Raw genomic sequence first — 72,089 nt, forward strand, 5'->3', positions numbered from 1 at the left:
ATCAAATCAATTTAAAATTAACAAACCAATTCTATTCTTGTGGACTCGGTGTCTTTTACAGAACAAGCTAAGGTTAATTGCTCTCTCTCCTCCCTGTATACAACTATACAAAATTCCTAATTGGAATGCATGGACTGTTTTAATGTATTTCGATGTGTACAGTTTGAAAGTTGCTGCACTAACTTCATTCAAAACCTTTAAAGAAATAATAGTTAACTTACCTGAGAAGGCAGAAAACTATTATGTGCAAATGAAAAGGAATACTAATAGAAAATTGTGACCTCTGCCCTAGGTAACATGCATGCTGCCTGAACAAATATATAGGAGTATACCTGGGAGCAAGGTGAGGCTATTCCTTCAAACACCAATTTTCTCCTCAGGACTAGACAGAAAAATAGATGGTATTGTATTTGACTCATTTCAAATCCAAGCCAATAACCAAATGTTATTTTATATCAGCTAAGAAAGCATGTAGTGTACATAAAAAAGCATTTCTCCTAGCTAATAAAATGAAATATAACATTCAAAACTCTTCTTGCAAAACAAGGGTGGAAATGTTGCTCAAGGTGGAGTTTAATATATTCTTTAGGGTTTGCTTTTGTAAAAAGTATGATCTCAGACTCCTTCCAAGCTTTAGAAAGCAATTAAACTTGTTAACTTAGTTAAGTTACCATTTCTTCCCTATGTAACCAGCTAATTGTGGTCTCCTGCAGAACAGAATGCTTTACAGTTGAATAAATAAAACTGATCCAAACCAGTAAGAAGAAACAATCTTAGAACTCCCACGTACATGGTTAACATTGGTAAGGCAGCCCACGTGCTTGATAAATTGTTAATAAACCAGTTAGTGGAAACACCAAGTTACTTGCAGTATCTCAGTGACAGGGGCTCTGAAGGTAACTGAACTCTCACATTAGAATTAGGTGAGAACTATACATCTCAACTCACAAGAACTGTGCTTAATAAATGACAAAGTATGAAAATTTCACAAAAAAAAATATGAACCCATTCAACAGGAAAGGTTTGATCACATGAAATTCCAAGTTTCAGTCGGAAGGTTGAAGGCACATTACAGTATTGATAATCAATATGTATATAATCTCACTTATGCAGAAAGGTTGCAAATAACACTTTTAAAATGCTATATTTGACTACTATGTCAAATATATTTACTAATATACTTATGTTTGCTGAGGTACAGAAGTAGCGTAACAGAAACTGATGTAGATAGTGTTGTAATAATAGCAGGGCAATTGCAGTTCTGGAACTCCAAAGGGGAAAAAAAATGTAAAATTAGTATTATGCATGGATTATATTACTACTTGTAATATAATAGATCTTCTATATACATATGTTGACAGCTATTGTGCTGTTAGCTGTTTGACTAAACAGTATTAATTAAAATAAATATTTGCTACTTATCAAGAACACTGTATCTGCAACAAGTATTTAGTTCTTGGCACTAAAATGATGGTGAGTAGGCAGATTCTATGCTATAGAGAACCACATTTATTTCAGAGACAAGTTGACTATTCAAGTTTTCAAATGAAAAAGAAGTGAATTCCTGTTTCTACAGATGGCCATCACAGTGTCCCAGATAATCTGCATTTCAAAGGCAATGTAGGTGGCATTTATTATGAATCTCTGCCTCTCACTACATTGAAATGTTTGTCTTATAGCCTGGGATGGGATTATAAACTGAGCTTAAGGTAGATAATGAAAATAGCTACATGTACATCAAACTCACAGCTATGAGGAGAGACATGAATGAGGCAGCAGTCTGCTTATGACAAATGACATAGGAATCAATATTTGAGGAATATGGAACCCTGCTGGCCCAGCACCTACTCAAATACCTCAGTTGCTCTCTGTGAGGTTATGAGCTTGGCTCAGCAGCAGTCAAACTGAAAAGTTTCAAAAACACTGAATTTCCCAAGTGTGGTAGCCACTGTGGAGGTTTCTTGACCCAAGGATTTCTATAATTTGAGTTATAACCAATCACTTTCACTGTAAAATATCAAAATCCTCTGAAATACAAATAGTTTTCTTGCATCCTGTAGAAGCTATAAATCTTTTCTTGCAGCATGCTTGGTTCCCACCTCTGAGATCAGACAACACTGTCATCTGGAAGGCTTCTTTACAAAACAGTATTATTTTTGCATCTGCTGAAGAGACATATCTGCAGTACAGAGGGATTTGACAGGACATTTCTTTTATTTCACTCTATAGGCATCTGATGGCAAGATGCCCAAACAATAAAACTTAAAAAGTTCAGAGAGGAAAAAAAAAAAAAAAAAACCACAAAAAACAAATAGCCTTGAGTGAGGACATCATATGTCAAGAAAATGATAATTAATAAAAATTGAGACCATAAAGTTAAATCTGAGGAAATAAAATTCTCCAAGTTTATACAGAGGCAATTTAAATGCTCCATGAAAGACCTAAAATAAACTTGGAACAGGTAGAAATATGGGCAGTAGCCTGGTAACCATATGCATTTTCAAACTACTTTCCAAGCACTTAGTTCATAGCACATAAAATATTGAGCTAAAAGAGAACTATTGATGTAGATATAATGAATGTGTAAGCAAACTTGCTTTTTTTGTGTACATCTTAAAAGTAATTTAAAGCTTTGTATATTGGGAATTGCTGAGTCTAATTTTTAGCCTAGAGCAAGTTTTTATAGACAAATAACCAACTCTAATGATAAGTTTCTAATGGTCAGACTTAACCACTCTCCTGCTGCTAGGTGTTCTAACGGCATGCTCTAGCTTTGATAGACCTGGTTCCATAAAACAGTCTATTCACCCATTTCACATAAACTGTATGTTTCTGTGACATGAAATTAGGCATTATTTGAATACGTTTAAATCTAATCTGTTTTAATGGAGAGTACGTACTCATTTTCTTTAAAACTACCTTTGAAAGGGTCATGAGGAAGTAATTTAAATTCTAAACTATTAGTTGACATTTCAGTTCTCAATAGCTAAAGCTAGCCTGAAATTGTTTTCTTTAGATATAGCAAGGATACTTAAAACAAACAATTGCAAGTTATTAAGAAAATTGAAACTCGGATTGCTCTTAATTTCATTTACATAAAACTAACTTCTCTTGACCTGTTAGCTTAAAATAACACTATTTTGCAGTTGCTATAAAACAAAATATGAAGGTGTTTTTCATTTGGCTTTTAACCAAATGAAAGAAAAAATCCAAGTATGACTTGTAGTGCCTAATAAGTCTCTGGTATTCACATCTTCTGATGACAGTCTTAGAAATGAAATACTACAATTCCACTGCGTGATTAATTCAATGAAAAGAGTAATTAAGAAATACATCTCTGGAAATTTTATTAAGAACTTGTTGTTTTATTCCACATGGATCTGGCACAGGTCACTGGAATTGGGGATAAAATTGAAAAAGCTGACAAGTAGTATTCTGCTGTACTAAAAGGACAAAAAACAAAAAATAAAAGAGGAAAACCATTGCAGGACACATCATTTCCACAGACAGGCTTTTCCATATCTATAACTTAGTGTCTCAGACCAGGGGCAGATTTCCTAACTTTCAACTGTGTCTCACACACAACATTCACAGTTACAAACTTTCCAAGACACTCATGAATTGCTGAAAATCATCACATCAGTCCAAATAATCAGCTAGAATAAATTGAGGAGGAAAAAAATCTTTGACAATTTTTTTTTATAACTTTCATCTAATCCAATCCATCAAGCATGCAGAAAATAATCCTGACTCTATTTTTCCATTAACTGCTGTTGACTAATTGCAGTACCTTCATTTACAATCAACACAATACTTAAAGCTTTAACAACAATATGACATAGTAAAGCAGTTACATCTTCTTTACATTTAAAAAGGAATGAAAAATAACAAAACTCGACATATGTAAAGTTTTTTATTTAATTGGTTAAAACGATAGAGAGCTGAAATCCAGAAGTAACTAAATAAACAATTACATTAGCAAAGTAAGTTTGACGATCACAGAATTAGCTGTATTTACACAGTAATGTTCAAATACTAGGAACTGCAAAAGGAAACATTCTAAATATCAATTACAATAATTGCGATACAGACCACTGGGATATAGAAAAAGATCAGTCTTTTTTCCCCTCTTTCTTAAGCACGTGCTTTCCTGTGCAAAGATGAGAGCTCCAGTTGCTGTAGAAACTTAACTGTTTATTATAATCAAGTCACCTCAGTTTAATTGCCTTCCTGCCCTACTAAGCTGATTTGAGAGCAGTTGTATGAATTCCATAAACATTTTTACTCAAACCTGTGCAAAATCTCAACCGTCTGAGGAATACTTACAGATCAGTTGGTCTGATGTCATCCTTCATTTCCGTACTGTAGCAATGCACCATTCACAATGCATTACTTAGTCCATGCCCTCATTTGTCTCGGGACAGCTATCCTCTGATTAAACACAAAAGAAAATATAAAAAAAATATATTCGAACAATATATGAAACAAAACAAAGCAAAATAACCTTTTAAAATGTAAAAATATTAAACGTTAAAATGGCTTTACAATAGTAAAATCTTCCCTGTCTTGTACAAAAGAAATTGCTTTTAGTGCAGCAACAAGAGTTAATCTGGTCATTAAAAAAAAAAAAAAAACAAAAAAAAAACAACTACGAGAATGTTTGAGTAGAGAATGATTAGAACACCCACTGCAGTTCAAGATCTAGATATACAGAGTAAGTACAGAGATTATTACACGCTCCATCATTAACTATATAGCTGGACTCAACATTGTCGTTCACTAATAACAAAATCATGGAAATGAGAAAGATGTTAGCATTCTTCACAAATGCTCTAATACAAGTCCTGTGGGCTCAGAATAAAATTAAGCCATATAATTTACCCATGAATTATGATCTCAATATATAATAACAGGCCACATATGCAACATTAGAAACAGACAATCAGAGGAGAAAATAAAAACAGAATCATTATGTCAGTATCAAGTATTTAGAGATCAAACAGAAACTCGAAAAAGGTATGTTGCGTGAGGTACAAAACATTAAATACTGCATTAGTTGTTTATAAGATAACTGATACTCAATCAAGTGAAAGAAAGTAGGATCAAAGTCTATTTAAGTTTAACTGCTTTCAGCATCACCTGTTCTTGCCTTATGCCCTATATCTTTTTTAAATTCCAAAACCTGCAAAGAACTCAACAAAAGCTCATACCAACACTCTGAGCTGAGGATGGGACCTAACCGTTTTTACTTTCAGCTATGCATGACCACACTTCCACTTACAGCACAATGGAGAAACACAAAAACTACATAAATGCAATGCTGTAAGTTAAACGTATAGTTAAGCAAGCCAAGGCATGAAATTGGACAGTACAAATAACACAGCCATAGCAAAAACTTTCACCAATTTTTATTCTATTCTATTAGTATTAGTATTTTAAAGTAAAGATTCTGCAGATTTGTAAGAAAGACCATGAAGCTGGAAACAGCTCAATTGTAGTTTCATGGTTGCGTGCAGGAACACAGCTGCCACTCCAGCAGAGCTCTAATGGTCAGTCTGGTGGGTGTATCAGCTTCCTTGCTCTTGACTTGTTTCTTCTGCCTTCTGAATGGAAGAATAGGTAAATAAAGGTAGCTGGTATATGAGGTTGCAGGCTTTTGCTAGCCTGCCCTCAGTCATCCTCTGTCTTTTGATTCTTTCTCTGTAAAAACACTCTTCAGTGCCTCAGAGTGAAGATACCAGAGCCAAGTTGGTTTAACCCTGGTTAATACAACTCTAGTCAAACAATAACCTTTTTCATCAGCTAACCATTAGAAAAAGTAGCCACAATTTCAACAGGAGTATGAAAATAAATCACCCCAAAATAATTAATATTAAATCCACTGAGTCCTGTTTCCTGTTTAAATACGCCTGTTCATAGTTTTAACCCAATAATTTACTTTGTTGTTTATCCATCTGTTATTTACTTTTGATTAATGCAGTACACAAGAAAACATAGTAAATCAAAAATACCAGCTCACTATGAGCGTTAGCTCAGTAAAGAGAAAAATAATAAAAATCTCAAAGACTGTATCCAACTGTAAAATCATCAAAAATGTATTGTCATTTAATGTTTATGTAAGTCTTTTTATCTGTGTCACTTATCTATTTCATTTTAATGCTCAGAAGAATTATAATGAAGATTAACATTAAAAAACAAAGCACACAGACATCATGATTTAGCCAGGAAGAAAAAGAACAAAAGAAAAAAACTATCGTACTGAATGTTTTTACAGCAACCATTTACTACTTCTATCAGAAATAAATAATCTTAAGCAGAAAATAAAACTTGATGATCTTTTGTTCAGCTTTGCAGAACTGCTGTACTGAAGAAATAGAATGAGATTTGACTTCTTTTCCAAAAGAAGCAATATATAACAGAGGAAAAAAAAAAAAAAAAAAAAAAAAAAAAGCTTGCTTTTGATCTTAGTTTATTAGATCCATATCAGAGAATAGAATGAAGTATTTATCTTTAAAAAGTAATATCTTTTTGATTATATGTCATAGCAAAAATCTTATCTTTGTCTTAGAAGTTTGAGACGAATGCCAACAACATTAGGAGTCTTGTGAACCTTGACAGTTGTTCAGCCAATTATGTGATGAACGATGAAGATAGAGTCTTCTTTACTCCCCAGCGACATTTCTAGAAACCGTAATTCTAAAAATCTAAATGGAGTCATTGCTTTTCACCCCTGTGGGCAGAGCTATAATTCTTCAGATATACATTCTAACTGAGTTTTCTAATAGCTCCATTCATTTCTCAATCTTTTTAATAAGATTGCCAGAGAGGACAGCTTGTGTCTGGCATATTTCTTTTCCAAAAGAACAAAATCATCAGAGTTATTATTCAAACCTTTCAACATCACATTTTGGTCATCACAGCTTGTCAAATTAAACAAACTAATATTGCAATTTAAAAAGAAAAATGAAAAAGATCGAAAAGGACTGTGGTTCCTGTAGCTTCCAAAGAACACTTTGTAAAGTCAAATATGTTTTAGTAGTAATCCCTCATCTCTGAAATATAGAGGGATACATATCAAGCTGTGTTCAGGAACCAGCACTTACTATGTGGTGTGATAATTATCATAACAATTTTGAACCTAAAATTGGAAGCAAATAATGAACTGCCACTACACATAGTAGTACTGAAATGTGGAAAATATTTTATTGAATTACAAAAGGCAATTTTTGACCGAAAGACTAATTTATTCATGCAAAACTTATGACAAAAGCATTCTGCAAATTCTTATGATTTATAGTTTGTGGGGGGAAAAAAATGGTTCTAATATCCACAAAAAGTATATGGAGAAAGAAAAGCAGTGTGGAAATAAACATTTTTAAACAAGTTAAAGGAAATATCTTCCTTTAATTATAGCTGAAAGTAACAGTTGAGAGAAATTGCCACAAAACTTTAAAAAAGATACAGAGAGAAATCCAGTTTTATTTGTATTTCTCTCTCTAAATATATAACGTGAATTTTATATGGGATAGGCATATATATAACGTGAAATGTATATATGAGAGTTCTTAAGTGATGGTGAAATTAAAGTCTTACCCCCCTCGCTTAATTTAGATTTCACAGTAAAGTACGGTGAATTACAAAGACAGGGTTAGCTTATGAAGAATTATAAAGGAAGCAAGAACATTCCTAATGGAGCAATATCTTTCAATAAAAAAGCACAGAAAAAAATCTCATCCTGCATTTTCAGAAGTTGTCCTGTCAGCAGCTACTGGATTTGTTATACTTTGTTTTAAAATGTGAACAAAATCCATTTACCAATGTGCAACAACATTCCCAATCTGATAGAACAACAACATCTGTCTGCAGGTGGGTATGGCTACAAAATAATTTAAATGCCAAATACAGTTCTTCTGTACTGTCATGAATTATCACATGAAGTTGAGGCACCAGATGACCAAGGAAGCAAAGTAAACAAACATGTCACTTTCCCATTACTAATTTATTTCATGTATTGTCTTAATATTGATGGAATATTTTGTCTTATTGTGGATTTCTTATTTATAGAAATACTGACAATAAAAACTCCAAAATACGGACACATTACTTCTTCGGGAATGTCTATTCTCCAAATTGTTAAAAGTTGAATCATTAAACAGTGTTTAATAGAAAACAGAAATTTCCTGGGACTTATAGATTAAATCCATCTGAATGTACTTGTTTCTTTCATGAACTGTTTCCATCATTCTGGGCACTATCTATATCTATTTCTAGGACAGCTTCTGTAGCTTACAATTACAGATTTGCCACTCAAGAACTGCAATAACACATTCAAAACCAGTTTAACGAAAATTAATCTAAATTCAGTGAGTGAAAAGTGTTAATAAACCTAACTGGATTCAGATAAAAAATTTTTATATATTCAAATGCATATCCAGAACAATGACACCATCCTATTTGTTTGCTTCACTGTATGTATCTCAGTGTGTTTGTGTAAGTACTTCACAATTTGACAACTACTTCCATAATATTTTTAATTAAAATATATTAAATACTTCAAAGTAAATCTACCCACTCTTCAAGTTTGCAGTCTCCTTTGTTCTGCTTAAATAGTATCAGAAACTGTACACCACTGTCAACACCTTTCTTAAGAAGCAGATGTAAGTTTTGAAAGCCTCTACTATCCAAGCCTTTGGTACCATTTGGCTGTCCTGACTGCTGGTGTTGGCACCTAAAGGAAGCACGTTACAAAAGAAGTGTTGGGATGCAACAGCATCAGTATAGGCAATGCATATTGTAACTTCTAGCCTCCTATGGTAAAGATTGGTCTTTCTCTCTCTCGTACAGAAAGTGCCCATCTTCAGTTATAAATGAGATTCTCTTTTTATATGAAGATAGATTTCTGTTAAAACTATTTTATAATTTTCAAATCTTTTTTTTTTTTTCTTTCTTTTAACAATGTTTCAGAGTTTCCACAAACTTAAGAGTAGCAAACTCAGCAAACAGCAACTCAGTTACAGAATTAAAACCCAGACTGCAACTCTTTGGTCCCTACAGCACCATTATTTCACATGTGATGTATATTTTCATTGGGTAATAGTTTACTGAGGTATAGAAATCAGTTACCGCTTTCCCTTTCTACTATAAAATCCCACATATCTTAAATTATATTGTTTCTGCCTAATGCATAATAAAACCAGGTTAAGTGAGCTTAGTGCTGAAAACAAGTTAAAAATAGATCTGTTCGCCAGAGAGAGCTGGATTTGTATGTTACATATTCTGGATGAGGGGCATGGGGAGAAGGGACTAAGAAGTCTCACAAGGGGATTAGACTTCACTACTTAAAATATTAACTGACAATCAATCAAACAGAAATGTGTGGGAAGCATGGCTTTGCAGAACTGCTCTTCTAGGATTTGTTTTCTTCAAAATTTGCATTCCTTTCTGCATGCATTCCAGATATACGTATGTTGGCTTTTTAATGATTAGAAATGGCTTTGATCTTGACTACTCGAAGGAACATAAAGATATAAATAGTGTGAGTGGATATGATTAATTCTAGTAATGACAAATAATAAAAAAACATGGTAAGTTTTTCTGAATTTTTTAAACATACCTTACAAAGTTCAGTCTTTAGTTCATGTCAGTCAAATAAGAATGATCTACAGAAGCCAGAAATGTAATCGTGTTCAAGGTCCCCAAATACCACTGGTGCCAGCTTATCAAAGATAACAAACTAGAAAATCAAAAACATCAGCTTTCTGCTTGAGTAGCTGCCACTTTCCTTTGAGATGGAACAGATAGTAAGAAAACAACATTCTTGCTGCAACATAATTGTCAAAATGATGAAGTAACCTGGGAGGACCAGATATGATAATGAAAATAGTCAACTGTTCAAAGAAACTGTCACCAGTAGGTAACAAGTGACTTACAGCCAGGATTTGATGACTAGTTATATGTTGTAAAAAAATAACTTGTATTAGAGAGAATTTTAAACTGCACAACTTAAAAAAGTGTCTCTAAATCCTCATTAAGATGACCTCATTTTTATTATGTGTCTGAACAGAAAGGTAAAGTGAGATGAGAGGAAGATCTGTTACAGTGAAAAGAGAGCTCACAAGATATCACCAATATTATATCTTTAGATCTCAACCCCTGAATGCAAGAACCCAGCAACTCCAAAGGATTCCTGTCAGACAAAATGGTAGCTTTCAAGTTACCTTAGGGCAGCATAGCAGAAAGTTGACCTCTTGTCTCCTCATGGGCATAAAATACATCATATAACTATATATATGTAATCTGACCTAAATCTCTAACCTACTTCTTTTCAACAGCAGCTTGGCTACGTTTTTTGTTCTCCTTAATGTATTCAGTTGATTACTTCCAGTCAAACTACAGCAAATTAAATGGAATATCAGAATATAAAGGAAAAAAAAAGCACAGCCTAATTCCTCCAACAGATTCTAGAGCATTCTGCAGAATTTTCCATTGTTATGAAGACAAGCTTTCCTTCTTTGCATTACCAGCCAACCAATATGTTATGTAGATATTCAGGGGCTAGTAAACTACAATGAAAATTAACTTACAGAATAAATAATAATGCATGGAAATAGAGAATAATGTAGTACTCAATGAAACACATGTAATCTTTTTTCAATAGGAGGACAAATTCATAGAGGCAAGATTATTTAATAGCATAACGACTTTTTTCCCAAACGATTTTAGTAGTTCTGCAGTGAAACACATAGTGAATTAATTTATTAATTAGTTTATCCCCTTTCCATTTGATTTTTTATACCCCTTCCCTTACTGACATCTTGAATTTTCAATAAAATAACAAACCCAAAAAACTTACACTCCACCCTTCATATGCTAATGTTAACTGAAACAATTTCATCTGAGAAAACAGTTTGCTATTTTGACCAGCCCTATGCAAGCTATTTATGAGAAAAGTACTTTCACTAATTGAATTTTGAAAGGAATATTGCACAGAATAGCTACACCAAGACTTGTTACTCAGTGAAGCCTCTATTTCAGTAATAATCTTCTGATACTAATGATGCTACTACTAAATGGAGGAATAAAAACACCTCATTAATTTAACCATGTAATTCTTAAATATTTCCAACAATTTATAAAGCTTTGATCTTCTGAAAAGCACAACAGATAAATGAATAAGATACTAGTATTTTATGATTGTTATTTGCAAACCATTTGATAAAATTTTTAACCACACAGAAGGCATATACATAAGAAGAATGGTTGCATTATATAGCTCAGCATTGCATTGAAATTGAGACAATGCTAGAATATTAGTAGCTATGTTCAAATCCTAGATCTCTCAAAAGTTAGGTTACATAGTAGACTAAAATTTTACTTTAAAATCTGCATGTATATGGGAAAGAAGAAGGGTGGTTTGCGCACAGCATCACTTATCATCAAGTATTTCTGTTATGCAATTGTTTATCTCCCTGACTATGCTATTTTGAGCTGAAAAGACATAGATAATAAAACCTAGAAGAACAAAAACCAAGTGAACTTCCAAGCTACAATACAAAATTAAAGGGCTGGGGGGGGGGGGGGGGGGGAAGAAAAAAAAAGAAAAAGCAAATTATTTTAACAGTTTCTTAATTTTATCAGTTCTTTACTTGGGTCAGTGCATGAAGACAATCTGGAAATTTCAAATAGCACAGTAACCCAGGCAGTAATTGACGTAGCAATCTCTAACACTGGGAGAAATCTATCTTTCAGTCTGTTTACAAAGTCAGTATTTCATCACAGCATGAGTACATCATTTTTCCTAGCTTCCAGATAAGATTTCCTCCCTATCTTAGACTGCTTCTACAAAACCCAAAGGATGTTTTGCAACCTTATAAAGAGTAATTAAAAATATTCCTCTAGACAGAGACACCTTCAGGGACCAGGATGAAGGAGAAACCTTCCTATATGACATGTTTGTAGGCAGAATAATCACCGTCATTAAGCCTCCCATGCTTCAAAAAATACAGGCACTAACAGTGCCTAACAATTAAACAAAAGAGAGAGAAAATAAAAACTTTCTTAATGAAGTATACAGCATTATTTACCAGAGGAATACCTATATTTGTCGACCCACAGTCAGGTGCAATTAATTCAGTAGACCTATTTACTTAAGTAAACAAGACTGTAGCTGAATATTTTCTGAACATTATGTGCCAGTACGATTAAAACAAAAAATAAATAAAAACCAAACCCCTCATTTAACTGAGATAATAACATATATGCAATTCTTCTGCCAGAAGCTTTGAGTAGATCTGAAGGAATTACTGAAATAGATGAATTTATAAAGTAACCAAAGGCAAAAAAAGTATAAAAACAAAACCAAACAAAAACAAATGTATTAAAACACAGTTCAGGCTATAGTAGAGTGATGTTCACTTGACAGCTGACCACATGTGGTACTTACATGGAGTGCTATCAATCTTCACATAGGTAGATAAAAAAGCGCTGAGCAGCCCATCTAGCTACGCAGCTGGCCTGAGGTTTACAAATTCTCCCACTCTTATTATTTTAATATGTGCACATTTTGCTTGCAAGATCCGAAAATACAGACTTTCAACATGAGAAATAAACTCAGTCACTTGTGGAAGGAAGGGTCTCAGTAAGGATGATGCAAACAAGGCACGTATTATGCACATGGTGGCTCTCTAACATTAAAAGAAACCTTCAGAACTACATCCATTCTTGTTTGTGCTCATTGGGCTCAGGAATTAACTATCTTTTGCAATTAAATCTATCAAACTTCAAGCTCCCAATTAAAAATTTTCAAATGCATCATGCTCCAGGGTGTCTGAAATTAAAAACCACTTTACATGTTTGTCAAGTCCTCTTTTGTAATTTTGTTTTATAGTGTTGTTCTTTCTACTGTGATAAGTGCTGCCAACCCCTTTCCATTTATGCACTATGGAAGTAGAAAAACAAAAAAATAAACCTCCTCCAAGCAGCTCATTTCTCACTAAGGCATTTTGTTTCTGCAGTGGTTGTGCCTACTTACCTCAGACTTCTATTTTAAGGAGTGGTCTGAGGGGAATTGGAGAGAGTCTCCATGTTGTTACCTTTGCAGAAGGTTTCAGCTCCAAGGAGAAGAAGGAAGCAACAGAGTTGTTGCCTTGGAAGCCAGCTGGGAGTCATGTTGAACAGGAAGTACTTGGAGGTACACGTGCATGGCTCCTTCCAGTGGTACCTCCCACAGCCACCAGCTAATCCTAAAACCTGAAGAGACCTCTCTAAATTCTCTATCAGTTTTGATAAAATAGGAAAGAAAAAGAAAGTAATGACTATATTTCAGTTGAACATGGCGATAAGATCAATTCTGTTACACTCAGAAGCATCCTAAATGAGGGTCTAGATAAATACAACTATGGTTAAACAAGGTTTCTAAATGATATGTTACTAATGTATTAGTAAAGTGAATTGCTTCATGCACACAGTCAACTTGTGATGGGAGTCCTACTATAGAGACATATGTATGCTTTGTGTTTCACGGCACCTGCTGCTCAGAAATGATTCCAGATAACAGAATGTAGGAATGATGTGGCTTCTTAAAAGCAAGGGGATAAACATTACCAATACGCAGTTACTTATTTGTAAGTGATGTTAGCTCTGACAGTAATATTGTTCATCTAAGTCTAGGAAAAAAAAAAAAAAAAAGAAAAAGAAAAAAAAAAAACCTAGAGAAAAGAGTATTTTTTAAATGGCTATACACAGGCTCAAAAGAGCATAGCACATCCTGCTTATCAGCTCTACAAATGATAACTTTACTTATCTTCTGAAATTTTGAAACTTCTAATTTTTAACTTAAAAAAAGTCAGAAACTTGGAAACCTTAATATGTACTAAGGGACACTGAAAATCTTTACTGAACATCTGCATTGGAACAGCAAGAACTGTTATTCCTTTTTTCTCTTCACGGACCTCAGTCATCTATAAAGATGAAAACTATGAAATCATTCAGATTTCAAACACAAAACTGCTGAGGTTGAGACAGAGAGTTCCCAAGGAAATAGTAAGCTACAATCAGATAATCACATAGTAGGTATGAAAGGAATATGCAGACTCTTAAATATGAATTACATTTTATAATGCTAGAGGCAGATTAGATCCTTTATTTTTATCTTTACATCAATTATGTAAGGATTTTTTTTTTTTTTAAATGAAAGATCAACTTTTGAAGCAATATTTATCATGTATGTACTATTTTGTTTATTCAGTTTTGCAAACCCTCCTCTTCAGATATCACAGATCTACTGCAGGCCCTTGAAAATTAAAGCATGTTCAGAGAGAATTGTAAATACTTGACATTGGCCTGTTAACATTTTAAGTGCTCACTCTTTCCACAAAGCTCCACGTGAATACTAACACGTGCATTTCACTAAATGTGTATCTGGTTGTTGTATTATATTCTATACTTTGTAATATAAAATGTACATTCTCAGATAAGACAAAGGTAAAGTTTCTGAGCAAACTCTGGATTTCTTCCCCTAGCACAGGAAAGATGAAAACATCTGAAAAACAAACAGGAAACCACCCAAAACAAGCATTAATGTAAGCACTCAGGGAGATATTTCTTCTGCTTCTTTGAAGGAACAAAAGCATAATTCTGAACAAATAATCACTGGAAGGAAATAATGTGAATCAGTTTGAAATATAATGAATATCTCCTCTTCAAGAAGCTATGAAATACGTTGTTGCACATTTCCCAGTAATTTTCTTTGGGGCATAAATTACTACTTCACTTTCTACCTGAAAGATGTTTCCAGACAAAATCTTGGAAGGCACCTGAGCAACAGTCACATCCCCAGGGAGAGGTGATCAAGCATTTTGTTAGTTTCAGCAAACCTCTATTGATCTTTTGATTCACCTGCAAAATGGTATGGAACTTTAAAAGAAGTGGGAGCTGTTTTAGTCACAAAGTACAATGGATTTTTTTTTTTTTTTTTTTTTTTAATATAAACATGCCTCATATTTTGAGAATTACTTTGAAAATAATCACAATAATTAGACTTGTAATAATGCCCTTTAAGTAGAAAGGGATTTCATTTTCTGAATGCAAACTAGATTGGAAAGGAGGTTAATAAACAGAATAGATCACAGAATCACAGAATTGCCAGGGTTGGAAGGGACCTCAAGGATCATGAATCTCCAACCCCCCTGCCACATGCAGGGCCACCACCATTCCACCTAATGCTAGACCAGACTGCCCAGGGCCCCATCCAACCTGGCTTTGAACACCTCCAGGGACGGGGCATCCACAACCTCCCTGGGCAGCCTGTTCCAGTACCTCACCACTCTCTCCGTAAATACATACATCATGTAGACATATATATTTATAAAAATAGCAAGTGTGTTTGCTTTTCTTTTTGGCTTTTATCCATTTCTTCTTCTCTGAACATAAAATATTGGTCCCTAGCCCACCAGTGAATAATTTTAAAAAACAAAAAATGTTCTGGAACCTCATAAAAAGACAGAAAAGCAGCAACAATTAAAACACATACAGTGAATTATTTCCTATATGAATATTTCTCACAAAAGGCAATTTTATTTCCCTTCTAAAATGACTCACTCAAGCAAAAAATGACTGATCATTGCATTAAATGTTGTTTACTGCATATATTAAAGTAATCAAAGACAACCCATCATACATTTTTATTAATATTATATCTATTTCATAATTAGCAAAACGGCTGTCAGTCTTAATATGTTTTCTTACAAAGTTAGGTTATCTGTTCAGTTTTATTGAGAACAATGAAATTCTTAACTGTAGTACATTTGTTCCGCGAAAAAAAAATTTCCATAAAGCAGCAGGACAACTCTAACCTTAAGCAGCCTGCTATGGGACATGGACAGAACACTTTGAACTGGAAAGTGATCATCAGTCTGCAACGTGTGACTGTAAGCTAAGTCTCAGCATGTGACACGAACATATCTAACAGGGTACAGAGCAAAATCATGTGCATACCCCCACCCATTTCAATTTAGTTCAATGATATTTTCAGATCTTTATGCCTTTCCCTTTTTTACATGGCACACTGAGAGATCTAACCTGGAAGCCAAAAGAAAATATGCTACCCCAGCCCATAACTAACTTCTTAATGAAAATTAGAGTTTAAAAATGAAGCAACAAAAAAAAAAACAACAAAAGTAGCAACACGTGCTCAGTGGTCCACACAGCTATTCATCAAGAAACACACAGCAACTAACACTTTCTTTCTCCTTCACCCTTCCTTTGCTCAAAAAGATAAAAAAATATATATATATATATTTTTTATTCCAAGCAGTTGAGAATGATTATAGATAAAACAGCAGGTTTTTAAAACTCTATATTAGGGAAGACTGAGGGACTGAATCCACCATATCCTTTGAGAATGCAAGTATAATACAAATCAAAAGCTTACAAAAAAGGGGGCATCAAGATGAGGCTATCTACTGTAAGGTGCAGTATAACTTCTTTCATTTCTAATAGTGAAACACTGAAATACCGTTTTTGAAATGTTGATTATTTCAAACTGTATCCACACTTTTTAAATCCCACCTCTTCAGCTGTTGATCTGGGATTTTAGCACTGCAGGGCAGCCAAGTTTAGACAAGCAAGAGAACAAATGCTTTCAAGACTTCCTGTTCTGCTTCACTTACTCACTTGGAGGAAATTCAAACCAATAAAGAGAACAAAAGGGTATTTTTTTTCCCAGGCTATAGTTTCTCTGTGTGACTGATTCCTGACCATCCTATTAAGAAAACTTCCAGCAAATGTAATAAACATCAGACACACTGATAAGAAGTTTTTCTACAAACTTCCTCACTTAAAAGTTTATCAACAGTGTCTGTGCTGGTGAAACATTTTTTATTGTTATTATTTATTTCACATTTAATGGTGGAGAATGGATGAAAAAAAAAAGGTAATTGACCTGCAATTATTGCTTGCTGCAGTTTCCTTTGCTGTATTTGCAGTTTCCTTGAACTTCAAGCTCCCTCCTAGAGAGGTCTACTGTCAATCCTTGTTTTAATACCTTTAACTAAAGCCATTACCCTTTCTTACTGCAAAAACCCAAAGCACAGCCCTTTTCAGCTAAGTTTCTCAAGGCTGTCTATGCTTCAAGGAACAAAACAGTTATTCCAGTCAGGTACACAAACTGATTTGACTATATACAATAATATGCACAAAATATATTTTACAAAATCCTTTTCTAATACTTCCAATAAGATTTCTCTGCAAGAGCACACTCCTGTTAGGCAAATAGAATTTAGGAACAATAACATCAGCCTAATAGCTAACCTGCAAGCAGAGCAATTTCCTTATACTGCTTGATATGCAAGGAGTTTTGTAGATATATTGTTAGGAATGAGGTGTTAATGGTCCCCCTCTATGGGAGTTAGAAGCAAATATGTTAACTGATCTCATTTAAATAAATGAATACTAAACACTCAGATTAAATTTCTCTTGTATTCCTCACAAAAGAGGATGCCTGGTGCTATCACCTGAGACAGGGTTGTCTGAAAGAAGCTGGAGCTAACAGGTGTAATTCCTGATTATTGTTTGCCTGAAAACTAAGCAGCTTCTCATTGCATTAAAGCCACCATTTTTTAAAAATTGTCCAAGCCATATTAAACAAATATATTTTTTCCAAATATTAAAGAAAAATATAATGTAACTTTATAAGGACATAAAAATCTTTCATTTATTACTTTTCAAGCAAAAGTCTCAATACATTCATTCATTAGATTGAGTTAAAACAGACATTTTGGCATAAATAATTTGAGGTTTTGTCTGACTACATCAATCAGACTTCTCACAATACCTCTGTCAAGAAAAAGCACTCGCAAGGTATCAGTGTATCAGTGTCAGGAGCATACATTCAGCAGACTTGTGATAGTTTTTTAGAGTAAGCTGCTCGTAGATGTGCCAGACCTTGCACATTTATCAGCAGCAGTTTAAGATAGCGTCAACTGCCCACTAACTCCTTGGCGAGGTTGGTTGGATGTTATCCTGCAGTATGGCTTCCCAGGTCAGGCTATTGAGCTAAGCCTCAAGGCAGTGCACTGCAGCATCTCATAGTACCAGGAAGAGGTGAGCTGACATTAGATTATTATTCCTCCTGTCCCCTCACACATATGAGTGGCTGAGCCAGGAAGCTGGGGACAGGGATATGTGATCTGAGCGCTCACAACTTCACAACTACCACACACAACTGCTTTCCTGCAGTTGCTGCCTGCTCCTTGTGAGCCTGATAAGTATTCTTAACCAAATGACAAAATGCCAAGATCCAAAAGAAGAAAACTGGAAGGAAACAAAAAGTATATACAAAAGCTGAAGCTGTTCCCATTGGAATGCATTAAACATTAGTACATTTAACAGAGTGATTTACAAACTGCTCAGAGAAGAGAGGGCATCTGAAATCCCTCATGTTCTCTCTTTCCTGCAACAAACAAATGCCTAAAGTCCAACAAATAAGAGAAAAGAAAATCTTGTGTGATTTTTTTTAAATTAAAATTAGGGTGAGAAACATTCTATGCAAAATGACCTTTCTTTGAATGTTGTAACATGAAAGATTCCTAGCAGTATATCTTCTTGGATCATGGTAACAAATGATGCACTCAGCACTAAAAGAAAGCCTGTACTCAGAGGAAGAGCCTCCTCTCTCTAAAATGTATTTTCCCCGAGTAACACTTTTAACATATTCTCTGAAATTTCTCACAGATTTCAGAATGCTGCAATTTTCTAGAAAACTTGTTGCCAAGAGAAAGAAAACATTGATATACCTAAAATGTATGTATTTGCTTTTATACTCTCTTATTAGCTTAAAGATATGCAGATATGCTAGTAGTTAGAAGTGAGTTGATAGGTGCAAGACTAATGAAGAGTTACAAGATGATGCATTATGTGACATTTTGGATACTAAGAGTAGCAAGGACAAGAGACATAGTAGAAAAGTTATTTAAAAATAAAAAAAACTACCTAATTTTTCTGTTTTTAATAAGTTTGCATTGCAGCTAAACTGCACAGATAACAGCAGCTTCTTGTGTTACCCAAAAAAAAGACAATACAAAATTTCCAATACAAAATTTCATGCAAAGCCATTTTACATCTTTCTTTTTCCATCTGCAATAATACAGAGCTGTCTCAGACACAAGCTGGATAGTCCTTGGCTAAAGTCTTTGATCTACCAGTAAAAAATCATCTGCTCTCATTATTATATCACAACAAAATGCATTGTCGACCTTGACTCATGTACAGGAAGGAGGTAGCAACAGAGAAAACACTGCTTTTTGTGAGCCTTGTAGTGACCTCATTTAGCATCCACATATTGCATAAAACATAACACCTGCATGAAACGCTCTCAGAAATACAGTTTGATTTTACAGCGGTTCAGTAAGGAGCCAGAAGTTGGATGTGATGTTCCTTGTGGGTCCCATCCAGTGTGGGATATTCCATGATTCTTGATCTCACAACTGAAAAAGACTCAATTTTGTATCAAGCATGAGATTTAATTGCACGCTAGATGAAGCAGGTCTTTCTGTTAGATATATGGCTTGAAAGGAATGATGATAAAAAAAAGAGAAGTTTTAGACAGAAGAAACATCTGTATTTTTCCACTTAGTACCAGAAAAGAAGGGGCTTCCATCATGGCTTAAAAAGAAAGTTTATTCTAAATGTACTAAGGCCACCTAAGTGTCATATCTGTCACAAAATGTTCAGGGTTTATAATACTCCTAAACTTCACAAGTAAGCTGGATTACAAGAGCAGTAACCCCTTTTTAACTTAGTACTGTGTGTAATAAGAGTATTATCTGCAATCTATTTTTGATTGAATTCCAAGTCTTCTGTTCTAAGAGCCTTACATGGTTGAATCATGTATTATCAGCATTCTTCTGACCCTTACAGCTCAAGAACATTCACTAGAAATTCACAAATAATTTTATGACATTCAGAAGTCATCTCTCAGCACTGCAGTAGACTTCTTTCTTCAGGGGAGTAGTTGAAAGAAAATGATAACAGGTTATCCTAAAGGAAACGATTTCAATATCCAAAAGTATAGAAACAATTCAGTCCCAACATTCTAAAAGATTGAAACATAAAAATATTGGGTTTTCCATTAAAGAAAATTGGAAGAAAACATGTGCATGAAATGAATGAAGATAGTCTAAGAAATAAGACCTTTCTGGGAAATTGGGAGGAAGACAACAGCATACTTTTTTGCAAAGAAATGAACTACTTTCTGTGAGGGACTTTCCCAGTGCAGTCTATGAAATTAGTCTGTTACAAGGCTGAGAAGAGACATTCCACAAAAGCTTTCTCTTCCACCCACCCCCTGTGAGAGGCAGCTCTGAGTCCAGACTGTGCTGATAACCCTGCTAAGGGGAAAAATTATAGGAGTCCAAATGTAAACATTGATGATTCTTAGATTATGAGAAAGAGTGGTGCAATGCTGCAGTAGAGATAGATGGAAATTTCTTCTAAAATACAGGGTTTGCTGGGTTATGCAGATATAAGTAGGTCACCTAATTCTATTTTTCATTCACATCTCTTTAAAATAATGTTGTCCTATGCTGACTGCTGCAACACAGAGCTAAAAGTCTACTCCAAATGGCTGAGATAAAGAGAATGGTAACTGCTTTTCTCTCATGTTGATCCTGTTAGTTCCTTATTCATTTATTCCCCTTTTTCTCCTTCAATCTGAAATAAAAGCAATTCTGAGAGGAAGAATGTTTGCTCAGAGTAAACCTTGTACCAGAAACTTGGGATAGTCAAAGGATGAAAAAAAGCAATGGCTCATAGGAACTGAAAACAATAATAATTCTTTCAATATGTGCTCCACATCCTTTGCAGAATGCATTAATATGAGCTTTTTAAAATTCAAGCAATAATTTTGTATGTCTTTTCCTTTCTAGCTTGCGTGAATCACCACCCTCTCCTGGACTAAGAAAAGAAGGTAATATTACCCACACTTTATGGATGAAGTAGAGAAGATTAAGTGTCATGCCACAAATCAAACAAAAGTCTTCAGAACAGCTCCTGAGCCAAAGCCTGGTACTTTAACTGTATGATAATTTTCTTCTGCCAAGTATTTAAATTTTACCCCAGTAGTTCAGGAGTTCCCATTAGCACAGAATTCATTCCAGTACCTGTCACCAATGAAAGTGAAAGAGATTAGAGTTCATGAAGATGATCCCATCTGTATCCTCATTATCATATTTTCCCCTTGCTGAAGATGGGATGTGGCTACAGAGTGCTGCTGAAGTAACTGAGAGTGCTAGTGAAAGGGAAAGAGCAAACAACACCTTGCAGAGGCTACAGCAATTTCCATAAAACAATACTGACACAAAGTAAGTCTTTGTAGTTTTGCTTGGCTCTGCCTGATGTAGACACTAGTCTGGACCTTGAAGATAATAAATATGAAAGACTTGAGGGTGAAGACATTACAGGATGTGTTTCTGGAGAATTGCCATTCCATCTTGGCATACACACACTAGGTTTTAAGCCAAGGTGACAGAAAGAATTAATCTGTGTTTCTAATATTTTTGTAAATAATACTTAATGACTACTATCCTGCACTGAATTTTACATTTTACAATGGATTTGCAACTACCGACTTTCCTTTCCATGTTTGTTGATACTGCACATCTTTTAAAGTAACACAACTGCCCTCTCCTTAAGAGAAGAATACGAGCTGATTCAATCCCAGTATGAATCTCTCACATATCAGAAACAGCAGCATAAAATGTAACATTTGAGGTGAAATATGATGAAGCAGTACAGAGGAAACACAGGTGCCAAAGTACATTGCTTCATGTTGCTCAGAGGCTCCTCTCTGAACAGGCATAATAATCTCACAGCATGTGGATTACCTAAACCCCTTTATGATGCTTCCTGGATACAATGGTGAAGACTGTAATGATGTGAAAAATGAATCCTAAGATATCTACTCCTTGTGCATATATCTTGGAATTAAATGGAAATCAAGTTAATAATTTAATTTTATCCCTTCATCTTAATTGATACAATATTGTTACATTTGAACAGCGCTTAGAATGTTACACATGGAGAGAGGGTGCTTCTGGTCTTTCTGAAGCTACATACAGGAAATGGGCATCTACAATGTGCATGTATGCGTATACACAGAGGCATTCATGAATCTTTGCACACTCAGTTACTAGAACTATATATTGGTATTTGGCCTTTTTCCCAGCTCTGTTTTCAATTTTAGCCTGCAGCTACTGATGTTATCTGCTCAATAAACTCTAGTAAAAGTCAAAGTGCCTTCTTGATAAATTACAGGTAAGATTAATACTATATAAACAGATGGCTTAAGTTTCTACCGGAGATGAATGTTCACTCCATTAAGTGCAATTTTTGTTGATTTACATTTATCATTAACATGTTTGTAATGGCTTCCTAGGAATGCCTAGGATCGTACTCCCAAAAAAAGTCAAAATTTCATCACCTTAGTCTGAAATATCTTTAGCTGTCCCAACTAGGAAGCCCAAGTTGTAGTATTCTGAATATTGGTGCATCCTGATTTGGCAAGTCTAGCAGGCAGATGTTCAAATGCGGAAGATGGGATGTAAACTAAAAAATTGCATAGTCTCAAATGAGCGTTGAGCTCACCCGATTGCTAAAAAGATCTTTTGGTAGTTATCTTTTGAACAGCTAAATCCTGGATTTTCAGTCCAGTATGACAGTAAATATTTCTTATATTTGAAAAACACCATTAAGGACATAGAACAAAAAAGGCTTTTCTGGAACTTCCTTTGATGTTAATTTTGAAATTCCTACTTCACTGGGGAAAAAATTCCACCTTTCATTATGAAATATTCAGTGAACACAAAAGATAACTCATCGTAGCTTACCCATTAATGATTGTACTGAACAGGACACAGTTGTGCCTGAAGCACGCTAGTAACAGATCAATATGACAGGAGGGTTCACCGTTAAAAAGGTAAATGAGGACTGCTTTCTGAAAAGTGTATCTCTACTTTAAGTCTCAGCTGCCCATCTCTAATGAATATGCAATGTAGAGCACAAAGTTAAGCAACAAGGATAAAAGAAAGAGTAAATTATTAGCTGCAAGACTAAAAGCAAATAGAAGATCCTACAAAAACAAACAGAAGAAGAAAAAAAAAAAAAAAGAAAATTCAGGAAGAGTATTTCTAAACATGAGTATGTATTTATTTCAGAGCTTAGTTTTAATATTTGAAAATGCATTTAATAATTCTCACTTAACTTACACATCATGTTAGAAAATTAATGCCTTGCTTATATAGGTGGCCATCACCTGCACTGATCACTTCCATGCTGATAAAAGAACATCAGTGTACACAGACTATCAGCCACAGGGGTTAATTTTGTGCTTTTGAAAAAATTATTTTTATGTGCTGATTTATAGATGTTATATAAAAAAGTGATCAAAACAATATAGAGAACTTCAAAATAACAATGGTATAAACTCTATGGAGTAAGAAGTCAAGGATTTAGAAAAAAGTTATGTTCTCTTCATAATCTATAAGTCTGTACATCAATCCTTTGCATATTATGAATTATCCAAGTAAGCTTATGAAACAACAGCAATGAAGCAAGAGGAGGGCAAAGTGCATTTTATTATTTTGTAATAATCAGACTTGAAACTTTGAGGCTTTTTGATTTACTGTTATTATTATTATTGCAAGATTTCATGGTCAGAAAAGACCATAATCTCATCCGATCTGACTTTCTGTCCATTCCTTCCAGTCATTAGCTCTCATATCTCAGCCAGATTTCTCCATGAAGACCTCTAAAAGAGATCACTGCAGTCCTCAAGAAAATGTCAGTGAGCTGCCAGACATGCCAGAAGCTCCTACAGTAGAAGCCTGATCAAGTGCACCTGCAGATGAACTTACAAATACCAAAAACTCCCTGCCATTATAGGAAGGAAGTAAAATTTTCTGTTATTTTGGGAAAACAAACAAACAAACAACAACAACAAAAAAAAACAAGTTTCATCACTTCATTTGATTTTTGTATATGTACACAAACATTCTGAAAACAAATAATATTTATATGCTGAGCTTTGTAAATTGCTTGTTTAAATCACACATTCGTGTTTCAACACAGAGACAGACTCTTCTCCACACATACTAAAATTTAACATAAAAATATCTTAGTGATCTAGCATGGTATAAAGCTTGTATTTTCAGCCACATTAACCCAGTCTCATAATAAAAGCTACTGAAACCCTTGTCACGAATAGGGATCTAACAAAAAAATCACGTAGGAATGTGAAGAGTGCTCCTAGTGAAGTCATGAAGTTACAGCACGGTACTAGGCTGAAGGCTCTGACTCATGCTTGCTAAGTGAACAGCTGGGGCAATGTAAAGATATACTTCTCCCAGCTGTTCATTATCACTTGGCCAGATGTTACCATCCCTGTAGCAGAAAGTGAAATGCACATCACCTTCTCTCTATCAGTGCTAGATGGTATTTCAGTGCAAAGTGATTCTGATAGTCAACTTCTATGAGCTTTGAATGGAACACAGATCCCTTTTTTCCACACTCTGTTATATCAGCAGAACTACACTGACTATAGCTCCACTATCAGATCACTGAATCCAACAGAATCTTAGAAGTTCAGCCATGCACAGGTAACAGAGTAATGATTTTCTACCTCTGAGAGATCTGTTAACTTCTAAAACCAGAAGAACTCAAAAATGACATTTTGGCAGATTCCCCTGCAAATCCCAGCCTGTCTGGCTTTACCTAACTTGCTGTGCATTACATGTGTGTTGCCGTGAATGTTACGATCACGCTGTGTGGCCCTTTGCTCAACTGATTAATCCCCCAGTTAGCACTAAAAACTACTAAGAACTACTAGCTTACACCAATATGGTGAACAGGAAATGGCCGTTTATTTCTGCGTGACATCTGCTTAAATACATTAATCTTCTACTTCGTCTACACCCCTTAAGCATGCATTGTCCAATCACTGAGCAGGGGAGGTCCTGTCACATTACATCCTGATAGCCCCATGGGTGCCTAATACAACACACGTGTTCCCAGCATAGAGACAGCTCACAACAGAAAGTGTGGTGAAGTATTGGAACAGCTGCCCAGAGAGGTTGTGGATGCCCCGTCCCTGGAGGTGTTCAAGGCCAGATTGGATGGGGCCGTGGGCAGCCTGGTCTAGCATTAAATGAGGAGGCTGGTGGCCCTGCATGTGGCAGGGGGGTTGGAGATTCATGATCCTTGAGGTCCCTTCCAACCCTGGCCATTCTGTGATTCTGTGATTTTGTGAACTGTGCTGTTCTGTTTCAGTCCATTTTTACATCTACACTAAAGCTTATGTGAGGTGAGACACCTAAAGCCACGCTGTCGCATAACACTGCTCTACAAACTTGTGATGACCTCTGAAGGTTTGGGGGTTCTGAATTAATATAGAACAGTTATTTTCTACTCCAACTAATGAAAGGGCCTACGTAAAGATAACACAAACCTGGTATTAAGTGAACTTTTACAGAGCTTAGTTGTTTTAATAGCAGTCTCCATGGACAGCAGGTATTAGATGCTGCAAGATCAAAGACTTCTTTTTAATCTAGTAATTAATCATCTTCTCAGCATATTCACAAATAACAAGCATAGTTAAAATCTTAATGCCAAGGTATTACAATCTAGGACAACCCCTTAACAGCTCTTGCAACACAAGTTCAGTCTGAAATTGCTTGATCCAAAGACTTAGTGATACTGATATTGCTGTTAGAGTGAGACGTCCTCCATTCTAACTAATGCAGATTTTTGGTCTGTGATAGCCTAAATTCTTCTTGACTATTCAATAGTAGAAGCAAAACCACAACCATATCATTCAATTAGCTGAAAAAGAAGCAAATAGACAGACCTTGCTGGCTATTTCACTGTTTGTGGCACCAAAGCCTACCAATTCTTAAGGAGTTTGTTACAACCTCATTAAAGCCTCACATGACCTCTAAAAGGGTTCAACAGAAAACTAAATGTCAAAGCCAAGAATTAGGCCATAAAAGGTTGGGAGGAAACATTAGTCTCTCTTACTCCTGCTCATGCACAAAAACAGAATAGTGTACACTGGGAAGTGTGTTACAGATCAAACTGCTAAACAGATTTGTATCTGGAGCTGGACACAAGCAAATGTAAGGCTAACACGGAGGAACAATATTTTGCAATAGCAAAAGCTGGAAAAAATTCATCCAGCTTTGCAGCATAGATAGGTTTGGTTACTGCAAACAATTAATATAATATAGTTACAATTTTCCATTACTTTCTGCTTTTTAAAGGGCAAAAAACCTCCAGGATAGAGCGATTTCCTAGCTAGAAATTTTAAGAATACAAAGCTCACTCTTGCTGAGCTGAGTAGTCTCTTTACAAAAAGGAATCACAGCTTATCACTCTGCAGCAACTCTGCAGCATATTCTTCTAATCAACCTTTCATTGCAGTATACTTATCTCTTCTCAATTCCACATTGCCAGAAATTACTACTGTGTACATTCTGTCTCAGATTGCTTTTTCTTCCACCTTCACTGTTACTTACCAGGGTCAAAAATAATCAGGTGAGAAAGAAGCCACTGACCCCAGGAATGGAATAAGAAGTCAACGAGAAGCATTATTTATACATAAAACATCTTTTCTCCTCCAAGGGAAAAAAAATAATAATAAAAAAAAAAAAACAACAGAAAACAGAAAACAAAGCAGCCGACAAATTTTTAGTTTAAAATGTACATGGGGTAACAGCATAAGCTTGGAAACCTTTTGAAAATCTTAATTAAAACCATCACATAAAAATATACTTGTCAACTAAATCAGCATTAAAATAGTTTCTAGGAGATAAATAATTCACAGATTTTCATAGTTAACAATCTGCTTTCTGGAAATAAACTTCACAGTTTACTATAAAATGATCAAAGAGGGATTAGGTAGCTATTCAATTTACTGGAAAAACATTACACCATATCATTGAGACTGAGAAAATGACCAAGGAGCTGAATATGTTAGAAAAGATGTAATGAATCTGAACTGTGATAGAAATTCACTGTGTATTGAGTCATTAATGTTAATTTTATGAATATTAAAATCACCAAGGGGAACAAATTTGCTGGCATTAAAGCTGATAATGGCTAAACAGTCCAAAAGATTTTATTTCTAAAAAGTTTAACAAGTGAATTTTCATCTTTAAATGTGGAGATCCTTTTCAATACATGATACAGAATCCATAAAAAACACATGGATCCTTCACCTTACATCCATTTGCCTACAGGCTAGAAATGGTGGTCACTCAGTATCCTCTGACAGTTAAGAAGCTTGATGCCTGCTGGAAATAAAAGGGCTTCTAATGCCTTTAGTAGGATACTCATTTGTCAGTGGAAACATCTTTTTTTTTTTTTTTTCCTATTTTAGGATTTTTCTCTAATCCCATATCAGTTGCCAGCATCATGGCTTTCTCTACTCTTGGACAGAGGACATAATAGGATCATTTTAAGAGACAGCAGACTGCATCTCTACATAGAAGATGTGATATGGTGCGTACAGCGCAAAAATGAAAAAAACAAAAACAAAACAAAAATGAACAACAAAACCAAACAACCCAACAACATTGATTTAAGGGAAACAGGGAAACCTTTGCTATGAAGGTGAAGTCAGACAAAATAACAATATTCAGTTTTGAATGATTGTCATGTACTATGAAAAATTCTATACAGCCTCTATCCTGAAGCAAACTTCAGGACATCATCTCCTTGTTAACCTTACTTGATCCTCCCTGGCCAATCCAGGAAGAACTGAAAAAGCATAATGGTAAATGTGAATACACTGCATGTAGAGAAATACAAAATGGGATGTAAGCTGATACGGTTAACTCTGCTCTGAAAAAGCTTAACAAATTCACATATGAAAGAATTATGATTCTCTTTCCTTTTCTTTCAGAAAACTTTGTGTTACTCTCCAAAACAGCAAATAATAATTAGAAAATGGGAATCCTCTCTCTATTTTGCCTGATTTATTGTCTTCCATTTTGCACATATTGCAGCATTATAACAGCAGGGATTTTGTGTGCATAATACTTGCTGAAGATCTTCACCATCTTCGGTTTTAACTTTGGAAACTCTTCAGTATGTGTGCTCTTTTCTCATTAAATGCACATCTTTACAACAATTTACCACAGTTACAATGTTTCACATTTGGAAAACCATATTTTTATCTCTGATTATCATTACAGTTTGTGGAGAATGTAATTTCTAGGAAAGCTGATCACTAAAATCTTGCTTGCTTTGGTAAGGGAAATTTGCTTCTTCATTATGTAAGTAGATGGGAAGCTATATCAAATTTATTAATATTTATTCAAGGCATACTTGACAACTCATCTTACACTGAGAAAGTGATTACTTTAGAATCTCAGAGGTCATAAAAACAAATTTCCAACTCTAAGCTTCAAGTTGAAAATGAAATAAGCACAATCCAAAAATACAGAACCCGAAAATATTAATCCTCTGGACCAACATATATTTAGAAATGTGTGAATTATGAACCATGGCTGCTTAAATTTGAAACGAAAACAAGGAAACAATAAGATTAGAATGCGCCTCAGCAGCAATAAATTTATGCCTATTTAAGTGGACTTTACACAATCAAAAAAATGCCACTCATATCTCCTGGTATTTCATACTGGACACTACAGTGATATTTCCAGGCAATTTATTTCATTTTCTGTTACAACGTCTGCCATCATCTGTGACCTCAAAGTACTATAGGTCTGAAGGATCTGATCTCTCATCACGAGCCAAAAATTTTTAATACAGTTTGCAAATAATATTTCCTTGACATTCAGAGTTATGAAACTGAGACTCTGGAGAAATGTATTTCCAGTTTCCAAAATCCCTTTTTCACCATCAGCTCTAATTACCTTTTTTCTCACCTCCTGAAGACATCTTCGGTGTCTCCATTTACTACCATTAACACGCAAACAAAATAACTCCAAAGAAATCATTCTAAAAAACAAACAAACAAACCAACCTTGTTTTATTTTCTGAATTATTTGGAAATAACTTATGAAGACATTTTAATGGTTCTTTAAGTTATCATCACTTAGAAACAGTAATAAACATACTGAAACTGAAAAGAATACCCACTCTACTCTACTGTAACACTCTGAATGTTTCTTGTTAAAATTTCAATATTCTAAATTTATGCCACTGAAGTGCCTGCTTTTCTTCGATCTTCTACATGAAGACAAATGTGGGAACAGAATAATTAGTTTCTATTGTAATGAACTGTAAAATTCATAGAACATTATGAAATTGAGAAGCATAGAACAATATTATCATTAAGGATTTATAGCTTATAAAATTCAAATTTTATGTTTTTCATAAATTCTCTCTGATCTTCATAGCTATTATGACTTTCCCAAATATCCTTCCTGTTTCCTATTTCCATCTGGCATACTCTCAGAATCTAAGAGAATCTTTTAAAAGTTTCAGAGTTAATGAAATGGAAGAGTTTTTATGCAGTTCATCAGGAACAGCTATGCTCCTTTTAGTTAATGAGTATTTTTTTTCTGTGGCTTTCTGTGTGGTTGCATATGCAAACTACAACGCAGAAATAAAAAAGTATCCTGGCTACAGCATGATTCAAAACTTCCCACTTTAAATATGTTCTTTACGGTAATTAAAATAACAATGACATTTTAGCATAATAAGGCACATTATTTTATTCCAGAGAAAGCTAAGAGCATCTTTTGGGGCACTACTATTTTATATTCTCTCCTCCATAGCAGCTTGCTGACAGGTATATTATAGAAGTGGCATTTAGCTCAGTTCCCCTTTTCAATCCTAAATCTTCCCCACTTTTTGTCCTCTTGTGACACCGACAGCATAATGGCTCCTTCCCCAAAGCATTGTAGCTGGCAATACTGACACCTTGCTGAGAACAAGCAGCAAGTATCTTTCTAGTGATCTTCTAAATAGCCATTCTTCTTTTTCAGCTATCTCTGCTATATATCTTCTTGATAGAAAACTACCATATGAAGTGCTTCTGAGGTAAAGAAATTCACTTCAGAGGTTTTGAAGTTTTTTTTTCCTATTTTTCCTTAAATTCATGGCTCTAAAAAACACTGACAGTTTTGATGGAAGAGGTTGCTGCCAGCAAGAAAACAGATGCAAAATTGAGGAAAATGCGTGATATGTTGAGAAGAGTAAATCAGCACTTCAGTGTCAGAGTCACTATTTCATTATTCAGATGCAGTAGGCTGAGCAAAAGAGATGAAACATGTCAAAAGCAAGAAAGAGGTTAGTATTGAAGTTCTCTGAGAAACCTCAGCACCCGAAACTTCTGCTTTGTAATATTTATAATTACTCTGCAAAGTTCCTGTGCTTCTCTGACTCATTTTATTTTCCGTCAACATACCTAAGCACATTACTGCAGTATTTTAGGTACACATCACTGTAATTTCATTCAATTGAATTTCACCAGCGTAAAGCTGAAGCTGAACTGTAATGAATCAAGCCCAACACAATTACTTACTTAAAAGTACATAAAAGATAACACTGAAAAATGTAATATGCATGTAAAAGTTGCAGAAAATTAAGATACTTTTAGAAAAGCATCTAAAATATCTTAACAGTGGCAGAATTGGATTTACTGTAAATTTGATCCCACAGGGTTGAATGACTGTGACTACAGATGTCTGATTATCAGTTTGGGATAAGAGGACAATATTCCTGCATTTCTTTCTGCTCACATTTATAAACCAATAGCATCCTTATTAGTTTTACCTCTTGACAGAAACGATCTGCATAAAACCAAGCAACAGCTAACCTGAGGACCAAACTACTGACAACAATCCCCCACTATGATGCAAACTGAAGCCAAGCCCTAATTCTGGGATACATCATTGCTGCCAGAACACACCACTACCACAATCGCTCTTCATTAGAGATAGAGTTCACTTTAATTTATTTTAATCTAATATTCTTCAGCTTACTGTTTACAGCAAGAAATTCTTCAGAAAGGAAAAAAAAAAAAAAAACAACAGTAAAGTATAATTTACTTGATTGATTACATGGTCAATTCATACTTTAAAACGTGACCTTTGATGTTTGTTGCTCTCTTTTGTGCAACTCAGTCATGAAGACAGATAAATGCTCATCATTGGTACCTGCTGAAGAAGGAAGGTTCATTTTGTTTTGTGAGGGTGGTAAGAAAGTTACTTCAAAACTCTCTGCAAGTTCATCAAGGTTTTAAGTCTTTACACTGCAGTGCTGACATAAATTCTTCTACAGAAGTCACAAAGCACAACCACATCATCACTACATCTTATTCAAGTCAGCTTTTCATATCCAACTCCACCATGAGGTTGTTTTTGTTTTTGTTTTTTAATAATATTTATAATTATTGCATTTAAAAAGCAAAATCAGTTTACTAACAAACTTCAACATTTCTAAATACCAGCTTATAATTACTATTAGTAATTAGTTATCTAGTTACCTATCCAACAGTCTTAACTTTTCTTATACTTTGTAGACTATTTGCAGAGACAATTCAACGAACTGCATCTGTCCTGCATTTTCAAGAATAGTCTCAAATTTAGCTTACAAGTCTTACTGACCTGCTCAGGAATCTCAGAAATAATCATCAGTATACACCCTCAGATAAGAAGCAGACACTAAAAAAAGGTGGTACCCTCTGTGCCTTGTTGCTTTCATTTTCTATGATCACAAGGAACACGAAGATGATGAACAGCTATCCCAGAGACAATCTTGCTACTTCCAAAACATAGTAAACATTAAGGATTGATTTATATCCAACTATTTTTTTCTTTAAAAATGCTTCTCATTACTATCAACTATCATTATTTGTAATTTTTAATTCAGCATTCCCACATTCTGCTTATTCAACCAACACTCTGAATGAGAAAATTTGTAGCACCATTTTGAATAGGGTGTTCTCTAGGTCTTAGTGGCAAGTGCTCAATAATGGATACATTACTTCTATAAAACTAAATGCATTGCCAAGTATTTGTCACGTGAAGAGTTGAGATAGCAACTAGAATATATTACCTTTCCTTCCCAAAATGCCTCTGTTAGCTTGCAAGACGCTCTGCCTGATAGCAATCTCTCAGTCTCTCATAGAGAAACATACTGCTTATTTTTCCTGAATTAATATTTCATAGCTTATATTGTGCATTACTACTTTCCAGCTCTCACTCTAAATGAATGAGGGTCATTTAACATTTCCAAGAACAATAGTTTTTATTCAGATTGCGCAGTAAAGATCAACAGCCATCCTCAAATGAGCAAGTGGGGAGCGCATAGGGCAAGGGAAGATGAAGGCAGGTTTACAAGAAATGCAAAAAAGAATTTTTTTACATTTTTCTTTTCCCTTAGATCAATTTTTTTTTTTTTTCTCAAGTTGCTTTTTAACAATAAGGCAGGGCAGTGTAGTCAGCTCTGTCAAACCCAATGTCATTTGCAAAAATAACCACTTACTATGGGGAAAAAAAATGTATTTTGACAGATAGCCCAGCAGATATATTTTTCAAATGGGACAGACATTCCTGCAGTTTTGCACCGATTTTTAGAAAGTGGTTTTATACCATGAAAGGCAGAGATAGTAAAGTTCACAGTAAAACTCAACCTCCTGTCCTGAGCAGATGAAAGCAGCAAGTTTTTGAAAAGAAAAACAAAAAGCAAAAAAAAGTAGTAATGAGCAAAATCCAGGCTGGAAGGCTTTAACAGGAGTGTTAACAACTGAAAAGACTTCAGAAAACCTTCACACACAGAATACATCCTCACCTATTCAAAGCCTTTCCACTGCTGAGGAGTCCCAGCTGCTGCCCCTTCTTTCACCCCAAACCCTTACCAGCACAGGGAAGGCAGCAAGTGGTGGAACAGGCGGAGCTGCCTTCCCGGAGCTGACTGCCAGAGACAGAACACCTCCCTTGCTCCTAACCCTCTGTCTTTGTCCAGCACTTTCCTGCAAGGCATCACCACAGGAGGAGTCAGCCTCCCACCCCACACTCCCTCTTCAGCAGCCCTGGGAGGGCACCAGGGAATTTCTTCTGGAGGAAATTTAAAGGCAGGCAGTTTACTGCACCATTTTAAAGGAAGCAGTGCAGCAATCAATTTGATAATTTCCTTCTACCAAAATCAAAAGCACCAATGACCTAAGCAGAACTTCTCACTCAAGGCAGGCGGCATGGCTGTGTTTCACACTCCAGCCCAAGCCCTGCTCCTGTACCGGGCCTTTCCTCCAAGCTCAGTTGCTCAGGCCAACAGAGGGAAGGCTTGGAGGCAATCAGCACATGCTTCTTCCTGCTCCTTACTTCCCCTTACTGCTGCCCTCTTGTCATGGTTTTATGTTTTTTGGTTATTGGTATTTTACATCACAACATCATGTAGTGCACTGGGTTAATGGTTCAGTTCCGGGTACCTGTCCCAGAAGAGAACTACATATCCCAGAGGACTTTGCATTCAGAGAGGAGATAAAACACCTCACAAAGTCATGAGATCTCTCTCTCTTCCCTTCTGCTCACCCTGAATGCACATCTTGCCTCAGCATTTAAGGTCTTCAGTTTTTGGACACTCTCTCATTTCATTTGATTCATTAGCTTCAATTCTAATTATATTGCATTATAGTGTGTTATCTTGCATTTCAATATCTGAGGAGAAACTAGTTTGTTTCTCCTCAGATCATGGCTGCTGTTTTGTTTCCAGACCCGTCTCTCTACCCTTTTCTCCTTTATCCCTTACCTGGGCTGTGGATCTGCTGGTCCCTCCCACCCCTCTAGTCACGGAACTGGCCCAAACCAGCCCATAAACCACTGACACCTCTTCACCCCGACACTAAGCTCTGTCTTCACCAAATGCAGCAGGCTTTCCTAAAATCCAACCACAGTCATCCATGCTGGCACACGTGTTTGCAGAGAACACAAGAAGATTAAGGAATGTGTTTCCCCTTGGGTGAGCAGCTCTGAAAGCTGTTCTAGAGATGGTGTACCACTTCCCATAAATTTCTTGATAAGGCTGTCCTATATTTTAGCCTATACTTAGAGTGATTTTTCTGAAATATATTGCCAAGATAAACATTGTGTAGAAAGCTGCAGTGTGTTTCGACTACCTGTAGATACTGCAAATAACGATGTTTCTTGCTGTAGGCAAAACATGTATTTTCTGTTTTTTTGTTTTTTTGGTTCTTTTTTTTAAAAAAAATTATTATTATTTCCTTTGGAAAACAATTTAGGAAAATACTAAAAGGAATGCTTCCAGTCTAATCTTTATGGAACAGGCAAGGCAACAAATTGCACTCCAGATCTCATTCGATTAAAATCAAGTTATGACAGACATTTGGCCACCATGGATTGTAAGTTCTAATAAATGTTAAAAAAAAAATCTTTTGAGATTTTCACTGTTATGAAAGTCTTCAATGAGCAAAATTCCCTACACAGAAAAATGTGAAAGATTCCAACTGTAGTATGCCATCTTAATACTTAATTAATTTTTTTGCTCTAATTAACATTTTCTGAGCACCTTATTAATGATTCTTCTCTTTCATCTGATATCCTCTCTCGCTCCCAAAATGCATTATCAAAAACAGATTTGGAAGATTAGCTTTCTGAACACATTGAAAAAAATATATTTAATAAACTAGATTTTGTACCAACAATATGTCCCCAAAGCAACAGTCGCATACTGAAAGAACCCATGTATACATTCCATTTAGTAAAGAGCTCCTGTTTCCTCAACTTCTAGAGGACTAGAGACCCAAAGAGGGCAAAAAGAGCAGCTTAGATATGCAAGATGGAATAGGGAGAGCACTATTACAGGACAAGCCACAGTATCCCAGAGATTTTCTTCTCGTAGAACACAATTAAATTAAACTATTTTTGGAAACATTGCTTTCCACTCAGACCTGCCTTTTTTAAAACATACATTCACAGTGCTGGGAACACTGTTATTGAAAGCCACAGTGTGACTGCTACAGAGGTGTAAATCAGGAAATCCATTCAATTGATAGGAACTTTTTCACAACTACAGCCAAGTCTACATGGCAAACATACCAATGTATGTCTGGGGTATTGGCAGTGATTTATGTAACTTGCATTTTTACTCATTATTTTCACCTTAAAATATGTTTTAATTGACATTTGTTTAAATCTGTTTACATTTCATTTATTGATAAGTGATGTCTAAAGCTTTGGAAAGTTGTCTACAGAGTGGGGATGTTACTGGCCATGCAGCGGAAGAGTATTAAACGCTTTGGACTTTGATTTCTACACCAGATCCAGCATTTCTACATGGCCTGCACTTTTAATTCCCACAGTGTTTCAGAGGTCTTATTTCCAAGGGAATGGCAATTTAGACCTAGACAAGTAGTTCCCAGCGACCTCACTGGTACAGAATAAACACATTTAAGGAAAAAGAGTCCTAGTATATAAATTGAGCTGCAACAGTGACATCTTTGTAGAAAGACAGCAGGAACATTGAAATACAAGAAAGTGACCAATAATTTTGCTGTTGTGAGCAGTATAAAACATAAGCAAGGAATTTGACTCTAGCTCCCACGTTATTTGTGGCTCAGATGCATCTGAAAATTTGGCAATTAGTAAGAGAATGTGTTCTTTAAAAGGCTGTTAAAAGTACCATTATGTCTGTATGTACTTAGCATTTTCTCTATCTCCCCTGTTGGAAACCAAGCAGAAGTAGTTTCAGAAAAAGTATGAGAAAATAAATATCTATTTGCTGTTCTAATGCAACTAGAAGAGATGGCTGAATTCCAGACTGGACAAACCTAGTGACACATATTACAGGCTCAACCACAGAATCCACTCCACAATAAATTCATCAACACATTTACTCCAAATGAAGATATAAACTACCAACAGCATAGTCTATGAACATTTGAATTGCTTCTAAATTTTGAGACTCTGAAGGAACTGATAGATTTCAATGCTCTGCTCTGTTTAGTTCACTGCAGTGGTGCAGGCGTGATAGATTTAAGCCTGCATAGTTTCAAAGAAGCATGCCTAGACTCAGCCTTGAAATATACTCTCCTTGAAATACAACCATAAAGTTACCTGGAAGAATTCAAAAATGCAGGACTATAACTTCAGACTAAAGCAGAGTAATCCTGTTTTCAAAGTTCCCTGATAACAGCTGCAGTCTTTTGAATTTGCCTTGAGTTTCAGTTTGAAGATCTACAAAAAGTTATCTATCTCTAAAGGACTCTGCTCAAGAAATGTCAAACGTAAACAGACTTTGAAGGAGCTCACAACTGTTTCCAGAGCAGCAATGATCAATTTTAAGCTTACTTCTTGTTTCAGTTTGATTTAACGACACAGAAAGGAGACCTCAACACAAAGCAATAACATGCAGTGATGCGATAAGTTGCAGCATGATTAGATATTCCTAAGTACTGATATTAATTCTGGGTAATGTATGAACATACACTACTTTGTAGATGATTTCACTGTAATGTGTACAGTCTACATTCTGACAGCTGTGTGTCATGACAGGATCTCATCTCTGACATGATTGATGTGCAGCCTCCAAGGCTGCTATCTTTCACCACAAACAGGTATTATACAGGTAGTTAGCATGAAAGAGGTATCTTCTGTAGGAGGAACCAAAGGGAGAAAAACAATAAGCTCAAAAGAGTTGCTTTTATTTAAAAAGCAGCAGGATGGAGAAAAATAGTTCTTTAAAGAAGAACTTTTCATCTCACACTGTAGGCTTAGAAGATAAAAATGCTTCCCAATTTTCATATATGAATATCTAAATTCAATCTACAGAAGGAAATTGAAACAGGAGTGGCCTGGTTTCCAAATATATGAAACACTTTCAATTCTTATGATCTCTCTGATTTTTTTATATCATGCTGGCTTTTAAGGTATCTCTGCATTGCATATTGCAAGCTCATGCAGGTTTGCTATGTCCGATGTCCAAGCCAGACAAATGTGAAGCAGCTCCAGGCAGTATGCTGGCTAACCAATGGCTGCCACATGTGAAATGCAGATGGGATGCAGTGCTTTACTAACTGCTCAGAGAAGTGAATTTCTCTTTCAGGTGAGCAAGGTCATGAAATTCAGAATGGTGCCCTATATAGTCAAGTGCACTTCTGAAGTGCCTCACTGTTTTTAAAGATGACGTTGAAGCTTTCAAATAATGGGCTTAGATGGGAAAATTCAAGAATCTGCAATGTAAAACTGTTGTCCTTACATGCAACCTACTGTGAACTGAGGGCTATTTTATAACTAAGTGGATATTTAATGTTGAATTATTTTTTTTTTTTAATAAAAATGTTATCTGTGACTATAAAGATATTCATGAGGGGAAGGAGTTACAGGACTGTATGTTTATCCTAACAGAAACAGGATAAAAAGTATCACCAGAGAGGAATGGCAGACCAGAGACTGGGATGATTCCAACAAGACCCATACTCTAATACTATTAAAAAAAAGCATGTTTATCTGGTAACCTGTTTGGGCAGGCACATGGTAGCTGATATCTCACACTCATTTTTACGAGATGTCCTATCTCTTCCTTTGTCTACTCATGTTTTGGAAAAAAAAAAAAAAAAAGGATTCCTTGTGAAAGGAGGAAATATGTAAGCTAAGCAGAATCACTTTTCCCACTTCTCTCAGGTCCAGTGACCAACTCTTTGTATAAGAGGAAGGTGTCAGGGTGAAATCCCACATCCATGGGCAGCAGGTACCCCACAGGAAAAGTAAGTTAGAAGCACCTTCATCTTTTGTCCAAAATGATTCACATTCTGGTGGGACCTCTAAGTTACAGAGGTGCTGCAGGGGACACATTTTAAGTACACTTATCAAATCCATGTCAGAGGAAATAATGAGCATTTACTTCATCAATTCCAGTAACATTTAAGTGTGGATACACACATCAACTTAACACTGTCAGAGTAGAAATACCATGAAGACTCTCCCAAAGGCAAGTTTTAGACACAAAGATACATTAATTTAGAAAAAAAAAAAGATTTATTAAGCCATCCGGTGGCTTAGGCTGAACACAAAATGACTCAGAATGAGCAATTGCTGTAGCAGGACTAGTATACCAGGGCAATATTGTACAGTATAGTATAGACTTTTTTCTTATTTTCCCCTTCGAAGCAGCTGTATGCCATCCTAAATGTTTCCCAAGTGCCATAAAACCATTACATTCAGCTAACAGGTTGACACCCATGAGCACCGCTAGAACTGCTCTCCTTCACCCCTCATTATTCCCACTTATAACTATAATCTACCAACCATAAATACTTGTTCTCTAGGATAATTGCTTCATCATAACTTCTTGATTAACTGTGGCCACACTGGAATGCATAGATTTAATACTAACAGAAGCTAGAAAATAAAATCCCCAGACTGTATATGGAGGATCATGAGGAAATTTCTTATGCTTCAAACTCATGTTAAGGCATCAGGACTGAACTGCTATCATTCACATCACTGCAGAAAGAAGTAGCTTATAAACCTTCTGAACATTTATTTGCCTGCTTCTGTTTGGCACTGCTATTTCTACTAACCCAAGAAATGAAAATATCTACCTCCAACAGTTAGCACCTTTTACTGAAAGAAAAAATTATATATGTCAGCTTCAGAGCTGTGCTTCAGTAAACCGAGAAAATTATGTAATCAAGGTCAGTACTGACCAATAGGTCAACAACATTTCCACATTATTTAGCTATCTCAGAATAAAGAAACAAGGAAAAAAAAAAAAAAAAAAACAACTACACAAAAAAACCCAGTATAGGTTGTGTAAAGTAAAGCTTGCAATACACTTCATGATGACTGCTGTTAAATTAATGTAATTGTCTAATTAATCAGAAATACTATTACAGAACGTTCATCTCAAAGAGGAAGTAAAAGCTTCCCTTGTTAAAAAATATTTTACAGAAATTCATCTCATTTTCAAAACAAAGGTGATTTTTGTGCATGCATTATTTCAAAGCCGACAGAGATCAACTCCCAGCCCACTGTGCTCTACAGAAAATTAAAGTATGTCAAATGGGCATCATACTCTGGTCCAAACCAATTTCTTCTTGAATGCACATCATCAAGAAGAAGAAAAATAAAGACCAACCTTTTTGTTGTTGTTATTGTTTAAAAAAATAAATAAATACACTGACCTAAGTGTGAGGGTCACGTTCAGTATTGAGTATTTTGTGAGTACTGCAGTGCACATAAGAAATCCTTCTGCTCCACTGCCTTAATTTGCTGCCTCTGACACAGTGCCTGTGAGCAGCCCAGCACCATCCATCTCACTCTGCTCACATAGCTGCTGAACTCCTCATCAGATCTTCTGCCATCAGCCACCCTCCAACCCCAGTGCACCTTGTTAGTTACCACATCTCATTCCCATTCTCAATTAGTTATGCATCATATACATACCCCAATCTTAATTCAGCAGAGAGGTCTCAGCTGTCTGTCACCAAGACTTCTAACTTCTATACAGTGATGTCAGTAAAATTAACTAAATAAATATACATCTCATAAAAAAGATGACCAGTACTTTTCCTAAGCAAGGAAGTCAACGACAGAACACCAATCAAAATCACTGTTTTTTAGCAATGTCAGCCCTGGTTATTATGGCATTACTGTAGTCTTTACACTGCATGAAAAACATCAAGTAAAATTCTTTTAAATTAAATCTTCTAAGGTCATAAAAAAAAACCTACCGCTAAAGCAAAAAGCAGGTTTATTTTCCAGCTGACAAATGACTGATTATTACTAGATATTTTATACTAGATCTGTAAAATCAAATCTCTCCTTTGAGAAATTCTACAGATCATTCCCAACAATTCTGAGATACGTTTATGGATAGTATGTGGCTTTTTAAAGAAACTGCACTACAGAATTTTGTTTCTTTGAGAAGAAATAAGATTTCAACTCCCTGTTTAGGTTCTAGAGACATACTGAAGGTCAATACAGTCTGCATATTTAGACCTCTAGAGTAGGTAGAAAGTGAAAAGGGAAGTAAATCATCTTAAAAATACAAGAGCCCAGCCATAAAAATCTATTGTTTATCCTTAGCGGTGATGATATTTTACTTTCCAAATAAAAATCCCTGTTCTCCAATGAACAGAATTATTGAAGTAACACTGTACCACACTGTTTTAATTTTAGGTATCTGAAACAATGTTACTGTAAAATGGTCTCAACTATTGTTTTCATATAAATCTCAAAGCACTTTCCATGCCCTTAATGTTCAAGTCTAAAATTGTTTCATTCTTTAGCTGACAGTGCACATTGTAAAAGTTGTAGTTTATCACTTCTCTTTCATTTTTCTCCAGCAGTTACGTTACCGCATCTTTTTTTATTAGTATTGCAGGATGTCACAATATAAGTGACATCATAAGGGAAGAACAAGGATTTGCCAGTAATAGCCAGAACTGCTCTGCAGTGCTACACAGTTCTGCATTTCACAGACATTTTAGCATGCAGAACATGTGCAGTATCAAATCTATTGCCTGTCACTATAGTCCCTCAGACTGGATAAATTATATTCCACAGTTGGGTAGTACAAAGGTAATTCTGTTGCCATATGTTGTGCCAAAGAGCCCATGCCATGACAGAGTGCATCATAGATCATGCTTTCCTATGTGATGCCCATTTTCTCCCTCATCTATGTGGGACAAACCTTGCCTTCCTTCAGATTTTAATCTATAAAAATAAAAATAAAAACCCAGCACCTCAACAAGCTAGAGATGCCAATTCTGCTTAAGAAAACCAAATCAGCAAAGATAAAAAAAAAATAATAAAAAAAGGAACCCAACGATTTTTCAGATTGTGGAAATTAATAACATTGTCGCAGAATTCACTACATATCACTCCCAGCTCTAAGTAAGTGAAAGAGAATAAAGTCATGGGCCTTGCGATCAGCTTCACACATTTTCTTTATCAGACACTGTGCAGTATTTTTTAGTTTCTTTGGTTGGTTGATTTCAAATGTTGTCATTGGCAGCAGCTCACACATAAAGAAAAGAAATATCAAGAGAGTAGAAAGAAAACAGGTAGAGTCCTCCAGAGCATGTTTAAGAGATTTTGCTTGTCTGTTCAATTTATTAGTAGATTTCATTGTTTAGCAGAAGTGAATTGAAGTGGTGAATAATGCCACAAATGATTTCACCCATCAGCATCCAGCTCAGTACAGGAATAATCAAAAGCCATTGCAATAACTAGAGCTGGGCAGTGGAAAAAAGGGAGATCTGCTCCAAGTCCCATTCCTGGTAACAGAATAGGAAAATGACCACATCACACAAGTCCCCTCAGTGAATAGATGGACTTCATGTCCTACAGCATAAATACACATAACTAAGAAATATAGTATGGAGTGTAAATCCATTCTAAATCTTACATGAGGGAAACAATGCCTGAGGGTGCAAGGTTCAGGCAGTGAACAAACATACAAACACTTCTCGAATTCTACAAGATTTAAACAAAATACACTTCCTAACAGATACAGACATATGTAATAATAGATAATTTCCTAAAAGTTACAGTTAAAGATGTTTCGTGACACCTTTAGAAAGCGCAATATAACTTTTGCAAAGGCAGTGCAAAGGCTTGCTAAACAAAAACATCTGATGTCAAAGAGTTAGATAAATCTTTCTTACAAATTTAGATATACAGTCTTTGTCACATTAATTTGTCTTCATCCATACATCAAGAAAGAGATTAAGATCTCCACCCAAGAAATCATGCAGGAGTGGGAATCCCAGCCCACACCAGTCATCAGATACAGCAGAATCTGCAGAATGAGTTAAGGAATGCATGTACTGCCCCCAAGCACAAGCTTACTCCTCATACAAGACCAGGTCCCACAGTAATCTTCTACAGCTTTTTAACATAGTGAGTCTAGACGCTTGGCACGCCAGTAGGCAGTCTGTAATCTTCACCCCAATTTCAAGGGCACTAGAACATTCTCCTTTTGATTTAAGGCCTTTTGCCTTAAGCTAAAATAGAGCTTACTCTAATTATCTTCATTATAACATCCATAATTTCGGGTTCCCGTGGGCAATAAGGATGTAATGAGGATGGCATAAAATTTTCATCCACTGACCTCTGAATTAGCGCAAGCTTATTTTAACAGAAGAGGGTACAAAGTAAAAGAAATGCTTTGCATTTCAATCCCTTCACAAATGTGCAAGAGACTCTGTGGGTAGGTATGACAGTCCACGGCGTGTGAATTCCTGTTCCTGGGCAATACATACAGCTTATGGTCCAGGTGCAGCACGCATTCAAGCTGTCTTCCACACTCTTTTCATGGCCATAGTGCCATAAAGCCCAGAAAGGTTTGTGTCCACATTAAAGAATATTCTCACATCTAGTCATCCAATTGTAATAGCTACTGGACACCACATTTATCTGTGTACTTTCTAGGAGATACTCATAATACAACAAAAGTTCCAGGTCTTTTACTATAAGAAAACACACTGAAGCCTTCCTCAGCTTTGAGTGTCTTTGTTTGCCCTGGGGTTCCCAAAATGAAACAGTAACATGAGAATGGATAAAGTGATCAGGGTGAAGAAAACACCACTGCTCCTGTTCAGATGTGAGAAATTTCACTGAGATGCTAAACACTGCCCCCCAAATGTGCTGCTGTTTTTTATAAAAGCACTCTGTGTTGTAAGGATTCAGTTAACACAGTAAATAGTGAAAAAACAGACGCATAGTATGCCAATTAGTGTGCTGCTATTTACTATTTTGTTGTTACAGAATCATTATTGTATAGTTATTTATCATGAAAAGTAATGAGTGAAAATATTGCCCCTCTGTGTGAGGCACCATGGCAAATGAAAGAGTTGAATGTTCAAGATGAAAGCAAATAAAATATTAAATGAGAAGCAGAGATGTTAACAACATGGAAAATATCTGAAGCAAAAAAGTTTATGTTCAATAAACATTATATCTATGATGGACTAACATATACATATCAGCTAACCTCCTTGTCAGCTATTTAATAGGAATATTTACTATTTAGAACCTGGACAAAGGTTATTACAATTATTTCATGTATTACATCAAGACCTGTCTGACCATCTAGTGTTAAGAAAAAACTGTAAGTGAAATCTGATAGGACTTGTTATTTTTGTATTTCTCTCTTTCATTTTAGCATGCCCCACTAGTTGGCAATTACTTCTTACTGTACAATCTATTAAATATTCAAGTCAGATATTATTTGCATAGAGCAGCTTCTCTCTGATAAAAAATATGTTATTCATTCACTGCTTAGAAGATTGACCTAAGGTCTCAACTTTAAACACAGTTATATTGATTGTGAAAATACACTAGGAAAATTATGCAGTTTATATGCATGCATTACTTATACTGAGTCATCCTGAAGCTTATAATTTAAGCCTCGTGTTTCAGGTAAAATGAAATTACTTCAGTAAGTAAGGCTGCTTTGATTTCAGCTTTACTCCAAGCTTTGCCAGGCAAGCAGAAAATCTTCATGGCATGAATGTTCTTGTTCATATACATAGGTTGCTCTAAATGTAATGCCTCCTATTTATTTCCATAGAAATGACAACTGATACAAAAAGCATGATAACACTATTTGATAAAGCAAATTCAGAGCTACAAAATACTATTTTTCAATATAGGCATCACCATTAGCTGTGCGTTTTTCCCACAATGAAAAAGAGCCTTCGTGCTCATGTTCATAAAAAATCTGTGTCGCCATCTGGAATTTGGCTTGTCTTTTGTGTTGCTGTTGCCACTGCTCAAACACACCACACAGCCTCACTGTGCTCACATGCACTGTTTGATCTCCATAAATGTTCAGCAAGCACCAATGAATGTCAGCATTTTCCACATGCAGAAATTCAATTCCACACCAGTGCTTCATATGTACTTCCATGTCAGACATCATTTTGTCAGATTGCCCCTCTGCTGTCATCTGCCACACAGCAACAGAATGTAACGGAATATAGTGAAGAAGGTTCAAACTCTATTGCCAGATCACCAGAATCCACCTCTGAAGTTGTGGGACAACATAATAAATTAGGAGGCATTACTTTCAGAGCAGCCCTTGTAGACTGTATAGCCAATCACTGGTAAAATTGTATGCATTCAAAACATACTATGCCTTCGTCTCAAGATTTTTTCCAACTCTATCTTATGTAAATAATCCTATATCCTATATTGATGGAAGATTATCATAAACAAAAAATGATTACAGACTTCCAAAGCACTGCTGTGACTATTACATCATACAATGCATATAGAAGACAGAGGAAACAAAGAAGCTTCCTTCGGACAGGAACAAAAGCCTCAATCTAAACCAAAAGAACTGCAAGAAACAACAGGAAGATAAGTCAACAAGATTTAAACTACAAAGAAATTTACTTCTCATGAGTGTATTCCTTGAGTAAGAAAAAAATGAAATATTCCCATTTTTAAAAATCTTATCTGTGTTTAGTTTATCTACTTCTCCCACTATACTGGAACAGAAGGTAAACTGAAAACTTTAAAAAGTTGGAGAGAAAAATGTGGACAGATCCATTCATTTCCTTTCTCTTCTGTCTGCATTCTAATTCTAATCCTTCCGAGGTCCTCTCCATTTTTCCATTTTTTCTCTCTTGCTCTCTCTCAAGTCCCTTCTCTTTTCTCCCCATCTCAGCCATAGTCTCCTTCTCAAGAGAAAAGAGGAGTTATTTTTGCTATGCTATTTCATCTTAAAAAATCAGAATAAGGAAAATTACAGTTCAACAGCTAGAGGAATGAGATTATCCCAGCAGCTCTGCTCACTAAGACAGGAAATCCGTGTTGCAGTGACGCCTGCTCACCTTTTATGTCTCATGAATCAAAGTAGATCTCAAGCTGCCTCTGAGCCTTTTGTTGCTATCTACGTGCAGACAAACTGCAATCACTCTGCAATACCTGATGTTTCATATCGGGACTTACAGGTCACTCTACTGCAGATGCAATCAAGATGCTGATCTAAACAATGTGTATGAAGAATGGATTCCATCCTAAATCTTCAGAATAGGCCTAATATCGTGGGCACGTTTATCCAGAATAAAATGTCAGGGATATGGTATTCTCCAAAATCATAAAGGTAGGACAAGAAGTTCTCTAAAGACAGTTGAAGATTTTATCCTGGCAGACAGAATACTCTAAATATTAGCCTGATGACTTCTGTATTTTTTACCTGATGTTCTTATTTAGTTCTGTACAGACAGTAAAAACTTTAAGCTCACTGTAAACACTGGCAAATTCTTGCCAAGTTCCGTTACCTGAGAAACTCACCCACAATATTGCAGGGTTGTGTAGGTTGCCTGGCTTCCTTCACTTTCATTTATTAACTGCAAAGGCTTTTTTGGCCAACAATGAAGTCCAACTGCAGACAGTTTTTTCCTTCTCAAAATTCAACTCTTTCCAATTCTAATACCATCTTCCTATATATGCGTATGCCACAGCAATTATTTCATTTCATTAAAAAGATGAGCAATCTAGGGAACATATAACCAAATTTCAATTTATCTTTATAAAAGCAAGCAATAAAGACTTGCCATCATTCATACTTGCTGTGACATGGTAGAAAGCCAAGCACAATCGACTGGGCTGAAAAACAGATGCAGAAGACTGTATAACATACTGAAAGTTAGAATAACAGGTAATAAGATCCTCTCTCTATTGACATATTGCAGCATATGCTTAAAAGCTTATGATATTGGCTTTTAAATTTTGTTCCAAGTCTTCCTTCCTTCCTAAAAGGAGAGAAGAGGGAATTAAAGCAGTGCTTATTTTCAGTTTGAAGAATGATGAACAGAATTACAAAAGCAAGGTGACCATATAAAGTGATGTAGACAACTGTAAATCCAGCAAGCAGAAGGACAGTGTAGGGCCATGCCAAGACCTAAGCTACTTGCTCTGCCCAGAACTACAGAGCCATAGAATAATATCCTGAGCTGGAAAAGATCCAAAAGGATAATTGAGTCCAACTCCTGGTTCCACTCAGTGAAGTATGTTACTATTTTTCTATTATTTCCTTGTATTTCAGTAATAGACACACACTGTGTGACAAAGATTAAAGGTCTACCTAGTTTTACTGAATCTGTAGCAGTAGGCAAGACCCATTTTCATTATGTATTGCTTTAGATGTTTGCAGATTTAGACTAATGTATTGTTTCCCAGTATATTTAATAGGACTCATTTGTAATATATTATCTTTGGTGTCCCTACAAAGTAAAATATGTACTTCAGTGAACACTCCCTTAATGAACAAGAGTCTTCTCAGAATTAAAAAGATCACCCTAACCTATCCCATAAAGCATGTACCAGATTTTTAAGACATTTAGTATTCTATACCAAAAAGTGAACATTTATTACAACTTTGTATTTTTTTCCACAACATCCAGAAATAAACATGAAGCCACTCTTCTGTTACTTTTTGTATGGATATTTAATTTCAGCCCTAAATGCCTCTTTTTGCTTATTACGGTGTTTATTAAAATGTTTCCTGAATATTCTGTGAAATCAACAGAAAACTATACTGGTTGAGAAATTGAATACTCTTTTTAAATGTTTTTCCCAAGTGGTTCTGAGGCTTTACCCCCCACATTTTCATCCAAACACCTGTTATAGTAACAAGGAATATATCCTATATTGTTTTTGCAATGTAGGCATGCATCCCAAGAATGTGTTTCTACAAATACTTCTTTAAGAACAATCCACATCTCATGCAACTCAAAATCAGAAATAATTCTATTAATGTTCCTGACATTCTCTGAATGTAAAGAAGAATTAAGTAAAAGAAAATATAGACGCTTTTGTCTCCAAGGTCTACTGCTATACATATAATTAATTAGTGCAACTTGTGTGCTACGGGCCAGCCTGTCTGACCACTGAACAATTAAATAAAGTAATTCTAGGAGCTGTAAGTAGTTGCTTCTGGAAAACGTATCATCCTTAAAAATAGTAATAATAATAAAAAATATTCATTAGTAATTCACTTTTTACATCATTATAACCAAATCAGTTGCATATAGACTCTTTGGCATCACTACTCCTGCATTGCTATAGCATTCATAATTTAATTTAGTACTAACTACCTTATCAACAAAGTCTGGACATCTTCCGGGGACAAGGTCAATGGACAATTTCTACCAGAAACACTACATACACATTTTACCATTACTTAATATTTCATGTAAGAGATACATGCATATCAAGAGAACTAATAGGCACAATAATTATTAGCTGCATTGGGGAATATATAACTATTCTGATTTCCCCAAAAAGCATAAAAATCACAAAAACTGGAAAAAAGCATTCTTTTTTATGGTTTGCTATTAAGCTAGAAATGTAATACAAAAGTTAGCAGCATGCAAATAGACAACATGACAACACAGTATATCATCAGCTATTTGAAGCCTTACCCCAAAACTGTCTTCAGTATTAGACGAAAAAACTAACAAGAAGGGCTGATGAGAGGTTACAGAAAACAGAATAAAATTCAGCCACCTGAAGGCCCCTCTAACCTTCACTAGAGTAGGGAAGAGATGACTCAAAGCTACCATTAGAACATGTTGTTCACAGAAACGCAATAATAGAGAATAAACCTTAAATGTGGGAAACAGAAATATGTATATTGGAGGTATTTAAAAGAAAAATAAACAGCTAGACAGACATTAAATATTTGGTTGATTTTTAGGTTCACACAGATTTCTGTTCTCTACTTTAACTGAAAAACTATGTCTAAGATTAAATGTGTTTATTGCAAATGTCTTGATACTACATAAATTAAGGACTTTGGGAATTTATTTTTTATTTTTTTCCCCAAATTCATAGACCGGTAATCAGTAATACTGTGGCTTATAGGCTGGTAGTTCCAAAAAGTATAGTTACAATTTTTGAAGTTAATATTCCATTACGTATTACAGCTTGATGCAATTAGATCTCTTAGTGATTTTTACAAATCACAGCTGACAGTGGCACAGTAAAACACAGATGCATAACAGGAGAGAATTTTTGCCAAGGAACATCATAAAAGTCTTTTTCTACGATCTTCACTTGAAAAAATCTTCAGGGAGGCATCGTGTGAGGACTTGCCACACACAAATGAATAGATTTCTTGCACACATCCACCCAGCGGGCCTCTCCAGTCAGTATCTAGCTTATTCAAAGAATTGTTATCACCTTCAGAAGTTGTAATCCTGAATGGATACATGAAATCACATGCAGGCCTTGCTAGTGAAAAGTTGTGTCTTCTTGTACAGAGCTTTGGGATTGGTCTGAGATATGAAAGCATGGTGACTGTTAATCATTCTAAGAGGTTTGTTTTGCAACCACTGTTCAAGCAGGGGTTCATCAATTTCGTGCCTATTAGGTTCAGAAACTACCCTCCTCGCAGGGGAGCATTTAAAGCAACTAGACAAACACAGATGTTTCCCATAGTCCCCAAACACTCTCATGTTCAAAGATTCACAACATTTTTCAAATTGACTATGCTAATCTCTGCTCTCCAGTAGGTTGTATCTCGCTTTTATCAGGATCAGTTACATTTAGATGTAATTGAAATTTATGGTCATCTCTAGCATTTTTCCCTGCCACTGGACTGATCAAGTCATTAGCTCTAAATAATAGATTAGAAAATTTTAAAGAAACAGTGTTGACTGAAAATGTCTGAAAGTGCACTGAGGACACAGACATATTAATCTCCATTTGTTCCTTTTTATAACTATAAACCAAATTTAACCTACTATTTAATCCCTATAAGATGTGATTATCATTCTTTGACTTCACTAAGACATTTCTTATTCAACATTTAATTAAAAATTCTATTATTTTACTTATTTGTGACTTAGAGATCTTAAAATGTCCTTGAGATGTCAAGGAAATAAAAAACTTGCCTACTTTCTTCTATAGTCATTTGAAGCTCAAGAGATGGCATGGCAACACTGAGGGGATGCAATTCTTCAATTATGCAAACTCAAAAAGATCTTCTGATACCAACTTTGTAGGTCCAATTTTTCTATTCAGAATCATCTCAACAGTAAATATAAACATGTTAAATAACTGCTAAAACCTACATCCAATGATAGAAATACGTAACGGAATCAGATTCTTAAGTCAACCTTTCTTGTATGGGTTTAAATATATATATATTGATCAAAATAGTACTTTCCTTATTAGTATATTAGTTATACCTTAAGTGTACCTAGAGATTTCAGATGTAAGAGTTTACTCATGGAGAGGCACTAATTGACATTATGTGGATACAGGCATCTGTAACCGGTTTACCCCATTCTATTAGCAGAATTGTGTCTGTACTGTTTTTTCTCCCCATTTAATAGCTCCTTCTTTCATGCTTTACTCTCATAAGTTCGGTTTGACTGAAACAATTTAAGATTGCTATTTGGAGCACAGAATAGTCCTGAGAAGCATGTCCCAGCTCATTCACTAGCAAAAGACAAGGAACACTACGTAGCCAGTGGAATGTAAGAGAAGAGAAGGTATCACTAAAGGAGAGAGAATGACCTGATAACAAAATGTCTCCCAAAAGTATCCCAAAATAAGAACTGATGAATGTATTTGTACCTCGTAGGACTTCTCTTTAGGAGTCAGGGCAGCATGTTTGATTTCACAGTGGAGCAGAAACCACATGAAGTCTCACACAGTTGTCACTGTGAGTGTTGCTGAGTAAGCAGCAATTTATACCAAGAGAGGAACTTTACTAAGTGCAATGTGGTATTGCATTATAGATACAATTACATCATTACTGAGCTTCTTCTGTTTCATGGCAGAGATATTCTGAGAATTAGCAGAAACCTGTGATGTATCACCCTGGGCATGGGAGGGAGTAGAATAATACTAAAAATAGTAATATTCCAAGTATATCAACTTTAATGAATACTAAAAGAGGTGTATAAATTCTGAATTGTTTAACATCAGGTACTTTCACTTCAAGCCTATCTTTGAATCCCAAAAAGTATAGTGTACTCAGAAACAATATTGACTAGATCTGAAAAGAAGCCTGTGATGCTGGAGAAAATGCATCAGAAGTCTCATTTATTACTGCTGCTCTATAATCTCACCTCATATAAACAAAAGAACAGCCTAGTGTTACTTGTAAGGATCACAGAATCCATCCCGATATGTTTTGGCTTGAGGCATGTGTTGGTGGTTTCAAGCTAATCCCTTAATCACTGATGTGAAAATTGCTAGGGATACATACAAACACGACAGATAAGATGCTTAACACAGCATCATCTTCTTTCATTTCAAAGAACAAGCACAGTTTGAAAAATAAACAATTAACATTTGATGTTACATATCTAATTTAATTTAGGATAACAAAGTAATATCTTTACAAGGTCCTTAATGAAAATGTTTTTTGTTGTGTTTTTTTTGTTTGTTTGTTTTGTTTTTATGAATAAGAAACAGAATCCAACTGTACGCAGAAAGTATAGTCACTATATAGAAAATAAGAATATAAATATATATTTTTTAAGGGAAGATGTAGAATGAATAGTATAAAAGATATTAACAGAAAGATCATAGCAACCGGAGAGGAACCTGTTCTGTACTGTGGTGTAATCATAGAGTCACAGAATCATAGAATGGCCTGGGTTGAAAAGGATCACAATGATCATCTAGTTTCAACCCTCTTGCTATGTGCAGGGTTGCCAACCACTAGAACAGGCTGCCCAGAGCCACATCCAGCCTGGCTTTGAATGCCTCCAGGGATTCCCATTCTGATAGGGATGTTGTGCTCATGACTGCACTAATCATTTTAAGGCGTTCAGTACTATTGCGACATTGGGTAAATATTTAGATATGAAATGAAACAAGTCTTCATAGGTGCACAGGAGCTACCAATATTTATGGAGCAATTAAAGTATTCAAATGAAATATCAAGTCTTAAATTGTTACAGGATACATAGCAAAAGTAACAGAGAAATACTTAAAATATTGACAATACTTATGACACTCAACATTTCTTCAAGGTCTGCTGACAAATCAATCACTCAGGTTTACATACGAGAAAAATAGTGAAGAACTTTGTTTTAAAAATGCTTTAAATTTAACTGCATATTTTAGTTTCTCAATCTCACACAGTAGGATTATTCTGCCTACCTATAGGATTCTGTTTACTTGCCTCTCATCCTAATTTGCCTTCTATTGTTGCATTTTCTTTAAATGCCATAAGAATACTATAAATCTTCCAATGTTAAATGCTTAATTTCTTTAAGTGTCCTTACAAATTAATGTTTTTAAATAGAATATATATATATATATATATATATATATATATATATATATATATATATATAATTTTGGTCTTTAGTTGCTGATTTTATCTATGTGGATATATTTTAGTTTCTGTCATGCATTGAATTAAAATCTTATCAGTATCAAAACCAAAGTTTTCCTCTCATGGACAACTGACTGTAGTCAGAACAGTTACTACTGTTCAGAAGGACTGAAAGTTGTGTGTTTGGGAAGAAGGCAATCCTAGAAAAGCAATTTCCTTGCATTTGTGCCTATTTTTCTCATGACATTTCCTAAAGTATTTTAGAATTGAAATACACATTTATTCGTAACAGATTTTTGTCAAGGTGGAGGATTTTTTCTTCTTTCATATAAAACCAATTCACTTTGATCAGATTAATTTTGGTATCTATATATAATTGAAATCTCTTCACAAGAATTTTTTTTTTTATCATTACATATTTCCACTTTTTTCAAATTTACTCCTTTTCCTCCTTTCTGGGTATCTGTTATTGCTAACCCTAATTTTTCAAAGACTCCGGAATTAATTTATATCTTCAATCTCTCAAGTATATTCTGGCAGCATAATTTCTTTGTCCATTTGTTTCCTTTTACTGAATAGCCTCCATTATTTTACCTCCTTTTATTGACTCTCTTAAGAAAGATGTTAAGGTTTGAATAAAAAGAGAAATATGAACCTTGAGAAGAGATGATCAAGACTTCTGTCTTAGCATTTGGATGATAACTGAGGCATGCCTTCAGATGTGTATGAACAAGATTTTTGCTAGCCCTTCCCTGTGAATAAACAGGGAATAAATTGAGAATGGTTTCAGCTGAAGACTAATTTAAATGTTTGGTGAGATAGTGATGTAATGTGATAGAAGAAGTTTTTGTTTGCTTTCTTGATCACTTTTTAATTGCACTACATTTCTCTCTTTGATAGATAAATTTGCATTATGGAACACAATAGAACAAGGAAACTGAATGTTACTAGTTCTATATGAAATAAGATATTTCCATTCAATTGCTCAGTTTCTCAAAAACCTTTGTCAGTTGTTGCTTAGTTCACCTACTCACATAAGTATACATAGTAAGTGTAGTAAGATGGGTAGGAGTCTGACTTTGCACTGAAATATGTTTATTAATTTTGTTATTTAAACAGTTTTAAATAATAGGAAGCAACCTTCATTGTTCTCAATTAATAAGAGAATTGCAGTACACCCTTTTGTGTGTATTCTACCAGAGCATCTAGCAGACCTTCATTTCAGTATTTGCTAGCTTTGGATTATCCAGATTATCCAGATTTTTCTCATTAGTTGTTAGCCCCTTACCAAGCTTATAAAATCAACAGTGATTTTAGGTGGTATGTATGGAATATTCAAAGCTTAATGTTTTCATCACTTAATCAGTTGCCTTAAGGCAAATATTTCTTTAATGAAAGAAACTGCTTTTTTTTTAACTGTGATTCTTTCAAATACCGTGCTATTTTTTTCATATAACATGATTTCTTTTGTCCAAAGGAAAAGCACATATGCAAGAAGTGCAACATAACTGAGAGGCTGAGTCAAAAATGACAAGTAAATTACATATCCAAATCCATAACTGTCTCCATGCAATATAAAGAGATACATCTTGCCACTGTTTAAAAATTCCTTTATTAGAGAAGATAACCCCATCAGATAACAAAATAAGTCAGTGTTTGTGACTATGTTCTCAGCACCTACCACAGTCCTGGTAAAGACATAATGCTCCCATTAAATTTCCATGCCTCAAGCTATATTTCTTTGCTTTACAGAGAGACACCTGAGATACAATTGTGAAGTGCATAACATCACTCAAGATAGACTCCGGTGTAGAGCCTGGTCCCACGCACACTGCACAGCAGTGGCTTAGAGTCCCTTAGGTATAGCACATTCCTAGGCCTCTAAGATGCATAATTTTTTGTGTGATTTTTGGTTTCTGTTCAAAGTAAGGACTTGGTCATAATCTGCCACAATGGTATTTTACAGAATAACGGCAAAATAATAAATTTATGACAAATTCTTTTTTCCAGCCAAATCAGGCTGAAATAAGCTATTTTCCAAACTTCATCTGAGACTTGCCTCCATAGGAAATAGTTGCCTCATTCCAAAATGAGCTTAGCAATACAGTAACAAACCGGTGGTGTAGATAACAGCACAAGGGGGTGGAGAATGACCTAGACATAAGAGACAGACATGGACTTAATTTTGACCATTATGTTTAATTTCCCCTTGAGAACAGTTATCCAGGAAAATAGGACATTTTCCTAAATACCATTAAACAGGTAAACACTTTGTCTCTACACCTAAAAATGGGGAAAATGCTATTTCCAGGGTAAATAACAAACTGTTCCATTGACTGTGCTCTTATACAGTGCCTTTTGTATATGAAGATGCCTCATACTTCCTGGTAGACAAATAGAAAATGCCATCTATTATGATTATATAAATAATGAAAGTCTGTATTGTAAACTTCTGCTGGAATATTTGTATTCACACTGTTCTTTTCTTTTGAGGTATTGTCTTTTGACATTGTTAAGAACTCTTATTTTATCTCACCTAAATGTCTTTCAGAGTATGGGGGAAGGTCAATGCTTTTATAAGCTTTCTTCCCCTGTAAGCTTGTAATACTCTTATGTCATTAAAGTATATACTTAAAGACTTGATTGTTGGCTTTCATTTACTTAATATCTTGGCAAGTTTGCAGTACTATCACAAAATCTGTTTAGTAGCAAAGCACACAACAGTTCTGCTTCTTAAGCTAGGCTTATTTATATAAATTTATTCCATAGTGTGTTCATCTTATTTTAATGGCCAGATGTTCTTTTCTCTCTTTTTCTTAATAAACAAATATCCTTAAATAGCCAGACCTTCTGAAAGTTCTTCAACCTAATGGATTGGATATTTTCACCATTATTATTATTATTTTTTTTTTACTTTTTGGCTACTTTCCTCTATGTACTGCTAAGGGCACTAAAGATATTTCCAGGATAAAAATATCCATTTGAAAGAGAAGGACTGAAGTATATCAAAACCCTGCTCTCAGAAGCATTTCACTTCAATATGTAACTGCAAGCTCACCACTTTTTCTAAAGTGAGCCTGACATCTGTTTTTGTTTACCATTTGGTAATGACATGAATTCATACTAAGAGGATGAAACAAAATTTAAATATAAGTACTCCTTTAGATGCACTGGATAGGGAATATAACATTTTCAAAACTCTATTCATCTCCTTACAGTTTACAGGAAGGCTAGATGATGGCTTAGTTACACTGAAAACAACACTTGGGTTTGCTGCTTGATTTATAAAAACAATTCTGTGCAGAACATCTCATGAGAAAAAAAGAAATAAAACAAAACAGAAGCAAACAACTAAACACAAAGCAAAAACTTTCCATTTCTAAAGGAGTATTTTTGAACAGTTTTACTTTAGAACAGTGTTCTAAATAGTGTTAAATATTTGTAAATGGCTATGTTCTTTACCAAAATCCACTGTAAAATAAACCCACTGTAAAATAAAAAAAAATAGATGATGTAGAAGTGAAAGATGATAGAAAGAGCAGACTCATGGCAGCAGTCTAACTTTGTGAATCTGTTAATGCAAAAGTAGATTTGCTAAAATCTCAGATTAAATCTATTAAAATATTGTAGTTTGGGACTATAGGATTAGATCCTGCATTACGTGTTTGAATAACCCAGGATGTATTGTTCTTTCTATCTTTTTGATATGGACATGAGGCTGAAGCAGGTAGAGGGATGGTTTTGCCCTCTTCCCAACAATATTTTACCTTTGAAAAGACTACAGTTAATCACATTCATGACCAGAGTCATGTTCCATGATACAATGACTCTAGTTCATAGTCCATTTAAACAGCATTGACAGAAATACTCTATACTTTTAGTAAAGATGAATGACGGAAGTTTACCACTGACAACATATTCGTAAAGTTCTTTAATTAAGACAATTGTTACTCTGCTCTAATTCTGTTCCATGCAAAAATAGAATAGTAACCTGAGCAGCAATAGAAACTCATTTTATTTAAGAGTATTTTTTTCCTGTTTAATTTCACTGGTGCATATATGCTGGGCATTTTTTAGAAGTAGTTCACTATGACATCTATGCAGAACTGCACTCATCTGTTCTAATCTTGCAGGACCACAACTCATTTCAAGCTTGTAAAGTGTGGTTTATACAAATCACTCGTGCGCATGGCTGACCCAGAGGCAGTAGCAGCAGCATACACTGCCAACAGAAAGTCCTAGATTTAACAGTTCAGACAAAATCCCAGACACAATGGTAGCTGAGGCTGCTCAGTCTATTATACTAAATTGCTCAGTCTTTGAGTTGGGAGACTGCCAACTGTTAGGGCACTAACATTCCTAAAGTTTGAGTCACTCATGTGGTAAAGCTGAGAGCCACAAGATGCCACTCACCAGCCCTTTTATCCCTTTGGAAAGGTTCTGGCTGCAGTGAAGAATAAAAGGGAGGGAAGCACAGAAATAACTAGCCATATGCAAAACCAGCAAGAACAGTTTACTGCATTCTATCCATTTTTACATCATTAATAGAAGTCATTGTGTTCTCAAAGGTATAGATGACAGAGCCCTGTGATTCAAATTCCCTGACATGCTTGAAGGCTGTTATGCACCCATCAAAATAGAATTTCCAAATATCTGCATTACATAGCGTGCACTGAAGATGGGTAGGTACTCCTGAAATTACTAACACTCAGTAATCCTAAAATCTCCATGTTTTCTATTTCACTTAATGACTTTGGAGCCCCCAGTTTAGAAAGCTGTTCAGCTCAAAAGTAGCTTAGATTCTATTTGACTCAAGCTCAGGGTGTGAGGGATGGTTCTGCCTATGATAAGTAAGGGGGTAGCACTAAGCAATGAGAAGGGCATTCCATCTGGGGCTCTGTACATTAAATGATTTCCTGAAAATTTCTTAAGGACAATAAACAATGATCAGTAAAAACTTATACACTTAAAAACAGAACTGAGGCGCAATTTTAAACTCACCAGAAAATCCTGTGCAGAGATACAGAGATTTTGCATGTTACCTTATACTGTTCCTCATCATAGAATCATAGAATCGCTTAGGTTGGAGGAAACCCCAAGGATCATCAAGATCCAAGCCCCTTGCCACAGGCAGAGCCACCAACCTCCACATTTAATGCTAAACCAGGCTGCCCAGGCCCCCATCCAACCTGTCTTTGAACACCTCCAGGGACAGGGCATCCACAACCTCTCTGGGCACGTATATTAAGACTTTATCAGTTCATCACAGTACTAAATTGAAGGACAAAACAAGCAGAGTGGTATGCCTGAAGTTCAGAATCATCTCAAAAATGTTAATATTCTTCCTAACTCTTCCTCCAGGTTCTTTCTATAAACTTTATAACTAACAATGCCATACAATCTATACTATATATATATATATATATATATATTTTTTTTTTACGAGCTGATATATAAACTTTTTTTTTTTTTTTTTTTTTTAAGTTTACTGTATCTACCATTTATAATGACTTTTTGAAAATTTCAGGGAGAAGACAATTTAAATGACCCCTAATTTTACACAAGTGTTAAGGGGAAAATCAAGGAAGACAGAAGAAATTAATGACTTACAATTCTTTTTTTCTCTTTTCAACAACCATATTTAAGGAAATAGAAGAGTAATAAGATATCATATAAAAAAGTAAGAGAAATATCTAAGAGAAAGATCATGCAATCATAGAGGACCTCAAGCACTGATTTAATCCTCAACATTTTAATTACAGATTTTATAAATCAATTTTGATTCTTCCTGCAAAGTTCTTCGTGGACTTTGTTCTGAGGTAATAATATAATATAATTTATAGTGTTAGGGAAATCCTATTACAACTCACATATGGTTGCCTTCAGTGTGATAGTAATTACGCCCTTCCTAAATTTTGATTTACAGGTCTCATTTCAGATGAAGGCTCCAAAGACAGGGGTCTGTCTAGGACACCAGCGAAGTGCTTCTTTAGCCCTTCTGAATCAACTTCAGAATCTCACTAGGACAGGAGATATTTCCTCAAAAACTCTTAAGAATTTCCTGGATTGGATTCATGAGAAACAGCTTTTCACAATTTGATTATTCTCCAGAGCCTGGTATTGCTAAAATCAGTAGTTAGATTGTGATCATAAGAAAGGCAAGAGAAAAATGTTTAATGGCTGACTGATCCTTAAGAAAATACTTATGAGTCCTTGAGAGGGTGACGATATTATTTAGAACACTAAAGATCTTTCTTCTTTTGGCATGAGTCCTGGAGCTTGCTTTAATTTCAGTTCTCTTCCTGGATCTCTTCAGTACTCATCAGCCTGCCACGTTTTGTGTTATTTCTGAAAAGGGAGAGTTCAGTGGTATATAGTCTTTGCCCTTTAATCTTCAAACTCCTTTTACTCAGAAAATACCACAGCTAATTTTCTGCTTACACAAATTGTCCTTTTCATTCTCCTTCATCTAACTGATTTGGATGAAATTAATTTTCACAGGGGTTTTTTTGGGGGGAGGCAGGGAAAAGGTGATTAATATGAATGAAAATGACCTGGACCTCTACCTAATGAAGTTAACACTACGGAGAAAAGGACTAGAGAAACCAGCTACCCTGAAAATAAAGTTTTCTATTAAAGGCACTAAAAACACACACCACAATGGTTTCTGAGACACTGTCACAGTAGACAATACAGGATGCATTTTAATTTAGAGGAACAGTTGCTTTTGGAAGGATTTAGACTATCTCAATGACCACTGATTGACATAAAATTAAAAAGGAGAAAGAGTAGCTTTGAAAGTGGTTGTGCATATATTTAACTTGGTGATGTACTGAGGGAATGAATGGATTGCCTCTCCTGACCTGTATGGAAAGACAGTAGAATAAAAATGTGATACTGCACTTAGCCTTTCCTTTTTAATACCTGTCACGTCTCAGATTTGCCACCTTTAGATGAATTACTGCTCATCCCATGCACAGTGTGAATTGTTTGCTATATCTCCAAAGCAGCTGCTAAAACTGGGCTACAGTAAAATCCTGAGATTTATCCCAAGGCAGAAGGGGTATGCCTCTCTACTGCACTCAGCAGCAGAACAAAAGGACTTAGGATTTTGCTTTCTGCTTTTTAGTGGAAAATTAGTTCACCACTTGAGTTATAAAAATATATTTCCTATTCTATGTTCATGTATTTATTGTGTCCAGAAGAAAAATAAAGGTGGTCACAACAGCTAGTGGGTCTTAAGGGAAAATACGTAATCCCGCTTTTCTACCAATATTTAGCTGGTCTCATTCTCCACAAAGAGGTGTATCAGAATGTACCAGAAGGCAGATAACCATGAGGAATGTTCTTCTATAAGGCAACAAACACGTTGGCTTTTTAACAAAGACTATTTGTGTGTTGTTATGATGTCTTCTCTATTAGATCTTCCCACCACCTGAGACCACAACACTCACCCAAGAAGGAGAAATGTATGTTCCAATCAAAATATTCACTTTCATGGTAAGTTTATTTTTAATCTTCCTTTTGGAAAATGTAGCTCTTGAAATGACAGTGTTTATATAAACGTTTGTGAGGAGAAATAATATATTTCAGTATATTAGAAGTCAAGATGAAGTAAGGCTAGAAATTTCACAATAGCCCACAACAAATATCTAAAGATTATAAATAGATGAAGTTGACTGACATCTGGCTGACTTTTTTCTTTAAGCAACTAATCTATTTTTTCTTCACATGAAAAACAGCCAAAGCAGAACTGAAGAGGTTCAAATTGTAACATATATATACCAGAGAGGTACTATATGAGACTTTTTTGAATGTTATCAAATCCTGCAGAAAATACAAAAATTCAGTGAAGAAAAGCTATTCAGTGATTTCATGGGAACTGAGAGGAATTGTGTCAGCTCATGTTTAAAGAAATGTTGTTCAATCATCTTCTAATTCTGTCTCATGATAGATGAGACATGATCTTTACAGATAGTACTAGCACTCCACAGGAGTGCTTTACACTCCTGACAGCTCACAGGACTGAACACAACTGGCACAGCTCTGCTGATGCAGACTTAACTGCAAAGTGCATTGGAAGCGATTTGCACAGTGCACGTTCAAACCCTGACTTTGTGTTTAAACAATACTGTCACTTTCTCAGTATAACTTGCTAGATATGCCCTCTGACAGAGTTAGTTTTTCTAAAAACCTCCGAGTAAAAAAATGCAGGATGTAGAAATCTCTTCAATGTTAAGAGCCTTAGTTCTGAGCCTTTCATTAGTATACAGAAGGTGAGCCTCTAATTACTAATCTTTCACAGTGTGTAGCACCCTAGGGCTTCCATGGTGAAGGCAGGAAGGATATTTCAGACTTCATTTCAATTCCCTTAAACTTTTGTCAACAGCCTCATTTCAAATGGAAACTGTTCAGTGCTGCTCAGCTGCACTGTCTCAGATTCTCATCTAGCCCAGCCCTGGAAAAAAATGCCCTCATTAAAAGAGATGGCCATGAAATAGGACCCTGTTTCAAAAACCTGTAAAGTACTGCAACACTGGAAGATGAATATAAACTTTCGGGGCTTTTCTATATCATGAAGTCATTTGGCTATAAAAATATTTTTATATACACTGGATGGTAAACAGGAGGAAAATACTGATTTGGCAGATACCTATGAGGCTAGTACTACTGCTTTCTTCTAGCCCTTTGCAGTACTGCTATACACACACATGCCCCAGGCAGATGCTTTGGCACTTGCGAAGACCTGCATGGAGTCTTTCTGAAAGCTTCTCCTAGCAAATTTGTGTCAACAGAAGGAAATACTTCTCCAAATTTAACAGTTCATCATAGAAGAGTCTATTGCTGACTAGCAGAAAACATTTCAAAGCTCTCTACCACTCTGATGTGGACAGACTTCTACTTGCAACTTCTTCCTCTTTCATTCTTTTAAAGATGCATATTGGATACTAGTATAAATGCCCTGATAGGTCAGTCTATTCTGAGGCATACTTGAAAGCAATCCTCCAAAATCCAAGTGCAAACTTCACTGGCCAAGAGATATATGAACTATGTAAGTTTAACTGATGGCTTTTCCTAGGAAAGACACCTTGGATGATTAAATGATATTTCTACTTCATTCTTAATTCAAAACTGATTATTACGTATGGAGTTATTCACATTACACTTCTCATTTTGAAAAATGATGATAATGAGAGGCTGAAAACCTCTTTAATGATGCCAAAGAAGAGACACACAGATAATGTACTTGAACCACAGAGTGCAATCTGATGTTTTAAACTCAATGAAACTCTTGTTCTTTCTGTTGACTTCCAATGGGAATTCTTAAAATCTAATAGTATTGTAGCCATTCAAGAGAGAGAAATTGCTATCTTGAAAGACTTATAATGTAGTGCAGTTTGTTGAGATACAGAAGTGCATCACACCTTGTATGGATGGTATACTCTTTTCTTACACTTAATGAATATCTGTTAATTAACACTACATAATATTGCAAAACCTGAGAGTATAATTTTTTGGACTTTTCAGTTCTTTCCTCTGAAAGGCAGTTTTGTAGCCACAGGTGTCTACAACATGAAATGGTATTTTTTTTTAATGTATTTATTTTTATAGGCAGAACACCTTTTTTGTAATAGGAAAAAAGGTCTGTAATGTTGATGATCTAAGTTGACTACAGCAAATTTGACACTGATAACAAATGAAGCACAGTGCACTACGCTTTGTATTTAGCTTTCAGGGAAATCATGATCTGCAGCAGCTTTAAAGGGTAATTCTCACCTTCAGAGAAGATTTTCAATGCTCCCATTAACATTGATCACATTTGTAGTAGTCTCAGGCATAATACATTATTAATATCACCCTTTTCTGTTTTTTTAATTGTTTGAAAAGAAACAAAGGAAATTAAATAGAAATGTCTCCATTAAAATAACAGAAGTGGTCAGACTAAAATCCACGAAAGACAGGAAATCCAGAATTAAAAGTCGGTACTCCCACTGAGCGTCTCCAGACATCAGCTGAACTTGTTTGCTATATTTTGCAATATTGAGTCTTGGCACAAGCTCAAAATAAGGTGACTTACAGATGAGTCACCTCCTTCTAGCAGGTTTAAAGTCCAAACCTTAATGCATTTTTTGTGTACCATACCAGTAAATGTCTTGTAGATCTCACTCCTTTAACACATGCAATTGTGCACAGGAATTTCATCTCCCATAAAGATGAAATCAGGTTAAGAGGAAAAAAAAAAAAATAATAAAAAAAAATTGTCAAGGGATTTGACAAAAAGACTTTGTTCAGAACACTCATCTCCCAGGCTAAATGCCATGTGAAAAAGACATTCAAAAATATGAAAAACAGAATATTTAATCCGACAAACTCTAATTTTTTTGAAGTAATGGAAAAAAATTGTAAAAGGACACCACAAACTTGAACTGCAAAACAAACTGCAAAATTTTCAAGTACTCCATAGTAAAAACTCCACACTTACATAGATGTATTTATACGTGTATACATGCATACAAGTATAGATATATATACGTAAAATAAATCAAAGAAAGGCAGTTTTCTTTCAGAGAGCAGCAGCAAAAACAGCAGGGGGCAAGCAGCAGCAATGAAACAGGAAAAGCTTAAGAGTGAATAGCATTAAAAAGTCCCAAACACATTAGAAACAGATCTATGTAATAGCACTTCAGTATTAGGGGAAGATGTAGTTATATTGCCTTTTAGAAGTGCATCCCCCAAGCAGTTAATATCAATCACTGTAAACAGATAAAATTCCAATTTTCCCTATGTACTTTTGTGAAGCAAGTTTCTTTAGGGAAGATGCTTTCTACTTGTATCCACAATAAATGTAAGAAAGAGGAATTTGTTCCATCGTATTCTTATTGGTTTTCAACATGTGATTCAAAACCAGATGTTTTATATTTTTTACATATATAGTAAACTAAGCAGGATAAATAAGTGGTATTTCCTTCAAGAAAAAGAAATTCTGGGCAGCTGAATCTTCTGAAATCATTTCTGTTCACATTAGCATTGAGGGAAAACTTTGCTATTAACTTGGAAGCTCCTTTCTATGTAAGGGTATACTGAGTAAAGTACTCAAAGTCTACACATCTATTTAGATTTTCCTGACATTTGACTTTTGCTCTGGAGTTTGGTAAGATTAACATCTTGAGGCCAAAGTGATTTAGGTCCTCAGAAATGTTTATCATAAAACCTATGCCACTTTTTACACTAGTATACATTAACTACTCCCCTTCTACAACCTCAAGTGCCATATCAAAACAATAATCTTTTCTATAAAGCTATTTTCATTCAACATATAGCCAATTCTCTTTAAAAATTGAAGATAATGCTTTTAAACAAATTCAGTTTCATAGATAATGTCTATGTCCAGGGCAAATTGTGCTTTCAGGACATAACAGGGGAATGCTGGAGAAACAGAGGACAGCAAAACACTTGCATCAAGATTTTAATAGTGTTGCGCTACAGAAAAATAATATAATTAAGTAATATTATAAAATAATTAAAATAACCCAAGTCAGAAATTGTCTTTTCTTCTTATTGCATCCTTTTCCATGAAGCCCCAGTCTTGTCCTACTCCTGACACCAGTATGTTGACAAGTGAACTAATAACTGGTTCAGAGAGCTGAATTACTAAATACATCCCATAAAAGGTAATGGGAGAAGGCAGTTAGCTGCTTCAGCCAGCTCAGGTTACCAGAACAAAACATACCCAAACAGCCCTCAGTTGAGATGTATTTCTGTCCTTTGTAGAGCCTCCCTCCAGTCCTAACGGCAATTACAACAGTGCTGGAGCCTGGAACAGATTGTTGACCTTTGCCTAGACATTTGGTGAACACACAGCTTGCGCTACTTTAATTAAATACAGGGCCAGTAGCCTGGACCACTGGTCAGAAACTCATTAAAGTAATGAGAATGCCTTTGCTGCTATCTTCCAGGCTATCTTTGTAGAGTCTTCAGGCAATTGTATGGTTGAGAACAGGTCCGAAAATCTACCAGAGGAATAAATGATGGCAGCTCATTATCAGATGAGAGAATGAATCCAGATGGCTGAGGACATGGATAGGGAAAGTTCCACCTAGTACTGTTTATTGTAGCTAAAATTCTTCCTTCTCTTGCATATCACCGAATTGAGAAAATATCTGTATAAAATTAATATTTGTAGTGCACTTCTGATTATATTCAGGGAAAGATTTTGATTTCAGTTTCTGGATTAAAATTAATTTACTTTAAGATTCAGTTAAAAGGATGAACAAGTTGAAAAGATGAGATATGGATCTACAACTGAATTTCTCCCAAATCCCTTTTCCTAAAGTGCCTGTAGCCAGAGGTTCCCCCAGGATTAACTTCTTGTGTATCCCTTCCCTTGCATTCTCTGTCAAATCCCTGTTCAATCCCAGAAAGCAAAGCAAAACCACAAAGCCATATCAGTGAGATTCCAGCTGTCAAAATCTAAGGTGTCTCTACAGTACTGCTACCTAACACAAAGTACAAGCACTTGTTAAACTCACAGTGGAGCTGGTTTTATTAGAGTAAATTGTGAGCAATCTCACAAAAGCCTTTGCATTATCATTTAAAATTGTGCTTTGGCAAAAAGGCTTCTGGAGCTTGTAGTGACATAAATTTTCCCAACAAGGGCATACAGCTCAACAGTCTAAATATAAAAAGTTTGCTTCGTTGATTTTATTTCCCTTGGCATTTTTCCTTTTTTTTTTTCTTGATAGAAGACAGCTTCATCGCTATGCTGATAAAAGCAGGAAAGCTATATGATACTGTCACCTCCATCAAAAATTACTTCCTTGTCAAAAATCTATATATTACTGTCGTAGCTGAAAGTGGCTTTGGTGTAGATTCAACACAATGCTACTGGAAAATTCTATATGAGCTTGCATTAGGGCTTTTCTCTCAGTCAGAGAACCTTTTTTGTCTGTGCTGTTCTTGTCAAATATTTAGTGGGTATGCTGTTGGGAAAACTGCAGCTTTGAGAAGCCTGTTTTGAAGGTAATTAAAAGTAAAGATTTTTTCTCTTGTTTTTTTACTGCCCCAGGATTTTTGCTCTTGAGCAGAAACTCCCTATTGAAGTGAACATAGCTTTCAAGAATGACATCTTTGGTCAGTACAGCTGCACTTGTGCAGCAGTGATTTTATTATGCAGTGCAGTTTTAAACCAGCTGGAAATGAAAGACAATTACAGCTCTTCAAGAGTACCTGCATTCAGGCAAACATATTATGCACTTTAAGATTTAAACTTATGCCTATATACTATTGTCACCTACACTCTACAGTGGCCTGAAAGAGATCTCTTGCAGAGATAGTGGAAAAACAGGGCTTTTTTTTTTTTTTTTTTTTTTTTTTTCCCCTTTTTTCTTTTTTTTTAATTATAAAGCTTTGGAAAAAAATAAAAAATGCAAAAAATCTCAAGTGACTTGAACTTAAAATGTTGATAAATGGGGAAATCAGAATTCATATCTTTACCTTGTATGACTCTTTCCAGATTTTCCTTGGATGCACTGTCTTCTTTCCTATCCTCTCCTTTCCTTTCCTGTTCCAGTGAACATCTGAATAAAAGAAAAGCAGGTATTAAACAAACTGAAAAAGGAAAAAGATGACAGTAGGCAAACCATGCGTTCTCTTCAGAAATCAGAAAATACAGTGAAACTCACTAATATCAGACAAGTAAAATAAAGGCTCTAGCAAGGCCATAACTAGCCCAACCTAATCCCAGCGAAAAACAGGAATACCTCTACTGAATAGAACTGTTCCTGCTAAGAGGATGGTGATTCAGCCCATGAAATATGACTGAAAACCAACTAGCTCATCCCTCCACCCTTCTATCAAAACTGCTCAGAGTGATAATACAGTGATTAAGGCAATTAATAAAATTTTCTACATTTGTAACTTTAGTAAATGAAGTCAAGAACAAATTATTCAGATTCAGAGATTAATTTTTTTCACATTTCTCTCAAAATTGTAATGAGTACCAACTATAACACCCATTATAGTTTACAGGCTTAATGATAATAAACGCTCAAGTGCAAGATTAAAAACCACCATTGGTTCCATTTGGAGTTTTGAGTAGAACCATATGAAACTGAGAATTCACTGATCATGAGAAACAGGATGCATTTGTATTTCTTTAGAAAACTGAGGAAAAGTACATTTAGCATTTTCAGCTATATTTCGGATAAATAGAATGACTGCAAAAAGTTTCATTTCTAAATTTTATGCCTTAATTTAAACTTATTTTTCCTAAGTATCAAGTCATTTCATACCAACACAAATAGGAACATTCTGAATTAAAGGTTAGGTTATTTAATTACAGCCATCTATTCAGAGCAGGAAGAAGGGAGTACCTTTCAAGTATCTTTCAAAATATCTTTCAAGACATTCTGTAAAGCAACTGCCCTTTGTTGAACTTATTCTAGTTTTGTGAGATTTATAGAAGTAGCAGGCTATTTTTGGAGTTTGCCTGAAATAAATGGAGTACATTATTGGTATGTAGATCTACAGAAACTTATCACTTAGAAAACTCTGGTTAGAGAAAAATAACAAACTAGTACTATTTGTTAAATCTGAGCATTTGTGTGTTAAAATTCGTTTTGGTCAGTAAGTCCTTGGCTATTAAATTAAAATTAGCAACATACACGTAGTCACACAACATCAAATTCCAATGTAAATTGTTGTAAATACACACTATGTATATGAATTACATGCATTAAGAATTAGGCATATTATTAAATAAGTTAACAGATATAGATAGAAAATACTTATATATTAGCATATTAAATAAATGTAGAAAACACGTGGAGTTGATTTCTAGAATAACTTTCCCCAGGAATCACACAGAGAGCAGGCTTTTTACAGAGCCAGGTTAACACAAAATGGCATTTAAGCAAGTTAATATGTAAGAGTAAAAACATGATCTGGTGTTGGAGTTATTCCTGAAATATAGCTCTTATTTCTAGTATTTTCAGAGTGGCTAGGTAGAGATAAACATAAGAAACAGTATTAACAGATAGGATTTAATTCCAAAGTAACCTGCAAAGTGTTGTAGTAACTTTTAAGATAAGTTGCATATAAAATTAAATACTGGAATACATGTCCATTATACATACATTTCATATAGAAATTTAAGAACTCATGAAATAGCTTCAATTTTTTAAAAAATATGTTTTAGAAATATATTTAAAACAATATGTTAAAACTTACAAATAGTAGGAAAATGGTAGAATTCAGAAAATGACATTTTGCATTGAAAAATACTCATATTTTTGTAACCAATTCAAATACTAAATCCATTTAAAATGTTAGCTTTCATCTCTTAATTATCCCACTGTCATAAAGCTTCTGACTGTCAGGAATACATAATATATACTTGGAAAACATTCAAAACTGGATTTTGGATGATGTCAATATAAGAAGAGAATGAGAGAAACAACACTGTGTTTCAGCACTGCTGTAAAAGAAAATGTGTACTTTCAGCAAGAGCCATTTAACAGTTGGGTCAATCTCAGTTATTATTTTAAGGATAAAATTGATCAACAATAATAAGCTTTTTGTCAGCTAATATCTGACAAAAAAAATCTTAATAAGGGATTTAATGCTCAAAGCATCTTATAGTCATTTTAGTACTAGTAATTCTGATTGCATATAGTATTTTTAGCAATTTGGGGCAACATCCTAAGGTACACAACATATACTATAGCTTCAAGGACAGCTGCAGATATCCTAAGATCAACCTATTCTAATTGGACAATGTAAAATTTCAGCATACAAGAGTTATTAAAAAGCCACAGCTTGAGTTTCAATGACACTGAATACAGGAAAATCATACTGCAGAAATAAAGGTCAGCTACTATAAGGTATATATAAACACTCTATTCTAAGATACCATTTGTTATCTCTAACTCCATGTTAAAGTTTACCTAAATCTGATGCAAACATTACAGTATTCAACTGTTCAGTTATCTCATCAAGGGGCTTGCACAAAAACATCATTTCAGATGTTCTGTCTATATAGAATCATAGAATCACTAAGGTTGGAAAAGACCCACAGGATCATCCAGTCCAACCATTCACCCATCACCAATGGTTCTCGCTAAACCATGTCCCTCAACACAACATCCAAACGTTCCTTGAACACCTCCAGGGTCGGTGACTCCACCACCTCCCTGGGCAGCCCATTCCAGCACCCGACCACCCTTTCAGAGAAGAAGTATTTCCTAACGTCCAACCTGAACCATCCCTGGCACAGCTTGAAGCCATTCCCTCTAGTCCTACCACTAGTCACACGAGAGAAGAGGCTGACCCCCAGCTGGCTACAACCTCCCTTCAGGTAGTTATAGAGAGCAATAAGGTCTCCCCTGAGCCTCCTCTTCTCTAGACTGAACAATCCCAGCTCCCTCAGCCGCTCCTTGTAAGACCTGTGCTCCAAACCCCTCACCAGCTTAGTTGCCCTTCTCTGAACACGCTCCAGGGCCTCGATGTCTTTCTTACAGCGAGGGGCCCAAAACTGGACACAGTACTCGAGCTGCGGCCTCACAGTGCTGAGTACGGGGGGACAATTACTTCCCTGTTCCTGCTGGTCACACTATTTCTGATACAAGCCAGGATGCCATTGGCCTTCTTGGCCACCTGGGCATACTGCTGGCTCATGTTCAGTCTAGCATCAATCAACACCCCCAGTTCCATATTCTTTAGATACTTTTAATATTCATATTAGGACCAGATACTGAAGTTGCAGTTAACCCTATATTTAATAGAGTTTCTTTACGAATACTACTTCATGTTTCCATGTGATGCTAGTCTTAGATTCATCTAAGAATTAGTAAGGAATTCTCTAATTAATGACTACTGGAAGAGGCAAAAACGTAGAATTCTCAAATACCTCAAGCTTTCACTTTACTTCAAATGGAAGCGATAATTCTCAGCTAAATTAACAGTTTTCATCAAACAAAATCCAGTATAACTTTTCATGGAATCAAGGATTTTCATTCCTAATCCTTAAAACCCCTTTCTTCCCAGCTCCCAAATACAGTCCCCCACTATAGATCTATTTAACCTCAAATCATTCCTATCTAGTACATGTTCTATGGAACATCTCTAATCCTTTACAACTCATTTCAATTCAGGCTGCATTGGTCAAACAGGACAGTTACTATCCACAACAGATATGTTCCTATATCTCAATTTTAATTCTCATGTGTGTCGCATCCTAAGTAAAATTACAAGGATTCTAGAGAACTCATGCTGTTCTAGAGTGTGGGCAGCCTGATGGGTCAGCCTCTGGGACTGGTATAATATCTACAGATGAACATCTAATAAATGAAAATTTTTGAAAATTTAGAAATGTTAAGAGATAAAGGAAATAACAGTATATTTCTGAGACAAAAGCCTGTCTCTGATGAATACAAACACTCTCTTGCAAAAACCATCAGTGCTCAACTCTTCTCAAAAGATAAGTCACCAATGGTTTCTTTTTGCTTCAAAGAATACCTGCATTTCTTTCCCTTGCTCTTGCAGACCTTTTTAGGTCATGTTCTGAAAGTAAAACATAAATAAAAATTTCCTTGACGTTGACACATGGTATCAAGTATTGTAATCCAGATTGTCAGGGTTCTGCAAAATTAGGGTACATTAAAATTGACATTAATAATGAACCAGTGATTACCATTTCTCCTGACAGCAATATTGTTAATATAGTTCAGTATAAACACTTCATACCCTATAAACTGGTAAGAAAGATTGTGTTTTGATAATTAAATCAATAGTCACTTTGGTTCTGAGTTCATTTTTAGCTTTGCAAGTGTCTAAATTTAACTTAGATTTGCAGACAAAAGCAGCTGTACATTAAGAGGCATGTGCTGTGATGTATGCAGAAAGATAGGTGGAGTCCTGAGCTTTGTCTTAAATTTCATTCGAGGAACATTCCCAATGTCATATGTTGTTGCATTTGAATGTTGTTAGTCTTCTTACATTAGTTGATTGCTCTTTCTTTGCATATATGAAATAATGAAAATATCTCAAAGTACATTTTCTCAGTAGAGATTGTGCTAAATGGAGAATAAATGGTACAGCATCAGTTTGCTCTAATAAATAGTAAAAGAGATAAGATAGCTATTTTTTCTTTCTCAATTAAGAAAAATCTTATTAAATATCTCTTATATTCAATAAATCTTTTCATTTCTTTTCAATGTACGCTTATAAATATATATCCATCATATACATACATCATATTTGTATGTCTTTGTTACATACATAAATATACATGCATATACATTCCGGGGACATATCAGGTATTTCTAAGTAAGAACAAATATCGAATAACTTTGCATCTAGAACAACACTAACAAATGAACTATAGTAATAACTTGCTTTTCAGTAGCTCAATTTAGCTTTGCCTGATATCACAGTTAAATCCGACTCCCCCAGCAGAAAAGCATTTCCTTCTCCAGCCACAAAGACTCGTGGATACATTTCCGTGGGTATATTACAGGGCACGATGCTCTAGCTGAACTTGTGGTAATTATCCCTCCTGAGGAAAAGGATATATTAGCCTGAGAAAACTACACCATTAATATTTTTGCCGTACTACTACTATTCTCCTTTGAGAAAGGCTAAGGGGCTCCAGAAGCTGAGGGTGGGGAACTTGTGTCCCCGTTCTGCTATGATAGTCACGTTGTCTGTCAGGGAAATTTGCCAGATTAATCCCTTCCAGGAGCATGGCAATGCCTGAAGCTCACATAGTAGAAGTGACAGAAGTACTGTGAAGCTACTTATTTACCCAGGAGCTAGAAGTGAACCCAGAGGAAAGAAAGTGTACATATATATATACTTGCATATACCATAAAAGAAACAGTAAGTAAAACACATTATTGGCTTGAGTTCTTTCAAAGAACAGTGACATTTAGAAGTTGAGACCCTGGCAGATAATTATGAGAAATTTAATTTTTAAAAAAAAAAAAAAAGGAAAAAGGTACATACAAGTTACTAAATATAGCAGAGTCAATATCTCAGCAGATTTTTACTGAGACGTACCCTGATTGAGACATTGCTAACATGGTCTGATGTTTGATACAGTTCTACATACCTCAAAGCCTACATCACCAGTAGAAATAGTCCAGCATATAAATAATTAATAATCTTCTCTTGGATTAGTAAAAATTGGCCCCAAAATGCTCTAATAAAACTTAGCATATGCCTGTAGTGGTAAGACTCTCCAGCTGTGTACCAGCTCTAATAAACATAGGTATTAAACCTTACCATCTGAAGGTAAATTGGATAAGAAAAGGCAGACAAAACTTTTATGACCAAACAGATCACATATTTGCAAGCTTTGTATATCATGTATGTCGTATATATGATAACATAAAACGCATATAGGTTATTGCAATTTCTGTCCAAAATTTAAACATAAATTATATTTAAACTCATTATTCATAAGCTTTCTGACAAAAAAAAAGATAAACATGCTATATTATCATCAATATTATCATTATACTCCAATAATGCAAGCCAGATGTGGAGTTCCTTTAAATATACTGCTCTGCATTTGTTTTCCTGCTTAAAAAAAAAAACCTGAAATGTGTTCACATGGTAAACCTTATTCAGGGATAATGCAAAATAAATGCATTTTCATAAAAGATTCATTTCAGTCTACAGCATACAGGTGTATTGAAACAGGCTGTGCATATTAAACATCGAAATAAAAATCATCTGAAAAAATATTGCCATCCAAGCACTTTCTCCAATTTCTGAAACTAACAGAATCTGCAGATGCACAGGGTACTTAACCAAAACTAGGGCTAATGCATTCATTATTCCTTTTACTTGCTACTTCCTCCCGTAGCTCTCAGCACACAGGTCTGATGCTATATGTAAGAATGAGAGAGATGAAAGAACTTTACAGATTATGCCAAATAACATTAATCTATTGAAAAGGGCATAAATTAAACCTTCTTTTTTTTTTTCTTTTTTTTTTTCTTTTTTTTTTTTCTGGAACTGAAAGCTAGGTATCAGTGAGCAAGTATTCCCGGGGCTCTTATTCCATTTCTGAACTAAAATCTTCATTAATTTGGACCATTAATTGTGGAAATTCATTACTGGAATACTTTCACCACTATAGCTTCCTTTTAATGTATTCTTAATGAAATTCTTCTGTTTTCACACAGGCCTGTATCAGAATTAACTTGGGCAGCTTTGCAGAAGTATCACAGAATCACAGAATGGGCAGGGTTGGAAGGGACCTCAAAGATCATGAATCTCCAATCCCCCTGCCACAAGCAGGGCCACCAAAGTCCACATTTAATACTAGACCAGGCTGTACTGCTATAAAAAAGGCAGATGAATGAGCCATGTGCTTATCATGAAGTACTACAACTTACTAATAATGCTAAATGAACTTCAGTATCAGGTACTACATAGTAAAGGCTCTATATGTTTATTGTTTCCTATACAATGAAATTTTTGCCCATTAAGAACAAGTTTGTGCAACTGTGGAATCCTATTACGTAAGCAGGCTGATTTGCTTTATTACTTTGTAATTAATAGTAATTTCAGGTGTGTGTTTTTCTGCTCTGTTTACCTTCCAAACTCACATTTAAGCCCCAATGATATTAATGGAAAGCAAAATGTGTGCAATATGGAGAGGTAAAAGGATTCCTGCATCATTAAGGTAAGATACATAGGAAAATCTGGATGAGCTACATGATAATTATCTACCAGGTGCAACGACTCATAAAATATGACACAACTAAAGGGAAAATAATGCTGGCAAG

At 35.2% G+C, this 72,089-nt stretch overlaps 2 long non-coding RNA genes across 3 annotated transcripts; one reads left to right on the forward strand and one right to left on the reverse strand.

Moving 5' to 3' along the window:
• Positions 1-3,357: 3,357 nt before the first annotated feature.
• LOC149916026 (uncharacterized) lies at positions 3,358-30,864 on the reverse strand. The gene is made up of 4 exons (XR_016471215.1): positions 30,793-30,864; positions 28,926-29,010; positions 4,327-4,431; positions 3,358-3,443 (listed from the first exon to the last, which is right to left on the reverse strand). It is a non-coding gene; the product is annotated as an uncharacterized LOC149916026 (long non-coding RNA).
• Positions 30,865-52,785: 21,921 nt separating this feature from the next.
• On the forward strand, positions 52,786-58,795 carry LOC149916027 (uncharacterized). Of its 2 annotated transcripts, XR_016471110.1 has the most exons (5): positions 52,786-53,154; positions 55,863-55,976; positions 57,057-57,113; positions 57,221-57,411; positions 58,717-58,795. It is a non-coding gene; the product is annotated as an uncharacterized LOC149916027 (long non-coding RNA). The 2 variants fall into 2 exon arrangements; XR_016471111.1 differs by lacking the exon at positions 57,057-57,113.
• The last annotated feature ends 13,294 nt before the right edge of the window (positions 58,796-72,089 follow it).

This window comes from Phasianus colchicus, chromosome 14, assembly GCF_987193195.1.
Source record: "Phasianus colchicus chromosome 14, bPhaCol1.hap1.1, whole genome shotgun sequence".
In the NCBI taxonomy this organism is placed as follows: domain Eukaryota; kingdom Metazoa; phylum Chordata; class Aves; order Galliformes; family Phasianidae; genus Phasianus; species Phasianus colchicus.